Source organism: Neodiprion lecontei, chromosome 2, assembly GCF_021901455.1.
Source record: "Neodiprion lecontei isolate iyNeoLeco1 chromosome 2, iyNeoLeco1.1, whole genome shotgun sequence".
Classification (NCBI taxonomy): domain Eukaryota; kingdom Metazoa; phylum Arthropoda; class Insecta; order Hymenoptera; family Diprionidae; genus Neodiprion; species Neodiprion lecontei.
Genome location: NC_060261.1, coordinates 22,029,353 through 22,101,441, shown reverse-complemented (window position 1 = coordinate 22,101,441; position 72,089 = coordinate 22,029,353). Strand labels below are relative to the sequence as shown.

Sequence of the window (72,089 nt, the reverse complement as noted above, 5' to 3'; positions counted from 1 at the left end):
TTTTTCCCAGTAATAAACGTTTTTATGTCGAATTTTTCTACGTGAGCGTTGGAACCCAGAAGTAGTTTTTTTCAGATCTTCGTTTATTGTTCTGAATTTGGTGTTTTTAGACATTTTAGTGTCGTGAAACCAACTCTTCTCCATGTATTTATAGAGTTCGTCGCACAAGGTTTAATGCGCTACAAAAGCGACATGGTCTAAAGCCAGTCAGTTGGTGTAAGTAGCACATACACAACGTGGCGGTAGCTCGCTGATATAACGACAGTTATGACGTAGGATGGGGCAACTGACGACAGTTCAAATCTGCTTCCGACTCCTTTCGACGAGCAACGTAACACCAACCATCAACGAACAGCAGAAATGATATGAATACGGGGTCGACGTACAGCTCGTCAGCAAAACCGAAGCATAACGCCCGATTGACTCACCGTAGTAAACTTGGATCCGCGCCAAGCTGAAGCGGCAGGTAACTTCAGTTTTCGTATAAAGCAGTAGAAGAGCGACTTCAGATCAAAGCGATTTTAATACTTAGTAAAGTGAAAGATTATTCGTATAGTCAAAGGTTCATATCAAAGCCATGTAGCACTCAGAAGAAAATTTAACAAATAATTACCCTCACCCAGATCACTAGTTGACATCGCAAAACGTTGATAGGAATAAAATCCGAGATTAAGTCTCTGTATCATATCAATTTTTTTTCTTGTATTATTACAACAGATATGACAGGTTTTGTTAACACTTTGCCGTCCGGCGACACCACAGTGGTGACGTGCGCAAACTGTTGGCCAACGGCCGGCGACAACACAGTGGTGTTGTGAGCACAGTATCGCTCGGGGTCGGTGACAACACTTTAGTGTCTGTAGCTTTCTGCTGGTGTTTTGTTGCGGTAACAATAAGTTACACAAGTGATCAAACTTTTTATTTGTATAAGTTCTTGTGCCCTTTTATAATGGCAGACGAAAGAGACGATACAAATATTTACGACGAATGCGCGGACGATTTGTCTGACGTTCCGGACGACTTGGCCGATTGGGAAGACATTAAAAATCAAAAAAGTGAGAGTGAAGCAGAATCGTCGGACGGTAGTGAGATACTTACAAGTAGAATTCGGCGAACGCTACGGTTGTCAACTGATTCGAATGAGTCAGACGAAAAAGACAGTACACAATGGTCAGAGTTTGATTTGCCGAGGACCAATAATGAATTCGAAGGATTTCCGGGTCCAAATATATTTCCCAAAGATACACAAAGCGTCAAGGATATCACAGAATTATATATTGGGAACGATTTATTTGAATACATTTGCAATGAAACCAACAAGTACCACCGTCAAAATTGCGATAAAAGGAAACCGGATAAAAAAAATGCCAAATTTGTGGATGTTACGGCACTCGAACTGAGAAAATGGTTTGGGCTTACTATCCTTATGGGTATCGTAAAAAAAGCAAGGATCGATGATTATTGGTCAACAAATCCGTTATTAGACACGCCGATATTTCGCAAAACGATGTCTCGCAACCGATTCAGACAAATATTATCATTTTTACATTTTTCTGACAACAACAATAAACCAAATAATCCCGACCGGCTTTGCAAAGTGCAATTTATAATTGATTACTTTTCCAAAAAATTTAAAGAAAATTTTAATCCAAGGCAAAACATTTCAATCGATGAAGGAATGATACCATGGCGTGGACGATTGAATTTTAATGTTTATAATCCGTCGAAAATTACGAAATATGGCATACTTATTCGGATGATGTGTGATTCAGTTACGGGATACATTTCTTCATTCAAAATATATTCCGGCGTTAGACAGCCATTAGGAAAAACAGTAATGGAATGTATTGACATCTTGCTATGGAAAGTGGCATCATCTTTACATGGATAATTACTATAATAGTGTGGAACTTACAGAGAAATTGCTTGAGAAAAAATACGAGTTTGTGGAACTATAAGGAAAAATAGAGGATTTCCGGAAAAATTAAAGCGCGCAAATCTCAATGTGTTTGAAGCTTGTCATCAACGGAAAGGTGAAGTACTTGCACAGGTATGGAGAGCTTCGAAAACTAAAACAATACGAATGATCTCTACAATACACAATGCCACTTTGGTTAACACGCAAAGAATATGTAAAAAGACTAATTGCACAATAAAAAAACCCGAAAGTGTATTAGATTATAACAAATACATGAAAGGAGTGGATCGGGCCGACCAATATTTGAGCTATTATCCAATCTACAGAAAATCTATAAAATGGTCAAAAAAAGTGTGCATGTACTTTTTTAATTGCGCATTATTTAATGCGTTCCGTACATTTCAATACTTCAATAGAGAACAGAAGAGTCTTCGGTTTCACGATTTTTTATTAAAAGTGTGTGATTCGTGGATAAAAGGCCATGAACCTGCTGTTGAGCAAAACTTCGAGGTTGCCACTACATCGCGTGCGTCTCATTACGATCCGATTGACAGACTTTCCGGTCAAGTAAAGCAACACCAACTAGTCCTTATTTCCGAAACGAACAAACGAAAACGAAGAAGCTGCCACGTATGTTCCAAAAACAAAAAAAGAAAAACAACAAACTTAATGTGCAAGTCTGGTGGAGTTGCCTTACATCTCGGAGACTGTTTTGCTGCGTACCATACGAAAGATAAATACTAAGTATCAAAGAAAATGCAAATAAACAAATATATAAAAGAAACAAAATTTGTATTTATTTACATATTTATATCTTCGAAATTTCATGAAAGTAGGGGAACAGGGTTGAGAACTTATGAGAACTAACGACGAGATTAGTAAAACTTAACAATTTATAATCTCCCGATAATGTCAAGAACGGCCGGCGACAAGTCAAGTGATCCGAATAAGCGCTGCCGGCGCCAAGCGAATAAATATTTACGAATCGTGCGGACGGCAAAGTGTTAACTTGGACTAATGTACTTATTTATCATTAAAAATCTCGCTTGACCAATCACTTATTGCTTACCTGTTTAATCGATTCAAAACACCAGTTCGAAGCCACTCAAAGTGATTGAGATTAGAGAGTTACAGTTTCCGAGAATCACTCATTTTATGCAATATTAGCACTTGGTGTGTCCGCGTCTGAAATTATTAGAGAGTGTTTCCAAGTCTAGTGGACAGCCACGGCTGAAAAACACTTGGTTTGAGAATAGAAAATTGTATTTTAGGCAATTGAAGGTTACACAGCTTCGGAATCGGTTCCCAAGTTTATTTTAAGGAGCGGTTTCGACAGGAATAAGCCCTTGTATAAGTTCGCATAGAAGTGTGAGCATGTATCTGCGGCGTGCAAATGTCCAAGTCTGAGAACAGTAGCATCGGTGACTAAAAACACACAAGTCTGTGAAAATTATGACTTTAGTAGAAATAAGCCGAGTCCACAAAAAGTTTTAGCTGTGTAGCTCAGTTTTTTTCGATTGACATACCCAAGAGCGCTCTTTCTGGCTTCAAAAAAAGTCGAACAATTTCATTTTGGTAAATATTAGCGACAAAACAGCTCACAATAACGAGAAATTACGTGCAGCTCTCCAATTTTGCTTATGTTGCAATATATCAACTCTCAAGTTATGTCTCAGTTGGCTAAATACACTTCTTCCCTTTTTCTTCTACAATATTTCCTTTACATCTTCTCGTTGTACTTTTCCCGTCATTCACAATAATTTAATTATATAATCAATCATTCAATTCCTCGATAAAATTTCCCCGTTAATCTCCCTTACCCTTTGTACGTGCACGTAGTCGACAGGTTACGAGCGTAAAATTGGCCGTAATGACATTACGGCTGCATGTGGATGCGGTCATCGATAGCCACTTGTTGGTAATCACAATCATCCACCCCGTAACACCTCCAAGTGTTGTGCTCACTAAGACCCTGGTGAAGTACGGGAATTTTAGAAGATAGGCGTGATTATTCGCGATCGCTCGATTCTTATTGCCTTTAGGATCACGAAACATTTAAATTTTTCAAATCGATAATGTTGATGTTTATCATCGCGGAACGCTCGTTGGCAGACGTATTGGCCGGTGTTTCATACTTCTGCATTGGCATGGTAATATTCTCCAGATGCGGTGCCTAGGTGTTTCACGGGGGAATCTCGTTCGCCGCGGTTTTCCTTCCGGTAGAGCTCCACATGGGTTCTTCCTCTGTAACATCATGACCGTAACCGTCCGTGGCGATAGCCTTACACTCATTGCTATCTTTCTTCGAAATTGCTGCGCTGTTATTGTTGGGTTACCTCGCTGACATTGCCACTAATTTCCCGTTCGGTTTTGCAATGCATGGTCATTCTAAATATTAGTTTAAATACAGTGTTGCAATGTTACCCTCGTATTATTACTGTAAACTTGCAAGAAATTTTTCTGAGGGAGAACTTAACAGAATTGACACAACACTGCTATGAGGTAACTGTAACAATACCAATCTTGCAGAGCGATTTTGCTTTTACCTAATGGCAGCATAACGTGCTGTACAAGACGGTATTTGAGTGATTGTTCGGTACTCTACGTACTCTAACTATTACCACGATTCCTCATCTGATATTACCATGCTTTAATTAGGATAACACTTTGACATTTATCTTGGAATGATTCTTCAATACCACATTCTACTGTAAAGTGTTCGACTTCCTGAACCGGTGGCGGACATCAATTACAGAAAAACTAGTACATCGACGCATCGACACAGGCGAGGTAACGTAGGCAGTGACGGCGACAGATTAAGGGCGTTGCCTATGCCTCGAAGAGCGCGCGCAAACAGAGACTCACGATTTTCCTTCTCATTTCCTCATTTTTCAAGATAATTAGGTTCTTAGGGGGTCATTTTGAAGGTAAAGGATAGATCTGTGTCGCCTTTTTTGCCGAATTTTCGATTTCGCTTTCAGATTTGCGTAAAACGTACTTGAAAGTACGTTATGTTTGAAGTGAAACACAGCGGACAGCGAATTTTTTTTCGCAATTCAGCGAAAAAGGCGACACAGATCTATTCTTTATCTTCAAAATGACTCCCTAAGAACCTAAGTATCTTCAAAAATGAGGAAATGATAAGGAAAATCACGAAGCATGAAACAGCAAATTTTTCGCGCAAAAGGCGGGCGGCTGCTAGCGCCACGACTGCGTTGGCCGGCGACCATGCGAATTACAGGCGAGGAGAGTAGACTCAACACCCCCCACTACAATTCCCCTCCTTCGAATCCTCGTCGCTCGGCACGTGGATAGTGTTCCGCGCTTTTATTTTTGCCTGTGTTTTTCTACAGTGTTTTTTATTATTTCGAATCAGTATTTATTCCCGCGATGGCTGAGAAGAGAGGGAATGTGTCTTTGAAGAAGAAGAAGCGACCCGGCATAAATATTTTGGCTAAATTTCAGGAAAAAAGGAGGTAAATCGAATTATTTATATGATTGATGGTGCACCCTCTCTGACTTCGAGATTCAATCACTTGAGTACGAACAATCGCAGGGCTTTAATTTAAGAAGGTACTTTCAAGAGCCGATAGTGCTGTTCATAATAGCAGTATACATTCATTCTCTAGTTTTTTTATACATACGAAAATATAAACTAAAATGCATTGTGACGTGTGGTACTAGCCCGGTTTGCATTAGTCGCTAAAATATGTCATCAATTTGTTACGTGTTCAGGTTAAATGATCGAAATCGATATTCGGCAATTAGCATGAGTGTTTACACTTTGTCGATCATAAGGAATATTCTTATCACTTATTGTGACTACCTAAGTATCCAAGGTAAAATTACAATGTACCTGACAGAATTTTCCATACAAAGTAAATACGGCGCATACGTATTAGGCCACTAAAATACGCGCGTTTTGTTTTTTGAAATAAACTTGACGTAATTCTGGGGTAATCATACATGCACACATTACTTACAAATCAGCCACCTACAAAACTGTCATCAAATCAGATACTACTGCCAAGTATAATTTATTTAGAAACTAATAATGATTTTGATATACTATAACTAATGATGACAAAAAAAAAAAAAATTGAAATCAAAATTGAAATTCGAAAAAAAAAAAAAATTTTGATAAAAAAAAAATTGGAGTACGTGGTACTTGGCGGGCCCATGTTTATATTGCCATTTCAACATTGATATAACTCGACTTGTATTTTCTTGTGCTTGTTTTAAAAAAGACCGCCTTTTACCACTATCTCCGATTTTTTTTATTTCAATAAAAATTATTTTTTTTTTTCAATTTCAATTTTGATTTCAATTTTTTTTTTTGTCGTTATAGTATATCAAAATCATCATTAGCTTCTAAATAAATTATACTTGGCAGCAGTATCTGATTTGATGACAGTTTTGTAGGTGGCTGTTTTGTGGGTGGCTGTCAAATTAATATACTTGGCGAAAGGTTTTTGCAACAGAGGTGCTTTTTGGGGATATCAGTACTTTTTGTGGGATTTCGCTTGAACATTTAAAAATTTTGATCGCTCGCTGCGCTCGCTCGATAGATTTTTGGGATACAGAATTAATATTTGAGACGAAAATAATCGGTGGAAAAGCCAAGTTAGAGCTTTCTCATAATTACATGTATCAGGTCCAAGGTCTTCTACACATTACGAATAGGAAGTAGTGCTATTTTATAGTTTGGACGTCAAAGGGATTGATTTTTGATAAAATAAAACGTGACGATAAATTCTGGACCGAAAAAATGGAGAATAAATGAGCAGATTTCTTTTACTTTTGTTTGTAACCCGAAATCGTAGATTCTAGACGCGCCCGACAACGCTCAATCCGCGAACCCCCTCAAATCATCGAAGCCCAGAAAAGGCCGCGCGTAAGAAACAGTAAATTCACGACCGACAGACGACAAAACACTGTAATATAAATATATGTACATATGTACATAAATATAATAGCTTTGTATATAGCTTACGTGCAATATTTCTGTGATTTATGTTTAGTTAGTTATATGTATTACTGTGCTAAAAATTTGCTAGTCATATCGTTATAATTATATATCTGATTATTCATTCCAGGAATACTTTCTGCAGTCGGACCAGACTGCGTGTATACCTATATATTATGTAAATATTCTATGGCCTATTTTTTCATTACTATCTGTGACCTGCACTCGTGACGTACTACTTTCCATAGTTTGCGCTTTCTATAGAATTTATTTAGCCATATAATGTATACAATGCTCGATGCTTTGTTGTATCAATTTTCTTTATCAAGATTACTGTCATGTTTCACTTATACTGTTTCAATTTAATTTCTATGAGATCCTTCTCATACAGATTTCGTGATTATGTTTATTAAGTTTAAACGAGTTCAATTTTACTTTTACCATTTTATATTATTTTTCATCATTTTGTATTTGTTTGGTGCAAACCCGATCATGGTTGGGAGGTAGGGACGGGTTAGGCGGGTCTCTGTTTGACAGCGACCTCCACGTGGTGAGACCTGGGAGATTGATGATATTTTCGTTGCTATATCATGAATTTGCTCACAGCTATTCGTTGCATTTTCAATTTAAAATGACCTGTGACGACGTCTGGCCGGTATTCGTAAATAGTTACGTATTATTTTCGAGACTGTATTAGGAAGAGCTCTCAGCCGATCAAGCTATGCTTTGAGCTGCCTCAAGACAGTCCTGCAAATCGAACCTGACTATGAATACCGGCTATTAGACTACTACCAGTCACGTGATCGCATTGCGTAGAAATACGGACGCCGGTGAATATAATTTTCGTTGAAATATGAAGAATGTATATCTATATCAACATACGTATAAGGAATTCTACGTCACGTCAATCAAAAAATGACCTCGTATTTTTTCAATCTATTCATACTTTTTTTCACATGAAATAAAGGTAAAAAGAATCGACACGCATTTTGGTGTTCGTCCGAATTATGTTTGTTTTCGAAAGTTACAAGACAATCATTCAATTTTGATGCAAAAGGAGCTCGCATATATCCGGTTCTATTCGACGTAAAGACATCATTCACAGTGCATTCGGAAGGTGAACGAATAAGCTTTCATAAAAAAAATGCAATGTTGAACATTATTGAAAATCCCAATTTTTATAAACAATTCAAATGTTTGATGATTTTTACCTCATTAATGACAAGTTTTTGAATTATAAAAAAAATAGTTTCGGGTTCCTTATTAAATTCTGTATTACTAGTAAATTTTTCAAGTGGAATCTGAAAGGAGTCTACTTTTTTTTCTATTATTCATCAGGTGCTGCGTCGTGCCGAGCGCGATACACTGGGCTGTTTAAAAGTATTTGAAACCGAATGCCCGTGAGGGGTGGAAGACGCTAGCCCGCGTCACCCGCCTCACTCCGGCGACAGCTCGGTTGCTCCGTCTCACTTGTTTCTTTACCCTCTCTCTCGCCACGGTTAACGCGGGAAGCGGAGTAGCCCGTGCTTTCTAGCTAGGCAACGCCCTTAACGGTCGCGCATAGTGACACGAGACACGCCAGCAGGCGAAGAGCTGTCATTAACCTGTTCGCTACGACGATACCGCCAGGTTAAAATTTTGAAAACGACACTTCGTGAACTGGTCATCCTTTCTTTCTCCACATTCCTTGCGTTCAGTCGGCGAAGCTTATGAACCTAAGTTCTGCGAATCTCGATTGTAAACCATGTGGCCTGTGTGCAAGTTGAAATTGAAGATGTCAAGTCAGGTGTAAAAATTATATATACTTCATAGCAGTACACAAATGTAAGCTCGCTTGCGGAATAACGGATGGAATGTTGTATGCAGATTGTTGGTGCGAGACCATTGCACACTGAGATAGTAACTGTTGCAACGTTAAGCTGCTGTTACCCTCAGTTGCGGACTTACAGATGATATTTTGGCGCAATTCCCTAATTATCCTGACTTTTGAACAACAGCAGAATCTACTCGTTGAGCACGAGACGTAAGACGTTTCAGTGTCAATTTTGAGGCATAATTAGGTATAATACGATACGATAATAATTGAAGATTCCATTGTATGGTTGACTCGGCTTAGGGACTCGGACGAACAGGTAGAATAGCGATAATCAAAGGCAGCTAGCGATTGATAAATACATAAATAGTAAGCTTAAGTTAGTGGTAATGAACAGATCAATCAGTAGTATATTGTTGATTGAATTTACAGGTTCTGAATCAGTCAAGTAAAGCCTACAAGACTTGGCAATAACTGACTAGGATTTATTCTATATGTTAACAGCAATTAATAAATCTAACCGTAGCAGTGCGTGGGAATTCTCGAGAAAATGAAGTCAAACCATAGCTTTTACCAAAAGATGATAGTTAGCAAAGAAAATTAGATGCAGGACGGTATAAACGATATAATTTTACGTCCCAACCGATAATTACGGTGATACTCTCTGCGTACCATAACTTACCGACGTGCAATTACCATAGGAGAGTGTCACATGCTCATACCATAGCTTTAAAATCCATATCGAGATCCAGATACAGTTACCATCTCTGTGAGAAATGATCCAGCACCGACAATCTGCATATAACATATCGTCTGTTATTTTGCAACCGAGATTACATTTGTGTGATGCTGTGCAATATATTTAATTTTTATTCTTAAGGTGGTAGTCTGCTTTAGAGGCTTCGAAAAATCGATTTTTTTCTTTTGCATAAATGTCTTCCTAAACTATCTAAGGATGTGTCCCTAAAATTTCAGAAGCAAATTCAAAATATTTTCGGAGTTACAGAAGAAATAGTGAGCAAGCGTCGAGCAGCTATACGAGCGGTTTTTTCAAGTTTTCAACCAGTTTTTCGAAGAGTCTGAACCAGTTTTTTGAAGAGTCTGAAGGGCAACTCTATGGACCAGGAATCGCTGATTAGCATATTAATGCGGTAAGTTCAAGAAAATTACGATTTTTTATGTACGAAAACTTTAAAGCCCGTTTTCTCGAGTTTTCATTTTCACAAGTTTTAGGAAACGATGCCGGCGATAGCAAAAACAATATATGTCCGATCGAAAAAAATCAAAGTGATCTAGCTTCAGTATTAAATTATCTTCTATTTGAACTAAAAAAGTTGGACAAAAGTACTATTTTAATTACTTGTCTTGCAACTTGAAGTGAATTTTTTTTTTCAACAAAGTGAATTTTTTTTTCAAGCTTCGAAAAAATTTGGAATTTCATCATTTCTTCGGTATTTTTTTAGTTCATATAGAAAAGGAACTTGAAAAAACTAAAAAAAAATTTGGTTCGACTGTTTCAGATGCATCGCACGACCTCCACCACCGGCACCGATTTAAAAGTGCAGACTCCAGGCGCCCGGAAAAATTGTTATAACTTTTAAAAATTTCAATATTTTTTAATAATAAAAATTGTTCCTTAAAGCTTAAATATCATACACTATCATCTCAAAATTTCGTTTTACCGCAATCATTTCCTTCCCTTTCAAAAAAATTGCTGAAAAAACGCGTTTTTTTCGGCTTCTAAAGCAGACTACCCCCTTAACTCTATATCATTAACTTCAACTCACACATAGACTGCACGGTATACAATGGAAATTCGCAGAACTCAGGTTCATAAAACTCGCTGATTGCCCGCAATGAACATGACAAAAGAAAGGATGAATAGTTCATAAAGTGTCATTTTCAGAACTAAAAAATGCATTCTTGCAACCAAGTATCCTGTTAGCACTGCACTGATTGGCCTCCTCAAAACCGATTGTCATGTATTGACGTAACTCAATACTAATCAGGAGTCTTTCATAAAACTCCCACTATTGAAGATCTTTTTCAAACAAGACTGATGCAATGAAGAATCACTTTATACGCCAGAGAAAACAGAATCAAATCAAAGGCAGGACCAATCAAGACTTCATACAATTCGGAGCATTTCGAAATTACCAGCAGTGCAAATTATTCTAAATCATAAACTGCTCATATTCAGAAACTCCGAACTTTAATACAACCAAATAAGTAAATAACACCATTGTAAAGCCAAACCTCAAATATCGATTACAAGAACACCTTATTGTTAATAAATGTGTATTTAAATTAAAATGTTGTGTACATAGAATGATTTTAATCGTACATAGTGATTATTTGCATGACCCACAACAACATAATTCTAGATTGAGACAGGCTAAACGAAGAATCGATACGAGCAGATCATCGAAGTTCGTGAACCTAAATACCACAAGATTTGTAAATCGAGCTTACATAAAACATCACGCAGTAAATGAAAGATTTCTCGCGACCTTTACCCCAGAACGCAACAATAATACGAAAATCTACTGAAAATCACACGTTACTGGGCTACATGATTTTACCCAATTTTTCAAGGGCAACGCTACGGTAATTATTGATCTATTGATTTCGAGCAAGAGAGTACAACCTTTATTAAAAACCGGTAGTTGTTGAAATTGATACTAGCTTGGAATAGTAGTGACAAAGAATTATACAGAATTCTTGGTAGATGTCAACTGCCGGAAACATTGAAGTCAATCGTTAAGTCACAAGAATCTGTAGCTTAGACGAGAGAATATCAAATAAAGTAAATTGCGGGGGCCAATTTACAAGGTAATTTTCGATACATAGTCGACCTAATAATTTTCGATACTCAAAAATTCAAGAGATTACTCGTTGAGAAATTCTTAAACATAATTTGTTTGAGAGATGACAAAACTATCAGAAATTTTGAGAGCTTTACTACGACAAAATCAAATATCATGAACGAGACTTTGATTGATGAGGAGATATTATATTGCAAAGAAATATGAATAATATAACAAGTCATATAATTAATACAAGATCGCCAGCAAGAAAATAGCAAAAGATCGGTAGTATTGAACGGCTTGATGAACGCCCGGATCTACTCCAAGGAAGTCGATTCACGATACAAATTCATGCACAATAGCAAATAAAATGGAATAAGCGGCACGGGAAATAAATATAATTGACACTAATAGTACAGAAAATGAAAAAAAATAAAGATACCTCAAAATACGATAAAAATCACACAAGCAGTCTAACAAGCAGAGAAAGTTACAAGCAAGTCCGAAAAACTCCCATATACGAGACAAATAATTGTTTGACAGATACAAGAGCGCTCAACGACACAAATTCAACTAATCAAGGAAATCATGCAGTCCCACAAAGACTTAAAGTACTTTAGAGCTGTGGACCATGATTTACAATGATACTAAGCATCACACAATGCAAGTAAAAGGATAATTGAGGTACAAGAAAACAGATGATTTGAGCAACTTCGTGACGGTGCTCAGGCACACAGACACTAAATTTCAATCCAAATAAACTTAACGACAGCAAAGAAGGTAACAAAAAAAAGGTGAGTGAAAAAGGAAAAGAAATGAAGCAAGAAATAAAATAACAGAAACGATAGTAATTAGGAAACGATACCCCGAAGGACAAAAAAAGTTGGAATTAAGCTGACGAAAATCTATAGAGGTAACGAGCGAGGAAGAAACGGTGTCGACTCCTGGCGGGTTGAGTATAGAGTAGACGAAGGTCGGAGTTTGGCTCGATGATGTCGCTAGTGTCGTGAGGTAATCTTTCTTCTAGATGATTAGTCGTTTGATCTCCACTACAATTGGCTCATCCCGCTCCGCGTTCGCAGCGTTTATCGGTGACGAGTACTTCATGCGTTTACTGATACTATCGGTAGATGTTGCATGATGTTCGTTCTGTGACTTTTTCGTTGACACCTGTTTGTACGGCATTGCTGTTGTAGTACCTTATCAACTAGCTGGTTGCCTATTGTTACAGATCCACTGGTGAAGACATGTGCAAGATATCTCTTGGCCGCAAGCTTTCCGGCTGGAGAGCGACGGCATAACGCACCTCAAAGTTGCTTCCACCAGTGGCGTCGTGTTCTGCCCACGATATAACCAAGTTCCTCGCCGATAGGAATGTTGCATCAAGTCCTCTGGATACTTTTGACCTTGATAATAACCACTGAAACGGTAGTAATAAAGAATCAGTCCGGCGACTACCCGGAAAGTTTACGGGACAGGAAGTTATGATTACACTCCCTCCGTGACCCTGCACGCCATCTCCACGGTATCCCGGAAAACGAGTGGCTGGTTCTTCGAGAGAAATGGCCACTCGGCTGTGGAGAGAACTTTTGTATGCTCCTCATACTTCTCTGTACGCTGGCAATTGGAGTAGTAAGAGAAGTTTAGGTAACCGGTAGACACGGGCCCAGGTGCTTTGTAAGGCACACCACGTCTTGCACATCAGGTAGTCGGTAGATGAGGTCATACAGAGAATAATGCGTAATAATCAAAGTTAATGTTGGCCCTCAGTGGTCAAAAGCTTAGTCATCCTGGTACCTTATTTGTTTGGGCAAAACTGCGAAATACAGACTCTGCAAAGAAAGAATTAGTTACTAGTAGTTTATCGTCTAATTTGTATCTAGTTCGCTTGAAGTACCGCGTAGGGATGCGTTTTTCAGGAGTTTCGTCGGACGCGTACCTTTGTGACGATCCGTTCTAAAACGCCACGTTATACTGTATATGGATTGACATGGATCGTAAAGCTATGGTATGAGCATGTGACGCTCTCTTATGATAATGGCACGTCGGTAAGTTACGATGCAGAGAGGGTAATGCCATAATTAGCGGCCGGGTCGTAACAGTACTTTACCGTTTTTATGAAGGATTTCTATACTCTTACCATTTCGGTTGGGTGAAGTTTGTAAGTGCTCTCTTACGTTTGTTCTTAATCCAACTGTCAACGATTTCAGGTGGTGTACGAGGGGTAGGTCTTCTGTGGTTTTCATTGCTAGAACGTCCTGGGCGAGTCTCAAACCAGCTTTTCCACATAACGGATCGGTTGCCGACGTTAGTAGCAGCATCAGGTGGCGATCCATTAAAGATGAGTATTGACGGAATGAATCTGTGGCCGGCTTTAAGAACTGGGTCCACGTCACCACGAACAGAAATCCTCCACAATATTGACGACGTGTATGGAAATTCAGCTATTACAATTGGTGATTGGAAGCTTCTTCAAGGTACACAAGATTCACTATTTTGGACGACGCACATTGGTCGGATATTATACAAAATGCGAGCAAAATAACAAAAGAAAAAATTAAAACTAGTTATTTCTTACGGCGCCATTACAATTTCAGATGTACCAATAAAACTGAAATACGTAGTGATACAGGAAAACAAATTTCTGCATTGTGTTACACTACGTACGCTAATTTTCGTTCTATGTAACGTACAATACCAGTTCATAAGTCCGCTGTCAGTTTTAGAATTTTCGATCGATCGGGACAAAAATTCGATATCTTTCCCAAAAAGAGGCGTTAATAAATGTTCCAGGTCGCATTGGAAGATGAAGCGGAGCAGTTTCGTTATGATATTGTTCCAAATTTTCTACAATTTTATTAGCGTTTACTAGATGATATTGAACATGGTAAATTTTCGCAATTTTCATCTTTCATGAAGTTGCGCGTAATTTTGTAGAAATAAAAATGGGAATTTTTTCTCGTCAGAACTTCGAACAAGGAGCAAGATTCTGTTTTAATTTCGTCGTGTGAAAAAGTTGTGATTTTTCTTATAAATTCGTTTCAATTTTTGTACAGTAATTCAGTTTTGGGAAAATCTGTCGGACCTTGAGAAATATGGGGTTAATCCTTTGCACTCGAGCGGCGCTGATACGGTGCCCGGCCGATTTCAAGTGTGAACTCGAGCGGCGCTGCTGCAGCGCCCGAGTGATTTGACGTCTTGAATCGAGCGACACTGGTACGGCACTTATCAAAGTTTGTTGTTTTCGAAATGTAAATGAATAAACTGGTGAAATTTCATTATTTGTATACGCTTGTTTGTTTATAAATTTTGTTAAAGTACCTGTAAAATGTTTACCTAATTTGGCCGAAATCGTCTCGAGTTGCTGTTTCGCGCAAACAAAAAAGGCATCGAGTTCAAAGGGTTGAAAGTTGTGTACTAAGACGAACAGTTACATCATTTCATTTTTACCATGTCAGAATTTTTTTACAATTTCATTCTGAAATTAGTTTATGACTATTTTTTTATTTATTTTATTTTTTACTGCCAGTTCCCGCCATACCGGTAAGAGTATGTCCCCAGAGGTCTACGGTAGACTTGTGCGGGGCAAGGGAAGAGATAGATTAATGACCATCATTATGCGGCTGCAGTCGTCTTAAGAAGTTCTTTAGAAACACCCGCATTCGCACAAGGGACAAGAGAAACTGCAGAAAACCTTGGTGTAGCCGGACCGAGTTCAAACCTCAACCCACCGATTCAGCGCCTGAACGGAGTGACCCTTCTTACAATTTTTGCGAGCTGCCACTTAGGTCCTTCTTGACAGGCTGGGGATTTGAACTCAGGTCCTCCCGTTTCGTTGTCTCGCACGCTACGCACTACGCTACTACGTTCGGTATTGATAGTAAAAATTCCTTAAGTTGTCTTATCTTTTGCACTGCTTATTGGGCTTATTGTTTGTTTAAATGCTTTATCAGAACAGATAAGGGGTGAAATTGATTGATTAGGAGAGGTGAGTTTGGTAAAGGGGATAAGAAATGGATGAAATAGGGAAAAGCGAAACCCAGGCTGGAACTAGGGCTTACAAGGAAAGTCTTTCCGCTGACATTCTTAGATTTTAATGAAATTTATATATGTTATTCTACATCAAAATCGAAGAGACATGTATTTTTTTTATTGGCGGAAGAACGTTTCTAGGGGGTGAAATTGTCCTTTGAAATTGAGACCTCCGAGGGGTTCTTTTCAGGTTTAACCTATTTTCACTTGAGATAATCGAATGCACCCAAATGGATAATTACCATAATGATAAACGATGAAAAATGCAACTGGTTTCATATCGGGGGGTTGCATAGGAAATAAGTTATAGGGGTTGAAATTCATAAAATCGTTATAACAAAAAAAACTATTGCACCTATCTCGATGGATTCAATTGCACTTTGAAGAGCGAAAAAAGATTATACATATGGGTTTTCGCGTTTTTCTCGCAAATCAAGTTAAGGGGGTGAACTACCCCTATGTATGTTTACATTTAATCCCAATAAAACGGCAGTAATTCTTTTTTTCTTATTCCTTCTCCTAGTAATATGTTTTTTTTTTAATTTACTACAAGCCCATCACGTATATAGCATTTAATGAACGGTTTTATCTAGGAGCCAACTTATTTATAGATCGATCTTTCGTTGAAAAAGTATTTATATATGACTCATCGATAATTCTGACTGATTTATATTTGGCAATGAAATAGCATAAGCATACGATAAGCGCTTACACATATTCGTTTCGGTAGATAAGACAAAGTTTTGGGATGAGGCACAGAAAAACTGCGTAGTCAAGTAAAAAAAACAGAGCGTATAATATGCTTGTATCTTTTATTGATAATATGTCAACAGTTTAACAAAATAATCACTATAGCAATAAATAGAAGTAAGTATATAATCATATGCTCTATTAGCCGTTGTAAGTACTGTAGTAATGATAGTCATTGAAAAAGTGTTTGAAACATAACGACTTTTTACACCAGGAACAGCGAACAATAGCAACATTTCACATCCTGGAACTTCACAGTGTGAGTTGCAGGATTCTCCAAATGCAAAGCGTACTGGATTCTTAAAATTCGCTGGTTTTTCTTCTATGTAACCACTTTTGTACCAAGAAGATTTGAAAAGATCGATATAACGTGGTGACGACAGTTGGTTATGAAAAAGTAACTGAAGCTTTATGATATTGTTTCTCAAATGCAAATCAATATCATAATTCATCAAAAGACAATTATCAGAAAAATATCTAACAAAATTTTTCCATACTCGGAATCCAAAAACATCGAGGGGCTGGATTTTTGCGGTAGTTCCTTTAGGTATAATCGTTACTTTGACATCTCTATTTGAAGGTTTCAGATCAAGTACAGCTTGGGGACAGTGTCCAGTCCAAGAATCAATCAGTTATAAAGATTTTGAACGAACTTTCGGGAAAAATACATGCTGCAACCAAATTTTAAAATGATCTGAGAATAGAAAAACTTGTTATTTTTTCATTCGAAAAAATGTCCATACAAAAACAGTGGGTATAATTTATATCTGAAGTAAGCTTCTCAGACTTGGATACGTCTCTGTATACATTATCTGGTCTGAAAAGCGTTTTCTCCACTATTGGACCAATCTTGCCAGTTGTTTCTTTTAAAACCAAAAATAGAGGACATAGCAGCTTGCCGTCGGCTGATATAGTCGGCTGAATAGTGTAACTGTGGCTCGCAGAAGAGACTGATTGTACAACACATTGTACTTGCTTCTCTCCTTTGACTGCTAAAGTTCTTCCGAAATGCATTTCGAGTTTGGGAGCCACTCCGATCTGATCTTGATCCGAATTTTGAGAAAAAACGTATCACTAAAAGAAGAAATAAGAAAAAAAAGAATTACTGCCGTTTGATTGAGATTACATGTAAATATACATAGGAATAGTTCACCCACTCGACCTGATTTGCGAGAAAAACGCAAAAACCCATATTTATTATTTTTTTTTTCGCTCTTCAAAGTGCAATTGAATCCATCGAGATAGGTGCAATAATTTTTTTGTTATAACGATTTTATGAATTTCAACCCCCATAACTTTTTTCTTATGCAACCCCCCGATATGAAACCAGTTGGATTTTTCATCGTTTATCATTAAGGTAATTATACATTTCGGTGCATTCGATTATCTCAAGTGAAAATAGGTGAAATCTGAAAAGTACCCCTCGAAGGTCTTAACTTCAAAGGATAATTTCACCCCCTAGGAACGTTTTTCTGCCGATAAAAAAAATACGCGGCTCTCAGATTTTGAAGTAGAATAACATATATAAATTTCATCAAAATCGAAGGATGTCAGCGAAAAGACTTCCCTTGTTAGTTATTTGGATCCAACTGCACGTAGTTGAAAATGGTTTACAAGGGAAGGCCACGACGTTCGGATCACGGATTTTCTTCAAACTTTGCACACTTTTCGTACTTCATTAGAACAACATAATGTGCAAATAGCAAGGCGAACTACGATGGCGTTTTCGCGAAAATCGCAAGAGAAATCTTACGAAGCAGATGAAGGACACTGGTCATATTCTTTTTCATATATATTACAATTCAAAGGTAGTCTAACGAAAAAGTACGTGTATTTGCATGAACCTTTATCGAATTTCCAATTTTATATTGCTATGAAAGAATGTGAATTCAAAAATTTAGTGATTTCGAAAAATTAACGACAGAGTCAGAAATCGAACCTGGCGTTTAGAGATGCTTAGCTGGAGCCTTACTCCACTAGACCCCCTAGCCTAGATATTATTGATTCTGATGAAATGTCCGACGAAATTTTTCCACACCCTAAAACCATAAACGTCAATGGGTTGAATTTTTCCGGTTGTTCCTTTAGGAATAATTTTCGACTCAACGTCTCTATTCGGAGGCGTTGCCTCACGGACAGCTGCAGGGCCATGGAGACTAGATGTAAGAAGGCCGAACGCATATGGCGGAATCGTCGAAAAGTGAATCGTGAAAGTGATGAAAGATCTTGTAGTTCTGGATGTATCCGCAAGCGATACCAGCGCCTGGTTACGAATAAGATACATACGTGAGGATCGGTTTTGGTACCGCCGCCAGGCGGGTAAAATCCGCGGATCGTTCCTCACTTTCACAGTCCATTTTGCCAGCATTGGGTTCGGCCTCCTTACCTCCAGTCTCCATGTGCAGGGCAGTGGCTACTCCATGAATCAATCAATAGTAAACTTTTTGAACCAACGTTGGGGAAAAAACAAGATGCAACCAAGTTTCAAAATGTTTTGAGAATATAATAATATGATATTTAGTAAATATATAATTATTATAAGTATATTAAAAAAGTTAACCAGGTTAACTAATTAGCTAACCATCAGCTTAGCCGGTTAACTCAAATTAGCTAAGCTAATAAGCTAATCAGCTAATTTTTGACCGGCTAAAAGTTAAATTAATTTTCAAAGATACATGTATATATGATATAGGAGTGACTATTCACACGTAAAAAAGCCGCATTAAATCCACGCAGCGGGAATATAAGGCCCTTAAATCCACGCCGCGCGAATTTAAGGGCTTTATAGTCACGCTGCGTGGATTTAACGTAACTTTTTTTTTTTTACGTATGAACATAGCTGTCCATATGGTATATGTATATATAATTACAATTGTGGCGCGATGGTGAAATTCAATTCTAAATTCAATAAAATTGAACGGTGCTCATTGAAGATCAATTTATTACTTAATGTCTAATATAAACAATTTGAATTAATATTAAATTAACATGACTGATTGTCTATCAACATTTTTCAATCAGTTTCTTCTATCATTTTACGATTTTGATATAAAAATATCAATAAATTAGCGTTATCTGGTAATAAACAACTCCTTTTAGTGGAAATAACATTTCCTGCTGTTGAAAATACTCGTTCGGATGGTGTACTCGAGGATGGGATGCCCAAATATCTTCTTGCATACGTAGCTAAAATTGGGTACTTATGACGCTTAGAGTTCCACCACAGCAGAGGATTATCTCCTTTTGGGATAGTTAACTCTCTGTCATACTTGCCGATTTCTTTTTCAATAGCAGTCTTATTTTCAAAACTTAGTGTTCGCTCAAGGTCCCCTGATAAACCTCGTTCAGGATCGAAGAGGTACTCCAAGTCTTTTTCTCTTTGATCTTTGGCCGAAGTTTGAAATTCATGATGCGTATTCTCAACTGATATTATTTCTAATGAGGCATAACTTTTTGTCGATAGGGTTGAGATTTATCGCGTAAGTCTTTATACCTGAAATATAAAGTACAATTGACTATAGTTAATTAATATAGTGAAAATATTATAAAATAAAATTTGTTGAAACAAGATCGACTTTGCACGCACGTAAGGGTGTAAGACTTCTCATTGATTTCGAATTAAATGTGAATGAAATAAATACCGTGGATCTAAGTAGCATGCAAGCCCACATACAGCAACACTTGTAGTTTTTAAGAACCTAGTTCTTAACTCGTCTTCCAATATATCCTTCAACAAGCGTATCCCTTCGCTGTCATCATCTTTCGGCTGTAAAAATTTTTTAACCATTGAATGAGCGGTTGGTCGCACCATCGCAATTGTTGATTGTGATTCTGAAGACATTATTCTTGTAGCAACATCGAAAGGTTCTAAGATCTTTTTAACATCAGCTATATAATCCCAATCATCATTGCTCAAGAGCAATTTTTTCATTGATTCAGCAGTTGTCACTTCTTTATCTAACAAAACAGATGTTATTGCATCACGTTGTTCTATAACACGTCCAATCATTGCGAAAGCTGAATTCCAGCGAGTAGGGCAGTGACTTATTAAACGATGATTCGGCAAACGTAATTTTTTTGAGCATAAGTTAGAGCTGTACTCGCTTTATTCGAGTGCTTAAAATGCCCAACTAGAGCAGAAATTTTTCGTAAACAATCAGATAAAACTTCATCTTTTCAACGACACATTGTGGGGAATGACAGCAACAGCGAACGCTCACATCTATTTCAGTATCATTGCTCCAATAATCTCATATGGCAGCAACCATATAAGGTGCATTATCGTGGACAACAGCTATAACTTTTTCATATACATTCCAACTCGACAGTCCTTCTTTTGAATGATTGTAAGTATTTTTCGCAGTGTGACTTTCAGACATTTCTAATGTATCCAGCGTAAATGAACGGAGGTTCCATTGGTCATCAATCGCGTGTGCAGTGATTGTGACAACTGAATCATTGGCACGTGAAGACCAACCATCGGTTGTAATCGAAATATTTGGAAAATTGTTCATAGTCGAAATCAATTTGTTCCGAACAACGTCATAAATGCCTTGCAGACGATTCCTAATAACTGATACGCTTGTTTTAGTATACTCAGGACAAAAGTCCTTAGAAATTGCTCGATTCCAGGTCCTTCGGCAAACGATAATGGAAGCATATCCATAGCGATCATCTTGACCAATGAAATAGTAATAGCTTCAGACTTGGGATTCTATAAGAAAAACAAGGAAAAAAATATCATTGGACTTGATATAATTTATAAATACATAAATCAATATCGCAAATTGACAAAATATATAGAATTTTGACAATCAACTTGATTCTTCAACAAAATTACTTACGTTGCGAGTATAATATTTTCTAGTAGGTAATTTGCGCCGCTTCTCATGATTATTTTCAGTGCTTGAACCTGTTTAAGGGTCTGGATTTTCTGTAGTTAGTCTTCTTCGTTTATTTCCAGTAGAATTCAATTCAATTTCATCTTCGGATCTATTACATTCATGAATTTTAGGTTATTTATTGATAGCAGTGGTGAATCAAAATAAAAATACTTATTATCTTATAAAAATTAGACACATTCCATTTACGGTAATAAAAAAAAAACACAGAAATTATGAATTTACGTACTGAGACTCAGAATCACCTTCGTTGATTAAAGTAGCTGCTTGGTCTTTGTCAGGATGCTTATTCTTCATGTGGTATCGCAAAGATGATGTAGTTTTTTTAACATTACACTGAACTTCACAATATTTGCACTTCGCATAACCATTAGTAAGTTGAACAAGATGTTTCCATATCGGAGCCATGATAAATAACAATTTGAATCAATATTTTTTATGTTCAAGTGTGAGTAGTGTATATATGAGAGTTCTGATTAAAGATGGCGGCGCTCCCCCCGACCCCCCCCCCCCCCAATCCGCAGCGCCCACCCCATCCGCGGTGGTGCCCCCCCCTGCCCCCCCTCCCAATCCGCGGCGGTCCCGCCCCCCCCCCCCCCCCCCCCCCCACCCTCCCGTCGCACATTTTCGGGTTTTGCTGCTAGATGGCTGTTTTCATAGGATTTGACACACGCACACACACACACACAGGCGCGCACACACACAAAATAATTCCTGTCGAGACTTGTTTGGCGCCGGAAAGCCGCACATAAATCGGATAGGGTAAAAACCCACTAGATCTATTGAAAAAATTCCAGGAAATGACCCCTGAAGGAAGGTTTAAAACGGCGTTTTAAATGCTTTTAACAATTTTTTTATTTAACATCAATTACATTTAGTTTTTTTATTCTATTCTAAATTATCTTATTCTAAATTTTAACGAGTAAAATTATACATATTATTTTCAATATCCATATTAATTAAACATATTATTATTCCAAAATTGACTTATACCAATTTTTTAACAGTACCACTGATCGGATTATATTCAACAATGCGATCATGCAAGATCATGCAGTAGGCAGAAGTGTGTGGTGGAAACGTAATGCTACAGTCAAATTCCAATCGAATGTCCACAGGTCCAGTTTTCAATGTTTCGTTCTGCTTGGAGCAATCGATGACGATAAGGGGAGCTTGGTTTATTAATTCACGCCTCGATAGCAAAGGCTCAGCTTCTTTGTTATAGTAGCTCATTTGAAACCGAACATACATATCATGGAGAATGGCGTATTGATTATTGTATATATCAAGATTCACATTTTCGTAGGGATAGCGCTGTGAGTTGAGGAAGAGTTTTACATCTCTGATCCGAAAATGATCAAATACGCCGGCATTTTTCAGCGGCTCGTTTCTCCTTGCAGTTTGAAATCCTAGAACGACATATCTCGGCTTCTCAAGCTGCGTCGATGTCTTGACTGACCATATATGCCGCGTTGTTGATGGGAGCATTGGATACACGTACATTTCCCAAGAACGAAAACTCATGGATATGGCCGGATCCTTGGCGATGGAGTTGAGTAGCTGGATTTTCGGTTTATCTGCCAGTTTGATGTAGGGCAACAACTACTCGATTTTATTCAGGGTGATTTTAAAGTTTTCCGTCGCCGAGGTCTGAATCACGGCATTCAAATCAGTGTTGGAACGTGTGAGAATTAACGCATGTTTAGCGTTGACGATGTCTCGACGATAATCTTCGGCAAAGTCTAGCACATAATTTAACGGTAAAACAACATCGAAATTTCCGGCGGCATCGGTTAGTTCCTTATCCCCACTCAACCACCCGGTAGTGCTGGTGATGCCAACATTTTTATTCCGATCAATCTCTACACCGTTGAACTCGTAGCGAACTTCCTCAAACAAATGACAAACAGCCATATTGATCAATTTCGCAACCGTCACCGCAGCTACACCATCATCCTTTGTGATTTTTCCATGAATGTGTAGAGAGCTTTCACTGGACAGTGGACACAAGTCTTGATGTGGAACAACAATATGGATTTCATCGTTGTTCTGGAAGGTGGATGATGCGAACGGCTGATGAGCATGAATTACAGTGTGCGCGATCGATTCGTCGAATACCACAGGTTTCTGTATTCTTATTATTTTTTCCATGGTAACACACACATGATGCAGAGAACACGAATTCTTATTTTCCAAAATTTCCACGTAATCGAAGACCCAGGCTCTGGAAAAACCGAACGTTCAGAGGTGTCAGTCTCGTAGGCGGTGTAAACGTTGTCAGAGGTGTCGGGCGACTGATGATTTTTGGCCGTGACGTTTGAGTTTTATAACTTTTGCCCAACTTTCTCGTCTCAAACACGATTCCCATTATTTGAGTGATTTCACGTGTAAACGTACAGTAATCGTTTCGCCGCGAAAATGAATCAGCTCGTCGTCTTGATCGACTATTCTCAGCTGTAAATGATGTATCGACTGTCGGGCTCGATGCCCGTTTATGTACGCCCCTGTGGTTATGCCACACTCAACGCGTAAATTATTAACCTTCAGTATGGCTACGGGTAATTCAGATTTATGACTAACGTTTCGTGATAGCTCAACCGCCTTAAATCCCAATAGTCGGCCGATGGAATCTTTGGGCCTAAAATCTACCACATGATTACATGTGACTTCACTGTTCAGCTCGTTGTTGTTAGCTGTCAGACTAAGGGTGATGTCGGAGGGTAGCTCCTTATGCAGAAAATTTTCAATATCCTCAATTTCATAGCTTCCCGTGGGTATCGCGATGCTCTCTCTGCTGTTGTCCGCTCGTTTCCGGTAAAATTTATTACACCTCTCATGAATATTGGGTATTGAATTGAATGTCAGGAACTCGACGAGTCCGAGAACATAGTTCTTCTCTGGTGATAACTCGATTTGGGGGAAATATTGAGCCTCCATCACGGAGGATGTGCCTGACAGTGTTAACGTCAACGATTCCGGCATGACTAATGCTTGCTCATGTAACACCTGTCTTTTTATAGCTGTTCGCTGAGAAATTTGAGACACAAGTGGCCGCAAATCACAGTATCATATTCTTGATACCTCTTATGATTGTATTTAACGCTACCAACACCGAGATACCTAATCAAGTCCTTAGGCGGTTTCAAATCACCGAAACTATCGAAATACACAACATGGTCACCATTTTTCTTGTACGCAGCCCAATGTGTCCCCGGACCGTTTTTATTGTCAAGATTGATAATTGCAAATTCTCGCATTTTTGGTCCTGATTTCGGCAGATCATTCCGCATGAAAACATCGCGAAAATGCGAAATTTTCATATTTTTAGCATGGTTGCGTAAATCAATGTTGGTGAGAGCTCAGTGTGGCAGCTTGACTAGTTTTTTGCCGGACGAAAGTACAGGCCAATTCCGCTGCGGTAGGGTCGCAGGTATAATCCCTTGCCCAAAGCAATCGCCTCCATTGTTGCATTGTGCCGTTTGGCCTTGTTCAACTGATGTTTGTTGACACTAGCTTCGTCGACAGCTTGAGTTATACCCGCAGCACCACCCGCAAGAGCCCCAGTAGCGCTTAGAACGGCCAGAATTGGAATGAGAAACGGCAGGAAGCCGCCAATTTTATCAGGCACAGGTATAACGCGAGGCAAACGAATATTCTTCCCAGTCCCACGCGCAGCCGCACGAGCACCCGCCAAAGCCGACTCGACAGCTTTATAACCCGGTCGCATGGCGACCTTTGCTGTTGTGATGATGGATTTAAGATTCACAGTTCTCTTCCGCTGTTTACTCTTCCCGTCAGTTCCAGATTTTTTCTTTGCAGCCACTCCAAGTTTCGACCGCTTTGCAGCTAAGCCCATTCCGAGTTTAGATTTAGCTTTCATGGTGTTGGTGACTCCCCAGGCTACAGTCTCTTCACCTACACCAGCGTCCTTGGCCAAGACGCGATTCCACGCCTTTTTAGCGAGCGCTTTGTCGGCAAGATTTCTCGCTGCGATATCGCGATTCTTTGCGTATGCAATGTCTTTACACGCGGCATCCAGCGGATTGATCCCCAAATCTCCACGAGCCAACCTCTTGGCCAATTTCGTTCCAGGTCCGCAGTACTGATACCCTGGCACATGCAATTCAACTGGGAGATGATTGATGATTTTATTTAACAAACCACGACCGCGTTTCTTCCGTGTGCACATCCTCATAGTCGGGCAACAACTAACGCGACTTCTATGAAAGGCGGAATTTATATACCGTCATCTCAGTTTTCGTTGTCATGCTAACGAAGCATCATGAGATTTCAAGATCAGCCCGATAAACTACCTATCGCAAATTTCGATAAAATGGTTCGACGTGTTAAGAGAAAGATAGGAAAACGACATGGAAAATTGCTGCCAAACACCGTGAGAGCAATTTTTTGCGGGCCATCCAATTGCAGTAAAACTAACGCTCTTCTCGCACTCATCATCCACGGCAATGGATTGCGATTCGAAAATGTCTACGTCTGTTTGAAATCTCTCATCCAACCAATGTATCAATTTTTGCAAAAGTTACTAGAACCCGTGCAGGGAGTGGGTTATTTCCCGTTTCGCGAGAACGATGAGGTTGTAAAACCGGAACATGCTCGCCCCAACTCTGTTATGATTTTCGACGATGTGGCTTGTGAAAAGCAGGATAATATCAGAGCATACTTCAGCATGGGCAGGCATCGCGAAATCGATAGCTTTTATCTAAGTCAAACGTATGCGCGCATTCCAAAACGCCTAGTGCGTGACAATGCAAACTTATTAGTGCTATTTCGGCAGGATGATATGAATCTGAAACATATCTACAACGATCATGTGAACGCGGACATGACGTATCAGCAATTTGAAGACTTGTGCTCGGCATGCTGGAATGATGACAATTACAGTTTTATCGTAATTGACAAGGATAGCGGAATCAATGGGGGGCGATATAGGAAGGGGTTTGACTGCTTTATTAGCATAAACTAACATAAACTTGCACAGTTTCGTTGCAACAATCGAGCCGGCAACATGGAGAGTGCCAAGATTCGTAAGCATAGCGATACATTGAGTGGAATATCAAAAGCATTTGATGTCATACGGCGGAAGCATGAGATGCTCAAGTTGGACAAGGACTCGACCGAACAGGTTATGGGAGAGGTATTCAAGCCTTTAGTAACACCGTTGCAAGAATTGGTTGATACCTCAAGACAGCAGCAGCAGCATATTAAACGTGAAATTAAAACGGAACTACCGGATGTGACAATAAAAAAAGAAGAAGAAAAAGATGACGAGAGTATCGGGGATGATGATGATGATGATGATGAGGAGGATGAGGATATGGATGAAGGGAATTTCATGGATGCAAATGATAAAACACTGAAGTTTGGTGAAATTTCTACTACAAGTACGCCGGTGAAGAAAACAACGGATTCCACGGCGCAATATTTGAAAATGTTTAGCTTAAGTAAAAAGAGGGATTTGGATACCACATACGGTGTTCGAAAGTTGACAAACGGTATGACGATTGGTGATACGCCGATCAATTTCACTGATAATCTGGTCAATGTGGAGGATAAAAGTTATGAGAGAACACATGGATTACTTGAATTACTGTTTAAAAAATGACCCGATGCATTGATTGTAAATGATGTGGATAGGAATAATTATATAAAAATTGTAACGACGACAAATGCACATCGAAAACGTTACCAAGCCGATGGAAGCCTTCGAGATGATTTAAAAAGCGCAAAGTGTAGAAATTTCATTGCGCAACACCTTGGCTCGCCGTCGATATGCGAACGTTTTTAGTCGAACATTGAAAAAATAAAATGTGGATGCGGTTTACTCTCCTAGGATTTCACAAGTGGATTAATATTTTGGGTAGATTTAATGAAGTCCTACAATAGCACCAATCATCGCATGATTCGAATAAAACTTACAGGATGTTAGCACGGAGAATGAAAAACAGCTGTATCGTAGCGTGTACAAGCCTCGGCAAATCAATCGAAGTGATCGAGCGCGGAAATTTAGTGTAGGCGATCGAGTTCGAATCAGCAAGTACAAGAATGTATTTGAAAAAGGCTTTACACCCAATTGGACGACAGAAATATTCACCGTGAGTGAGGTGAAAAATACCAATCCACCCACCTACAAACTTACCGATTATCAAGATCATCCCATCGAGGGGGGCTTCTACGAGAAAGAGCTCGCCAAAATGAAATATCCCGACGGCTACCATGTGGAGAAAGTATTACGCAAACGGGGGAATCTGTTCTATGTGAAGTGGTTGGGTTTTGATAGTTCGCACAATAGTTGGATGAATAAAACAGACATGTAACATAGTATGTATGTATTTTCCGAATTACAATAAAAGATTTTGAATATACATATATTGCAACATTTTATCTCCTTTGTACGCACATGTGCCATACTATGTACTACGAAAATAATAATAATTATAATAATAATAAAAATGATAATAATAATAATAATATGCAATTTTTCCATACGATTATTACACATTTTATTTTTCGGAAAACTTTTTTCCATTTTCTGAAAACTTTTTCTCATTTTCTGAAAACTTTTTTTCATTTTGTTACGTCCTCCAGACTTCATATTCCTTTTCCACGCTCTTAGTTACGTTACGCTCTGTAGTCTACTCTTATCGTTCGCGAGTCAGCAGGTTCTCCTGTAACTTGCGCCTAGCTTGCCTGCTACGTCCCGCAAAACCAGGCAGATCCATCCTAGCGCTTAAGCAAGACACCTATCCCTTCAAACCAAGATCGTACCTTTTTCCCTCGACCGACTCCATTGCATCGACTACTAATAAACAATCATATACTTTAAATCATTTATCTTCCCTTAATACCGATCCCTTTCTATTCCATTCATTTCCTGCATTGGGAGTAGAAGCACGCGAGTGCATAGTCGACGTGAACGGACCCTACAATAGCCAAATAACACCTTGGCTGGGCGTGGAGTAAGCTCCGATTACCGCTCATCGGAGCCTACGCAATCCACCCCGTAACACTTTTCTGAGAACATTTTTTTGTTTTCTGAAAACTTTACTCGTGGTAAACAAATAAATATGAATAATTGCTTGATATATTAATAATAATTAAATAAATGATTGTTAAGTATATGAATTCGCATTTTGAAACTTCAAATCCATTAAATATCGCATTGATCGTGAAACGTTTCCGCCCGGTGGTGGATCGTTCGAGGCGTCAAACATCAAATATTTACATCAATTCTACGTCTACGGTTTATCCTATAGCTATTGGGGGGCTGTGACAAACCCCCAAGGTACGGTGTCGGTCTGTCCAGGTATCAATTGCCGCTTGTCATCCTGCCAACTCAGAGCCAATTTTTTTTTGTACGATCGTGCTTACTTCGTGTTTTTTGCTGCGTATTAAACACTGTGGAAGAGTCAACTCTTGGTAAGCCGTCAGACAGCGCTCATAATCATCAAACATGATGCTATTTATCGATGAATTTCTTACAACCTTGGCGCGCTTACTCACTTTTACGCCACTGTCATATTTTTCCCCATCCTCACCCATCGTAGTAAATGTGTACAGCTTTGCTCGCAGTCCCACAAACTCTGTCATAATTTTACCATTATTTTCATCCTTCATTAGCCCTGGTTGTTTTTTGTTTTTAAGGGAATACCATACACATTGTCGGGCGGATAGTCAGAGGTATCAAACGTTGTATCTACATCACGTTTGATGATATCGTAGATATTAGGCACATTGAATTGATAAATAAGGATGTCTGTGTCGGTATGCATCAATTTAGCTTGTTTATTCAAAAAGTTGGTTTTAATATAATTATAGTGGAAATTGTAGAGGAAGATTTTTGACAGATCTAGAATTGATGCGCCGATGTAAATAGGTTTGGCGAAGTGAACTTTGACACGATTCATTTCAATGATAACCATATCAGTGCCAAATACGGTGCAGCTGTGAAAGCTTGCTCGGGCAATAAGCGTTCTCGCACCACCTCTTCCCTCCCATTTTGTGACCAATTTGACGTCTTCATGATTTCGCACATTCTCCATAGTTTTGCCGAACACAGCGTTATTCATGAGTTTGTAAAAGTTTTTCTCAAATTCATTCCTAGATTGTTGACGCATGTCTGTATTGAGCTCGATGTAAGGCTCGAGCCATGGAGATTGTGCAAACTTCAAAATTCTGTGCACTTTCGTTACTTTTAATCCTAAACTCAAACACTGTTTCAAATTTCTACAATGCAATATATACTTTTTTTTGGGGTGAAGGGTGGTCGCGAGTTTGGCATTGTCACTACCTGGAGGAGTAAAATGTTCGGGACAAAGAGGTAAGTCTTTGTGATCCTCGTGGAGTTCCACAGAATAGTCCAAATCTACCTCCAGAAAGTAACCGATCGGCGAATCATCCGGATGGTTCGTTATATCGATGTGCTGATACTCCCACTCGAACAAACCGATTGATAAATGCACGCTCATAGCTGCACCGTACAGGTTATTCACGCCAAAACACGTGAGATACGATTCCGCTTTGTTCGGATCAAAATCTTTTCCCATGAATCTATTATTGGCCCGAGCGTGTCGATTCGAACATTGCGCTTCGCCGCCTCGAATGGCTCTTTCAATAAATAACACCATTTCAGGGCTGTCTAAAAGTTGCATATTTACATTAGCATGCTTGAGCATCGCGTCAAAAGCAAGTCCCGGTGCAGTGTAGTAGTGCAACGGATCTAAATCGTATGTTTTGAAGCAGCTAGCGCGGAAATTTTCGAAAATATCGGCAAGCAAAAGAACATCGGTCTTCAAATATGAATCTGAATAGCCCCCCTATGACTCTAAACGGAATTCCCTCCAAACAGTTTTCGCGTGCTCGTAATCGGTGTCTGAAATATTTGCATCGCAGAGGTGCAAGTAGAAATGCTTTTTTGCAGGTAATCGCGGTTCATCGAGTTTCCCCCAACAATCGACGTATTCACAGGGAAAAACGCCTTTGCGTGTCATCAAACTGAACTGAGTCGGGTTATTATAAAATTTACGTGTTATGCGTTTATCGTTATCGGTCAAATATGTGGAAAGTTTATCGATGCTGCTAGTCATAAATCGAAACGAATCGATGAATCTCAAGTTCATCATTGTTACATCGACGCGTTTCGTGAAGGATATATATTTTTCCTTATTTATGGGTAGCAGTGTAATTTTACCGGGGAAAGTTGACGCGAGGGATTTTATTAAAAAGTGAGAATCGTAACCGGACAAATTGTGGAAAACTATTGGAATTGTGTGCGATTCTCTGAAATTCAAATTACACCGATTATGAGCAGGACCACGATATTTACCCGTGAAGTGACAGTGATCGTAACACTTTTTCTCCTCAGGGATAGACGGTTCTTCACAAATATAACAATTCTTTGCGCGCATGTGATGATCGCGTTGCACTTGGGTAAGAGACTTCATCGGAATTATGTTTTTGATGCGTGACTCTACTTAAATTGATAAATCCATAAGCTGTTTCATAAACCAATCTATGCAATCGACACCGCGTTTACCGTGAAACTCCGATAAAGTCTCATCGTACGCGCAATGTACATAGTACGCTACACTGTGCGGGACATGCTTTTGAATTTCACAAGTCTTACGAGTTTCAAATTCATCTACAGGTTCAGGGATTAATATACATTCGAGATCGGCGTATACGACAAATGGAACGGTGCCTTTGTTTTGAAAATTGGAAAATACTAAATCTTTACACTTGGGAAACTCCATGCGTACTTTATTTAGCGTAATACAATCTTGTCGGTGATTGTCGTAGGCATGTTTCACGCTGAAGTGGCACAAACATCTGTCACATAAAACAGTCGACCATCATGATCAGACAATTGTTTGCTCACCAATCGGGAAAGATCTTTAATCCAAGCAAAGTGGAATCTCGGTGCAAACTCACCAGTCATATCGTCTTTCGGATTACTCTCAACCATTAGAAGATGGATCGTGTCAATGTTCACGCTATGCAAATTTCTACTCAAATAAATTGGCACGATGGCGCTTTTATTTGATTTTGCATGATGCGAAAAAGTTTGAGATTCTATACCATATACATTGATGCGCAAATTATTCAATCTCTCAAGCTTTTCCACATCATGTAGAGTAGCAGGGAATTTGATACCTGTACAGTCCAACTCGGAAATATATCGATGATAACGGCTAGTCCTATCGGTGTTCATCTTGACCGGGTGGCGGGCTGCTGTGACGGACCAGAGAAGTCATCTTTCCTCCTCGTTCCTCACGTTGATCACAGCCTTTTTATGCCGAATGTCTTGAGGCAGCTCGACGAATGTTGAAGCCCCCGCGGCAAGAGGCTGGTAGCGATTGATATTTACAGCGATGTTGAGGATCTCAATCATACTCCAGCCGGAATCACGTTGCTCGAAATCTTCCACCTTTGACAGCAGATCACCCCGTGCACGTATAAACCAGCCATTTATATCGCTCGATGGGAGAAGAATCGCCACGTTGGAGGTGTTGAAACTCTTGACTTCGGTGGAGATCTCTTTGTGCTTGACATTTTCGAATTTGCATGATAATATGAGGTTAACCTTCACATTTCCCTCCTCGCTCAGTATCAGCTCCAACTTCTCGGTGCCGACGCGCTGCACATCGTCCAGAAAGGCGTTCAAATTTTTATGACGGAGATTCGTGACAACCCCCGTTCTGATTCGGCTGGCAAAAACGCTATCCACGTCGTCCCATTGTACACCCGCAGGAGTACCGATATTTCCACCCGTCACCACTGTGCGCTGCTGCAACTGCTTGACCTTGGTCACCCAAGATTGCAGGAGTGCGATCGTATGTTGGATCCGTATTTTCGCACCAACAGTCGTTCCTCGTTGCATAGAAATATCACGTAGAACTTGGATATTCGCAATTCCAATATCAGCCCAATGATTGATGACAGCGTCATTCTCTTCTCCAGATGGTTGCTCTCTCAGCAAATTGTACGTCCCCTCCATCTGCTCCGCAAGTCCCATTTACGCTTCGACTGCCATGACTTCAACGACTATAAGTAACAATTGTATGTCAGAGAAAATGAACATTATAGGCTTTCGACTTGCACGTATCGTGTAAGACTGATGAGTCTGCATCGGATGCGTTGAGCTTATATATAGGCTGATAGGTGCGCACTGCGTTCTGCGCATATCGGGGGGAAAGATGACGTCAAAGATGCGGTGCGCACTGCGTTCTGTGCATATTGGAGGGAAAAATGGCGTCAGAGATGCGGTGCGCACTGCGTTCTGCGCATATCGGAGGGAAAAATGACGTCAGAGATGCGATGCGCACTGCGTTCTGCGCATATCGAAGGGAAAAATGACGTCAGAGATGCGATGCGCACTGCGTTCTGCTCATATCAGAGGAAAAAATGACGTCAGAGATGCGGTGCGCACTGAGTTCTGCGCATATCGGAGGGAAAAATGACGTCAGAGATGTGGTGCGCACTGCGTTCTGCTCATCTCGGCTTGACCGGCTGGTATGTGTACACACAGTTTTGGGTTTTTTGAATCGTTAAGCCGCGTGGGACATGCGGTGGAAACAATCGCTCAACGAAAAGCAGGTAGCGAACAGTGTTTGGCGTGAGAAAAATCTTGTCTTGCCGACCCTTCACCGGATGGTATGTGTACACACAGTTTTGGGTTTTACGACTCTTCATAGCGAACAAGTCCGAGCCTGCACATCCCCAGCCATATTAACGTGGGGTATGCAACGAGAAAAAAATCGGCAAACGAAAAGCTGGTAGTACGCAGTGTTTGGCGTGAGAAAAATCTTGTCTTGCCGACCCTTCACCGGATGGTATGTGAACACACAGTTTTGGGTTTTACGACTCTTCATAACGAACAAGTCCGAGCCTGCACATCCCCAACCATATTGGCGTGGAGTATGAAACGAGAAAAAAATCGGCAAACGAAAAGCTGGTAGTATACAATACAATAATTGGAGAAAAAAAATGGGCGAATGAAACTATCGTAATAATTATAGATGTCGAAAATGGCGATGATGATGGGATATAGGAGATCAGGAGTGGAGGGAGTATTTCATGGGATTATTAGGCGGGGTAGAAAGCAAGGTAACTCCTGATCTCCTATTTCTTCATTCACCCTCTTCCACTTCTTTCTTTCCCTATCAACTATCTCCCATACCTTGCTTTCTGTCCTTGCTTCCGCTGCTTCTTTTATGAATCCCTCATTTTCTTTCTTTTTTCTCTCCTCGCATAGCCTATTATATTCCCTTCTTCCCTTTCTATACGCGTCCCCTTCCCCCTCCCCCTTTCTCCATTTCCTTAGACTCTGCCTAACTTCCGCTTTTTTTCGCCTACATTCCTCATCCCACCATCCCTTTTTCGCTTCCCTCCCCCTCCCTCCTACATCTAAGGCTCGTCTAAACTCCCTTATTCTTTTCTCTATCTCTTTACCTACATCCACTTCTCCTATCCCCTCCCATTTGACTTCTGTTCTAAACCTCATCCTACCCTCCTCCGTCCAGTCTCCTCTACTAGTTCCCCCTACTCTTTTTCCCTTCCTTGTCCTAGCCACTGCCCCCCTCAACCACACTATTACCGGGTGATGATCCGAGTCAACCCTATCCCCAATCTCTATCCTTTTGACCCTATCCCTCACCTCGATGTCTCCTATAGCGTAGTCTATCACTGTCACCCCTGCCCCTCCTACATACGTGAATTCCCCCTCCTCATCCCCCTCTATGTTCCCGTTCATTATTGCCCATCCTGTCTCATCTAAAAATTGCACCAGCTGCCTACCTTCCGAGTTTATTTTCCTGTCCTTTGATTTCCTACTCCTACTCTCCTCCTCCTCTTCTCCCCAGCATCCTCCCCCCTTCTGCCCTGTCCTGGCATTAAAATCACCCCCCACTAGCACTTTAACCCCTCCCTCTATATCTTCTGCCCGCTCCTTCAATTCCCCTATCTTCTCTTTTAGATCCCCATTTATGTATATTCCTACTACTACCCATTTTTCCCCCCCTACACTTATTTTCCTTGTTACCATGCCCTCTTTTACCTCTTCCCTCCCTCCCTCCCACTTACTATCTCCCTTCTTACCCCTGACAGCATTCCGCCTATTGCTCTTCCCTTCCTATTTTTTCGAACCGCATACTGCACTTCCCATTTATACCCTACTGGCAACTTATATCTAATCCTTTCCCACCCTTTCTTTTCTATCCATGTCTCCATTAGAAATATTACATCCCACTCCCCTAGCCCCCTCCAGAAATCTTCATCCTTTCTCGCGAGCCCCGCCACATTCCAAAACGCTACTTTCCGCCCCTCCCTTTCTGTCTCGCCTACTTCCCTCTCTCTCCTCCTTATCCCCCCCCCCCCCCCCGCCTGCCTCTGTCCCCCCCAACTACCCATTCCCCCGACTGCCTTTCCCTACGTACCCTTCCCTGTGCTTCTATACTTCCCTCTTGTCTTTCCTCGCTTGCTGACCTTTCCCTATCGCTTTCCCCTCCCCTCCCTTTGCCCCTCTTCCCTCGCTCTCCCTGTACCGTCCCCAAGCACCGCTCCTATCTCATCCCACTTCCACATTTTCCCTTCGATTCAGATCTTTGCATACCCTATTCTTACTCTGTTTCCCCTTCTCTCCTCAATAGCTGCTATCTCCCTCAACTTCCATTTCATTCTCCTCTCTGCCCAGGTGAGATCCTCGTCTATTCTCTCCTCCCTTCCTTTGAAGAGGCTTTTTCTTTCCATTACCTGCCTCTTTTGCTCCCTATTTCCTAGTCTTGCTATCCATATCCCCTTTTCTCCCCCTTTTTTCGCGCCTACCTCCCACAAATCCTTTACCTCGACCTCTACCCCTATCAGCTGCAAAATCTTTTTCAACCCTTCCTTTTCTCTTCCCTTCTCTAGTCTCGCTCCTCTCACTACTATATTTCCCCTTCTTTCTTCCCTTTCTTTCCTCTCTATGGCCCACTCCATCTCTTTTAATCTATCTATTGTTACCTGCGCCACTTCCGCATTCCCCTGTACCTGCCTTTCTCCCCCTCCTTCTGCACTCTTCTTTTCTAATTCTATCAGCCTCTCCTTTACCCTTTCCATCTCCCCCCCTCTCCGCTCTTCTACCTCTTCTAGTCTTTTACCTAGATCCCTTATCATTTCCTTCATCTCCCCCCTCTCTACTTCCCACTGCTCTTCCCTTCTAGTCATTTCGCCTTTAATCTTTTCCATTTCTTCCCTGATCCCCCTTCCCTGCCCTTTGACCTCCTCTAGACCTATCTTTAGCTCTTCCCTAATCAATCTTAGCATATCTTGTATACCCCCTTCCTCTGCCTTCCCTTTCTCCCCTGTCTTACCCTCCGGCGATTGGTGCACTTTCCTGCTTTTCCCAAATACTCTTTCTCTTTCCTGCAACTCGTCTACCTCCTGCTCCCCTTTTTCCCCTTCCTCCTTCCGCTTTCTCTTCCATAAGTCTAGCACCGTCGCCGTCGCTCCCAGGCTATGCCTCCTATCCCTCCCTAACGCTGCTACTGCCCCCGGCCTACCTTTCTTTTTCTCCTCCTCTTCCCTGTTCGCCCCTTCTTTTTGGCCACCCGCGTTACTCATATTCTTTCTCTCCTTCACCGCTCCCTACCTTATCTATCCGCCGCCTGCCTGTCTACTTTATCCCCCTTCTTACTCCCCAGGTGTCACTGCCTATTCCTATCTTATCTGAATCGTTGCCGTCCGCCGGCTCTTCCTACCTAACCTCAAAAACTCTCCCCCTTCTTTCTTTTTTCACCCGCCCTTCCCTTCTATTCCTGCCTCCCTATTCCCTTCACCCGACCTCCCGTCTATGTCTTCCCCGCTTCTTCTCTGCCCTATTTCCTTTTCTCCTCACCTTTGCTATCCTGCTAAATTCTCGCCTTTTCTCTCGCACTCTTTCGCACACCTGTCACTCACATTCAAAACGGAAACGGAAGTCAAGAAAATCTATTTTATTATTTTTTTTTTTGTGTCTTTTACTTAATTAAGTGTATCCCTCAACAAAGCGAGTATAGGTTAACTATATGCTATCTGCATGTTAATGAAGTACAAAAATCTTTAGAAACGTGATCGGCCGTAGCTTCTGCATTTATAACTGAGACAGGAGCCGATAAAAAAGAAAAGGTTTGTTTTACTAGCCAATCTTCATGAACCTCATGAATAGTTCTGAGTAGCTCTGAAGAAATGCTCGATTTCTCCTCACGAGAACGGGAACTAACTCGAGCAAGAGAAGTTTCTAGGGAAACTCGCAAATAAACGATCAAATCTACTCTAAGCTCAGACGAGCGAATGAGAAGATCGAAATTTCTCATCAATAAATGAGATTCGAAGACGCGAAAATTACCCAACCTTCGACGAGCTTCTACAAAACAATTGCAACTGAACATCGATCTTTCCATCACCTTTACAGGCAATGGAGTCGTCTGAAGATGTCTATCTAACATAACCATTTGAGCGAAATACTAAAAATAACAGCAATAACGATCTGGGTCCTGATACATCAAATCTAAGAGATCACTTTCAGCTACGTCTCGATATTCCTCAAGAGGTTCTGAAAGTGTACAGACCTGGCGATCTGCTAGAAACCTCTTGGTGAAAGTTGTTTTTCCGCATCCGATATTTCCTTCAATAATGATCGTAAGCGGTCGAGTTTCACTCAAATGAATTCCAAAAGAAAAATTCTTTTCCCAATCGATGACCGACTGTAAAGAAGGTCAAGTCGATCACAGTCGTCAAGGGTGTTCGTTTGAAGATCTAACCTCGAAGGATGTTCCTGGTCTCGGAGAGACTGTTCCAGGTTGATCTTCTTCAAAAGGAGCAAGACGATCCAAGTGAACCACTTTCTGACGCGAATGAGGAGATCTTCGGATTCTATAAACAACATTATTTATCCGATTAACAAATAAGTAAGGGCCTTCCCAATTTCTTTGTAGTTTTGGACATCGTCTTTTCTGTCCACGGGGTCGGAAGAGCCAGACAGAATCTCCAGGATTAAATTTTGAATCTCTGGCTCGAATATCATAAGGAGTTTTTAATTTATCTGAAGCCATAGAAATTCTATTTCTAGCAAAGTGATGAATTTCTTCTGAACGTTGTTGTAATAAAAAGGCATAATCTGTTTGATGCTGTCTTTGTACAGGAACAGGGCCTTTCTCTAAATCTTATGAAAGTCGAAAATTTCTTCCAGTAAGCATGAGGGCTGGCGTCTGCTTCGTCGTCTCATGAATCGCAGATCTGTAAGATAAGAGGAAGAAAGGGATCCAGGAGTCCCAGTCTCTCTGATTCTGCTCTACGAAGGACGACAAATACTGTAGCAAGGTTCGATTCAGACGCTCTATCATGCCGTCAGATTGCGGATGCAAAGGAGTCGTACGAGTTTTTCTAACCCCTAAAATCTGAGTGACCTCTTTCATTAAGGTTGACTCAAAATTTCGGCCTTGATCAGTATGAAGTTCTGGAGGAACTCCGTGTCTACAAATAAACTCTTTAACGAATGCTTGTGCTACAGTGAAGGCTTCTTGATCAGCGAGAGGAACCACTTCAGGCCACTTAGTAAAATAATCAGCAATAACCAGAGCATATTTATTTCCAGAATGGGTTATTGGGAGAGGTCCGAGAATGTCCATCGCTATCCTTTCAAATGGAGCTCCCACGTTGTAAATTTGAAGAGAGCTTTGTCCCTTCGCTCGAGGTCCTTTCTTTGCCGTGCAGATTCGACATCTTCGACACCAATCTTCGACGTCCATCCGGCAACGGGGCCAAAAGTAGAAGTTGCGAATTCTGCCCAGAGTTTTATTTGAAGCGAAGTGTCCGCCTGCAGGAGAATCATGATAAAGAGCAAGAATCTCCGGAACTCGTGTCCTGGGAACCGAAAGTTGCCACCTGATTTCTTTCAAGTCTGAAGATTCTCATTTTCGGTATAAAATTTCATCAATTAAAAGGATATAGTCCCATTGAGTCCAATAAATTTTCAAATCTGGCTCGGCTAAAGATATATCCTGCTAGTCCGGGCGAGTTTCCACTTCTTTCCAAGATTTCACTTGAGTCAAAGTGTCGTCCTCTTGTTGCGATTTTCTCCATTCCTCCTGGTTATTTTCGAGAGAAATCTTCCGTATTATAAGAGAGGGGTCACGGTTTTTCTCTAATCGTGCACACTGTTTACACTCTGGCATTTCCTCGCAGGGTCTTCGAGAGAGAGCATCGGCGTTTCCATGATGAATTCCTGCTCGATGACGAATGTCAAAATCGTACTGACCGAGCCTTCCTAACCATCTAGCTACCTGTCCTTCGAGAGATTTGAACGAAAGTTGCCACCTGAGAGAAGCATGATCTGTACGTATCAAAAATCTCCTACCGTACAAAATGGTGAAAATGTACTACGGTCTTAACAACAGCTAGAAGTTCTCTACAAGTGACACAATAATTCCTCTCAGTTTTACTCAAAACTCTGCTGAAATAGCTTATCACTCTCTCCTGACCTCCCTGAATTTGTGACAGAACCCCGCCTATTCCTGAAAAAGAGGCATCCGTATCTAGAATAAAAGGAAGTTTGACCTCTGGATAAGCTAAAATCGGCGAAGAAATAAGATTTTCTTTCAATTTCTTGAAAGCTTCTTCGCATTCCGGGGTCCAGTCAAAAGGAATCTTGATTTCGGTCAAGTGATGGAGAGGTTTAGCTATACTAGCGAAACCTTTTACAAATCTTCTGTAATACGTACAAAGGCCGAAAAAAGCTTTTAATTTGTTCTTTACTCTTACGTGTCGGCCAAGAAGAAACCTTCTTGATTTTGGATGGGTCGGTCTTCACACCTTGTGCTGAGACGATATGTCCGAGGAAGCCTACTTCTTTCTGGAACAGATGGCATTTTTTCGGGCTCATTTTCAGGCCTGCTCACTTCAGCCTAGTGAAAACTTGTCTGCGATTTTGAACTTCTTCTTCAAAGTTCTTGCCAAAAACGATTATATCGTCTAAATAGACGAGGCATATTTTGCCAGTGAGCCCATGGAGAACAGCTTCCATCATTCGTTCAAAGGTAGCCGGGGCATTACTCAAACAAAACGGCATAACCTTGAACTGCCATAATCCTCCTAAACCCGTCAAAAAAGCTGTTTTTTCTTTATCTAGAGGATCCATTTCGACCTGCCAGTATCCGCTCTGAAGATCTATGGTGCTGAACCAAGTTGCACCAGCTATCAGGTCCAGTGTCTCGTCGATTCTGGGTCGAGGGTGAGAATCTTTCTTCGTTATATCGTTCAGCTTCCTGTAATCGATACAAAATCGTTTGGATCCGTCCTTTTTGTTAACAAGGACGATTGGTGAGGCCCAGGGACTAGACGATGGTTCAATCACATCGTTCACTAGCATGTCCTCCACAAGCTTCTTCACGTCTTTTCGGGCGTTGAAAGCGAGTCTTCGAGGAGCTTGTTTTATTAGTGAACTCTCTCCGACGTCGATCTTGTGCTTGACAGAAGTACATCGGCCCTTATCACCACTATCTTTGGCGAAAGAATCTATAAATTCTAGCAAACGAGATTTAAACGATTCTACCTGAGCTAGATTTAACGAAATCGAAGATTTCTCCACAAGGCTCTGTCAATGTGAAGGGAAATGTTGTTGAAAATCATCTTCTGAGAGTTCTATTTCCCGAATTCTAGAAGGAGTCCAATAAATTTCATTTCCATTGGTACAAAGAGTTATTTCGCGATTGTTTGAAGCTAGTGAATTTCTCTTAGTCGAGATAACACAGTTATGAGCTGTGAGAAAGTCTATTCCCAAAATACCTTCATCCTCTATATCTGCTATAAAAACCTTATGTGGAGAGTCGATACACCCAAAAAGGTTAATTTGGTCAGTAACCTGTCTCAAAACCGGGGTCGTCTCTCTAGTGGCTGTCCGCAGAGATAAAGAGGGAACAATCTGGTCATCAGATTTAAAGAGATCCGATCGAACTACGGTTACTTCCGTGCCGGTGTCTATTACCCATAGCCAATCGACGCCATTTACAGTACCGCGCGCGTAAAGACAAGACTGTCGTAGACTTTTAATTAAAAACTGTTATCTAAGAGGGCTTCTACTCTTAACAATCTGCGATGATTTTCGCCCCGACAAATCATCTGGAATTAGTTATTTGGACGGGTTCCTGTTGAAGAACTCGACTGAGGATTTGCTTCCCCTTTTTCTATATCTTTCTTACGCCAGTTATAAGAGTTTGGATTCGAACTCTGCATCGGTTCTCCACTAATTTTTTCAATTAGAAAACAATGATTGGCGTCATGACCAATTTTCTAACAAAATAAGCAACACAATACAGTTTGTTCAGATGCAACTACGCTTTTAATTTCGCGTCTGTCATTCTGATCTTGAAAAGAACCACAATTTCCTTGTTTAAAATTATTATTACTTTTTTCATTTCTATAATTCTGAGGCTTGGTCTTCTCCGAGCGCTCAAAATCCCGTCTTTCTGAGGTGACTTTTGACACCTCGATTTGGCGAAATTTATTTGACATAAAACATTGCTTACGCATGCTCTCCACCTCGAGAGCCTTAGCCGTTGCCTTCCGTAGGGAAGTGAGACCCAAAGTCCCAACGGCCATTTTAATTTACGAGTCAGTAATTGCATTCAGAGAAGCCTGTGTTGCTAATAAATTTCTAGACGGTTCATGGTCTGATAATGCTACTCGAGATAGTCGTTCTATATCCTGACTAAGAGACGCGAGGTCCTCGTCACGTCCTTGTCTCCTCGTTTGTAATTGTGCTGCATAAAGTTTTGTTAAATGGTCATTGCCATATCCTAATTTTAGTGCAGAGCTAAGTTTGTCATAGTCTGAAATTTTTTTCTCTGATAATGCTATTAAAACGTTTAACGCGGGAGTTCGCAAACAAGAGGCAAGGCTGTAGGCCTTCATGGTGGAGTCCCACTGATCATGCTTTGGTATTGTATTAAATTGTTTCTCGTACTCAGCCCATGAGACTTTTCCATCGAACATAGGCGGTTTCAAAAAGCAAATGGGTTTCTCATAAATTTGAGAAGCAACCCCTAGTTATCTTGAATTATTCAATTGACTAAGATGAGAAAAGCGAGGCTGAACATGAAACAGAGGCTTGGAAAAGATTACCTCGTTATCTACTCTTGTTCCACGGTTTGTGGATTCGTCCACTTCTCTAATAAAAGGCACAGACCTTGAATTATGAGCTTCTTGGGATCGTCCTGGGTATTGGACCTCCCCAACAGCTGGAGAGGGAATAGGAGAAGGGAGAGGAGTAGCAGCTCCGGAACCTCGCGGGATGACGGCCAGTTCTCTAGAGCCGTTCACCTGATGTACCGTCTGAAGAGCCGCTACAGTTGTCTGGAACAGGTCGTGTAGACTGGTCTCCGAACGTTCCTGAGCCTCACGATCTCCGCTGTTCTTGTTGATTGGAGAGTTCTTGTTTTCGCTGCTCCTGTTTGTCCAGAAGCAGCTGGAGAAGTTGTTGTTGTTGCTGGTTAGCTGCATCCAGAAGCTTGTAAAGTGATAAATCCAAATTTTGAATTTATCCGCGGTTAAAATCGAATTCTATAATCGAAGAATTAATCGATCCTCGATTTCTCATTTCCCCCCCTCCGATCACACTACCGAGTTCGCTTTCGTGAGCTCGGTCTCTTGGCTCTGGGACGTCGAAGGGACCGGTCATCCGCTTATCTCTCTATAATCTACTCAACGTAAACTGGCCAGTAATTAAAACAAGATTTAACGTGGAGAAAATATTGAAATCATCAACTTCGGTTCCGGATTCCAGTCCCAGGGCAGGAGCCAACGTGGGAAAAAACGAGCATCATAGATAAGTCAAAATTTCAATATTTGTTTATTCAAGAATCTCACCGAACTCCGAGACAAATCAGAAAACGATGTATAAATTGGAATGAGTGTGTGTGTGTATCTGTATGTGACTGTGTGTGAAAATATGTGCCTCATATGTTAAATAAAAGTAAAAATAATATGAACTGATCTTACAAGCTGCCGTTGATGTCGTTCGGCGGCTTCTTGTTGCTGATTCATAAGCCTCAGTAGATCGATCTGTGTGATCGAGAACACGGAAGTTACGGGGAAAGGGTCCTTTGAAGGTGAAGAAATTGTCTCGGGAACCCGCGGATTTTCCGTGACGGAAGGTCTTCTCCGGCACTTTCCCTTCGACGAGAGCGTGTCAAACGACTATTGCTCATGGTTAATAATATTTCACGCACTGAATTGACTCGATTAAAACTCTTTATTCCACTTCTGATACTAGTGTAACGTTTTCAGACGTTACGAAAATGAATATGGATTCGTGAGTTTAATTATCGAGCCAGAATCAAAAGCGTAAATAAAATGCTGAAAAAAAGCTTCAATTGCAGGGTACGTGTTTCTGGTTTTAAGTCTGAAACAAGACTGATTTTACAATAATGTTGGTTGACGCAGCAACCTTATTCTTTTTAGAGACATAAGAGGTTTATAAACGTCTTTTATCTATGATGACTGCTAGATCATTAAAAGGGGGCAAAACGGGTGATTTCACTCTTTGTAACAATACAGGGTGTCCCTAAATTGCCTCCCACGCACTAGCCAGCATGATACCTCGTTAAAATCTAACTGAGAATTTTTTTTCCGGAAGCTCGTCCGACGCATGGTTTTTGAATCATAAGCGATAGCGCTAGGCCAATCAGAGTGCACCATTTCATCTAGATTTGCCGCCACGGAAATTGCTGTTTTGTTCGACTGGGTAAATTATTATTATTCGTTTACGAATTAAATATCGGCACCTCCCCTCTCTCTCTGTTGTACCCCTTCTAGGGCGCTGACCTCGGTATTGTTGCCGCGGAACACGCTGCCGGCCGCACATCCATGGGCGCACACTTGTGTGTGTAAACAGAAGCGCATCCTCAAGCATAAGGGGTACAGCAGCGAGAGAGGGGAGGTGCCGATATTCAATTCGTAAACGAATAATAATAATTCACCCAGACGAACAAAACAGCAATTTCCGTGGCGGCAAATCTAGATGAAATGGTGCACTCTGATTGGCCTAGCGCTATCGCTTATAATTCAAAAACTATGAGTCGGACGAGCTTCCGGAAAAGAAATTCTCGGTTGGATTTTAACGAGGTATCATACTGGCTAGTCCGTGGGAGGCAATTTAGGGACACCCTGTATAATTTTTTCATCCTTTTTGACTACCCGGGTTGGTTGATGTTAATGTCTTCGTTATAGTTTTCGTCCTCAATGTCATCTTTTAACTCGAGTTTAACGATCGTTGTCTGTGCCCAGAAAAAATTGGGCTTCCATTGATATTGTGTCATTTTCGACCTTACTCTCGATGATAACTTCTGGTGCATTCTTGCATGATTCATTACAAAATCCGCACACAATAGAGCACTTCAACTAAGCTTTCCTGCAGTCACATGCTCCACTGCATCCTTTTTTGCATTTGCATGAAATGAAATTCAATAAGGTCTCGGGTGCTGGTGACTTCGTCATTGTTAATGGATAAATAGCACTGGTTCGCTGACCCTGTCTCAGTTGAGCTAGGACCTCGGGCGCATAGTTTGCTGCCATGCCCCTTTTTCGATATAGGGAGGGGAGAAAAGGACGTTCGTTGCGAGCGTCATAAAAGGAACAACGTAAGACGAGGGACGGTTTATACCTGCTTTTGAAAACATTTGTACAGAACCCACCGAACGAGAATTGAAACGTTTATGTGAATACCAATAATATTCTGTACAAAGTCACGACACGGCAGAACATTTATATCTAGCAACAAAAACCATTTCAATTTGGAATACGTTTTGCCATATAATTTTATTTCAGTGTGAAAAAGCAGTAAAAATAATATAATGTTATTTGTTTTTTTGAAATTTACCACGAAAAAACTGATTTAACTATTTTGTAAACAAATTTCGATCTTTCCCTGCTATAATTCGATACATGTGAGACTTACAAAAAAAAGTTCAGAAGAAAAACTGTTTGAAATTTTATTATCTTCAAGTTTGTATTAAACGTTTTTAGTCGTAGGATCAACCGTTGAGGTATTATGTTGAAAAAAACAGATTTTAGCACCTTTCATCCAAGATCGCGGCCAGGGCGACCATTCCTCGAGGTCACAAACTGGATTTTTCATCAGAGTACAAACTTCAACGACATATTCCAAAATTATAACTACACTACCTTTTGTAGGGTGTGTCTTTTCTTTCTTATCCCTACTGACTGGACCAAGTCACTGGGGTTAGAATCGGTGGTTGGTAAGCTAATATTGTTCCGCGTGGTGGACTGTACTATTTTCACCATTTTCACACTGTTACGTCCGGCGTACCACCTCTATCTATTTTTCCTACTCGTTAACTCTCCCACAGTTCTTATATTAATATCACGTTCTTTGCGCTGTCCTCTTATCTCTACCTAGACTCATGCTACTCACTATCGCCTTTACTCAGCTAATTCTATTCCCTTCCTTCAGCATCCTCACACCTTTCCTGCACCCGTGCGGTTTGTTTCTGAGGACAATTGGGAGATTTAAAATAGGTTTTAACTCTCAACAACGTCTCATCTAGACCTCTTATATATCTTTTGCATAGCACACTTCCTTCCTACCGCTAACTCAACTTCTACGCAATAAACATATAATCTATATATCAAACATACCCGAGGTTATTCAACCTTCATCCTAACTTCCGGTTGTCCTAGTACGTAAAAGCGAAGCCGAACCTGTTCATTTTTACCGCTCGGGAGTAAACCCCTTTCACGGAAGTAACGACACTATTCTTCGTATTTTCGAATATGGATGATAAAATACCATTCGCCTCAATTCTCCCATCAGTTTGTATGGCTGCCTCAAATCGCTTGATTCCCGCATCCTAAGCACAAATAAAATGGCTCCATATCAAGGTTTCTCAGATTTGTGATTGATACAAAATATAATGTAAATGAGATCGTAATCCAGACAAATGGCTGCCTATCTATCCCAATGAATTAAACGAATTATCACTACGTATAATCGTATTATTGGGCGGCAGAAAGACTATTTTCTATTTTGCCACCTAGCCTTGGCCACGTGATCAGCTAGCTCACGGTGTATATCGGCACCGGGTCGTAATGATCGTTCGAGGCTCCCGGCAATCGAAGTTAAGCAAATTTCTCTTGGGAAGAGGATCGTGGTGGACTTGGTAGAAATTAAACAGAATGTAAATTAACAGCGTACCTTGTTTATTTTCTTTCTCGCTGATCTTCAAACTCCCACTCACTCACTCTTTAGCTTCTCTTAACTTTCTTTTACAATAAAACACCTGTTGCGTACTACGACAGTGTAGCACGAAGTATCCTCACCCAGGCGCGCCTTGAACACAAACTGGCGTAACAATAGCTCGGCTACATGAGTCTTTGCCTGTCATGGCTGTTCGGCGCGCGTATTTAAAGCTAGACCAAGCTCGACTGATGTCTTTAAAACTCTACGAAGAGGCAAGTTAGGTTTGCCTCACCACAACAGATTCGGTGCCAGCTGGTGAAAGCGCCGTCTGCGTTAATCGATTGAGCGCGATTATTACCCACCGCAGGAGTGTTGACATCACCTCCGGTAATGAGGTGTTCCCGGAATTTCTCCATCCAAGACTGCAAGAGCTCGACTGCGTGTTGAATCTGGTATTTCGAAATCATGTTTATTCTTGGACGCATGGGAATGTCACCTAAAAATTTCATATTTTCTCGTCTAACGTTGATCCAATGATCGGTCGTTCTGTTGCGCTCTTGCCCTGGAGACAGGGTGCTCATCAAATCATGAGCGTCTCCCATCGCGCCGACGAGATCCTTGCATGCTTCACCAGCCATGACTTTAACTTCTTCATGCCTAACTCCTAGCCAGATTTATTGCGACATTTTGTTACAACCAGATGAATAGTTTTGAAAATATAACAATATTTGGAAACCAAGTCGCAATGAGATTGTACACTTATGCAAACGTTGACAAAACTTTGAAAGATAACGAAAAGTTATGTTGAAAAGTTTTTTAGGTTTTGATAAGTTCTACCGAAGAGTCAACGAGAGCATATGGCTATGTCTAATAATTTAGCCAAAAAAAGAACTCGAACGCATTAGCAAACCAACGGACTGCTAGTATACTGTGAAAGTGATTCTAATCTTTTTTTCAAGAATTTAGTGAAGTGAATAATTTATTATGTTATTGCTGATTTATTTTATTCACGATTTAAGAATGTATTACATTTATCAGTTTATTGATTATTGTTACACATCATATATCGACCGACCCATGACAACAAACGCATTTCTGCGGGCATTCTAGAATTGACGTATTTCGTCATCCTCTTATTGTTAGATCGGATGAATTTCGATAGACGCAATAGTCGTGTAAACGAAGTCTTATACATATCTTGTAGAGTCGATTGAGATATGTCGGTTCTAGTCACCCGATGAAATACGTCAATAGTGGATGGCCTACCATACTATGTCTGTTCCCATCAGATCCTCTGATATTTGTAACAAATTCAGTTTGTAATTTGCAAATACCCAATGGTTGAATTTACAGAATTTCGTATACATGTTAGTCAGCATTTCTTACACATTTTCATGTATGTATAAATTTATAATCGGATTTGATATGCACCTCAATGTCTTAAATTCACGCTTAGGTTTCTAGCTTTAATTTTCCTCTTTTAACATTTTTCTACTTTTTCTCGTTAGAGAGATTACGAAATTCGAGCATTGTGCGCGCAAATGGGGTCGTTTTCAACTGATATGCGACGTTTGGCAGTGGCTAAAATTTTTAAATTATTTCACTGTTATACCTACATTTACTGATATAAGTTTTTTGTGCAGGAAGTACTTACAATGGCGTCTGGGACGATTGGTATGGACCTTCAGGTAGAGGGGATGCTTATAATATTGAGGCGGTCATCGGAAGTCCAGCTGGTCAAGCTGTCGCAAGTGTGGGTTTTGTTATAATTGCACAAAAGGCTCGTGACATTCGTGAAAAAGCATCTGTAAGCTGCACTCCTAAGAACGTCACCTTACCAGTCTGCAGTCCACTTCAAGCTCCGTGCCTTTTCCGGATTCATGAAGATCCATGTGAAAAAAATAACCGTGCTCATGCGTATGTATTCAATAATTTACATGATAGTAAACTAGCGTAGTTCACGAATGTATTGTAGAAGTTAAGGGGGGGGGGGGAGGGGGGGGACTGGTCAAAATGTACCGCCCGGAGAATTTTTCGGTGTATCTCCGAATCAGCTCATCTGCATCGTTTTTTGGCACCGCCGTGGATGTTTCTTGACAAACAGATTTCGAGAAAAGTATGAAATCAATCTAAATCGACGAAACTTTACGTCGTGTGAGACATTTTTTTGTTCTCTTTAGGTTCAAGAGTAAAATGTTTTTCACAAAAGTTGTGCGCCGTGTTGTTCTCTACAAGACAAGTTTTCTACTAACATTACGTAGCATTGTTAGTTTGACCGTAAATCACTAGTAAATAAAAGAATTGATTGTTGACTTTATTGTCAGTAATTCGCAGGCTTTCGACTCAATAAATGTCTGTTCCGGTATTACTAATAAAATGAATGAATTACAATTTCATAATGTGTGCCTAAGGACATATTTATAACTGTTTGGGGGTTGACAAAACTTACAATCTGATAAATCTGGAGTAGCCAGCTTCAAAGTTCGTTTTTTTTTGGGACTTGACATACCATTCTGTCTCATAATTGTCGGACATTTCTGTATCTGTAAGGTAGCTTGCCTTTGGAAAAATGCTGAGCTGCAGTTTCGGTAAATGGAGCTATGTAGTAAATTTCCTGTTAATCCAATGAAAGAGCTATTAGTCAGAACAGAATATTGTAAAAAAAAGAGAGAAGTAAACGGAAATACTAAAGTGAAAAATCCTTGTCAAAATCATAAAAAGAATCTATTTCAACGAATAGAAATTTGGATGGATTGATGATGTCAATACAGGAAAATATTCACGGTTATTCTATACAAGTTACCTACCGAGTACTCTGACGGGAATAATTCTTTAATTGAGCTTGCAACTTGATCGAATTGATTTGAATTGATCATTTTTAACCGTTCCATAATCAGAAATCAATTGATTGGCATTTACATTGGCTAACTTCTCACGAGTAGACTTTGACGACAATCCGTTATCTCTTTTGAAAACAGCTAAAACCTGTTTTCCGTCAGGATATTGATTCAAGATGTATTCTAACCACTGTAAACAGAAGTTCTGCTTTATGAATAGTTCACAGACAGAAGGACTGATTAGACATATATTGTAGACAAACATCGATCAACAACCACAGAGCAAATACAACGTAATGTTTTATCAAAGGTTGCTAGAGACAGAAGTGACAAAAAAATACATTTGCTAATATAATCTCAGTAGCCAGGATAAAAATCATTATGATGCAGCATTAACAAACTACAATGTTTCTGCGACGACTTCATTAATTCGTTTCTGAGATGGGTGGATCACACGAGTAAATAAATGTGACCTTAGTGATTCTGTCCTGATGTTTAGATACGATTTATCGGAATGAACTATTGTATTAATCAAGTTGAGTGCTTGAAATATAAATAGAGACAGAGATTACCGATTTCGTAAGAGGTTTGCATCCTGAGATCTTTTCAAGTAAATCTGGTCCTGAAGAACAATTTTGGCGCTTTAAGGGCTGTGGAGTTGGCAATTTTGTAAGAGCTTTACTACACCCTGCAACTGATGCGGGGGAATCTGGGTCTGAAACACCTTTTTGTGATTTCAAAGGTTGCTGGATTACCTCTTTGATATTATCTTTCCCATTTTCAACATTTTCTTCTTTAAACTCGTAAATTAAAGTATCAAAAATTGGTTGATCTATCAGGTCTAGGTCTAAAATAATTTTCGTAGATCCATTACACGAAGCATTATGATTATCATCTATGGTAACCTGCAAGTGACGGTTATTGTCAATTTATAAACACGTGAAATTCTAATGACAAAAAAAAATTGAGTTGCTTTTTCTCACTTCAAGCAATAACATATTATCATTTACATACAGTTCCGTATTCTATGAACGTTATAGCTTACTGTATTTGCTTCCTCCGATAGGAGCCGTATGAATTTCATTCGGTGGCCAATAGGTTTGATTGAAGCAGCTATAAGATCTGGTGTTAGATCCCACCATATATCTATATCAATCATGTTATCTGGAATCAGGAATGCAACAAAAAAAAAATATCAATAGGCTGTAATTTTAACCTTGAAGATTTATATCAGGGTTCAGCAGACCCTACCTATATTGAGATGAATCTGGAGCTGGCAGCCAAAGTTTACAACCAAACGTGCTGAAATTCATGAAATTGAGACACTGGCATACAAGAATAAAAAATGTACGAAATTTAATACAAAGCTAATACTTTTATAGAAGTTTCGTGAATAAATCTGTACGAAGTTTAGCACATTTGACTGCTAACTCTAGCTGCTAGTTTCAGCTTCATTAATTCAAGCCTGTTCAAGCTTTTTCAAACCTAAATCAATTCACTTCTATTGACTAAAATTTTTAATCAGTATACTAGGTTCATTTTCGTAAATTCAGAGTCACTGACGTTTATCCCCATAAGATGTATTCTACTATTTAACAACAAATGTCATCTCTATTGATACTAGAAGTATGAAATCTAACTCCCTAACAAACTCGATCGAGTCAGTCAAGAAAACCATACAGCGGTATTCAAAAGACACAGAAGATTGGGATGAATTTGTATACAGGGTGAGTCAGGTAAAACGGCCAGAATGGGAGGAGCTCAGTTAACGGATAAGGCCGTACCTCTTAGCTAATCTGGAGCGAGTCAATTGAAACACCGAGAATGGGAGGAGCTTTGTTGATGGATTAGGCCGTAGCCCGCGTGTTGATATCAAAGTAAAGTCCGCAGTCTGCCTACAGGTATTTAGTGGTAATACGAAATAAAGTCACGATATGACAACAAATGAGGGATCATAATAAGAGTTTATTGCCTCACTTGTTGTCATATCGTGACTGTATTTCGTATTACCACTGAACACCTGTACGCAGACTGCAAACTTTACTTTGATATCAACACGTGGGCTACGGCCCAATCCGTCAACAAAGCTCCTCCCATTCTCGGTGTTTCAATTGACTTGCTCCAGATTGGCTAAGAGGTACGGCCTGATCCGTTAACTGAGCTCCTCCCATTCTGGCCGTTTTGACTGACTCGCCCTGTATATGACTGGATGTAACATGAACAGGGTTAGTAGGGCTGGAAGCTGCAGTCGCACCTGAATTTCAGGTTGATATTTACTAGCCGGCTCTACCGTAGCGCAGCAAGTCAAGACGGTGGGATAGTAACTAATATTCAAATGAAATAACCTGATTATTAGCGAGGGTTGAAAATTTTGAGGGATTTAATTTTTTAAACAAAATAACTTTCACTTAAGCGAATTGGAGGTAAGAGTTATCCATTCATTCAGTGAAATTATTAGAAACAAGGTTCTTTGGATTCTTTCAATATCGGGGCGGTCAGAGTTTCCAATTCCTGCAATACTGAGAATGGTACCACATTGGCGTATAAAAATACAAAGACCAACGTTGTCACAACCTTACAGAGAAGAAAATTCTTAGTTTCGCATTGCAGCGGAGTCAAAGACGAGGCGACTGTCTGAGACGGCGAGGAATGACGTCGAGGCCCTATGGACAAGGAAAACTTTGGGCGTAGAGCTACGGCGTCAATCCTCACAGTCTCCGGCCCCTCTTATTTGACTTCGCTGCGATACAAAACAAAGATTTTTTTTCGCTGTAGGCCTGTGACAGCATCGGTCTTCGTATTCTCCTGTCTATGTGGTGTCGTCCGCAGTGTTGCAGGAATTCGAAACTTTGACCGCCCTAATATTGATAGAATCCAGAGACAACTTTGTTTCTAATAATCTCACTATTTTAGTGAATGAATCTTACCTTCAAGTCACCTCAGTAGAACTTATTTCATTTGAAAAATTGATTTCTCAAAATTTTCAACTGATTAATAGTAAGCAGTAGAATAAAATGGAGAAGAAAAATTTCGTGGAGCCAAATAAGATTTAGTTATTTCAAATAAAGCTCGATAGAAATGTGTCAGTAGTTGAATAAAAAACTCGGTAATGAATATTATTTGGCTGAATTAAAATTTCATAATAATAACTATACATTCACTCCGCCATATCCTGGTATAAGTTTGTTAATAGAAAATACACTTTTCTCAGTGTATATTCTATGGATGCAGATACTAATGTAGTTTGCATGCTTCTATGTACTTTCAAGCTGCGTACGAAGGGGATTAACATAAAATGATGGCAGCTTCGCATCTTTATTATACCTACATCAGAAATGGCGGCAGCTTCGCATGTTTATTATACCTACTGTGACATGGATTTTTCCCGCTCCTCGGTCACTCGGAGAAAATGACCGAGAACTTACCGCGTGCACAATAATTTGGCGTCCACGATGTACCCTGGATCTAAAACAATATCGCAAAGTTTTTGTTGGGCGCCTGGCGTGATTAACACGCCTCGAAATCATTAATACGCTATTCTTCGAGCATATGCCCGATAGCTCGGTACCGCGGAGAGGGGAGGGGTAATTTTTGGAGAGAGAGAGAGACACTCAAAATACACACGCTACTTAACAAAAGTAAAATGAAATCTTATATTTCACAATAGCGGTGATACAAAACAACAAAAAAAATATAATCCAAAAATCGCTCATCGCGATTCTAAAAATAAACAGAAAATTACACGTAACCTACTCTATTTCTTACTCTACTGAGCTCGCGGCTCCCTAACTAAAATGTCACTCAACGATCTCAAAATCTTCATACGCAATTCTGAATTGACAAATTCGCCATTTTTTCTCCATGGCGATTATTGCTCGAAACCGAAACTAGAATTAATCACTCAAAACCGAAACTAAAACTGATCACTCGACGGTGCGCCGTCGGGCTACCGAACAGACGGCGTTCTCAATCTCACCTGAGATCTCACCCGACTCGGAGCTTTAACGCTACCGGGAGCTGTCCTAAATCTAAACGTGACAACATAACTTACCTATAGCTTATTTTCTACTTATCTCAACTAAACGAATCCGCAAACGTTACTATATTTCAAACGCAACTAAAACTCAATACTCAAACTTCTCGTCTCAACCGCTGCTCAACGCAACGGCAATTTCGACTATACATCACCTCAACTCGAATAAACACTATATTAACTAAACGGCAACTTAACTAAGAGCAAGCACCACTAAATTTAACTTCAACTAAACACGAGCTCAAGGTTACACAACTCAATTTACATTATCCTAACGAACGGGTACGGAACTCAATGCAGGCGCAACTAAACGTAACCTACACTATACGCTATCGTAACGCATCCGAAATCGAATCTTCTCAGAATCCTCCAAAACGTTATTCGCTAATTCGAGCACTCCAATTCGGCACTTCCCGACCTACTCGAGAGGTGACACTGAAAAACCCGATAACGCGGCTCGACCCGGTACAGCGAAATTCGGCTATAGTTGATTTCACAAACGAGAGAGACTCAACTAAAACCCGTGACTCTACTCAACTTTCTCAGGAACTCAAAATTTACTCTATTCTAACACGCGTACTCAGGCTACGGTCATCAAGCAAAAGAATCGGCGAAAGAATTTCGAGTACTTTTCTACAACGCAAATTCAAAACGGCTATCCGTTACTCGGCAAGCCTTTTCGTAATTATGCTCGAAATTCAATCGCGGGGATAGAAGCAGCGCTTACCTTCTACATCCTTACAACCCCCTTTCCATTTCCCTCGCGATTTTTGGGCGACTCCATTACTTCGCGAAACTCCCCAAAACGTGACTACTTATCACGACCGCCAGAACTAGACTGGTTTCAAAAACCTACAACCTGCGGCAACACGGATCTCGATACGCGACCCTATACGTGACGTCATACCCACAAAAATACGCAATAATCGATCTGTCATCGATTTCGTCGATCGCGCAACTCGACGCGTACCTTCAATAGCATCGCTGCGCAGAACTTAAAGCTAGATCGCAATCTCATCCTCCGCGCAGCTCCATGACGTCTTGGCGGTGAGCGTGGTGCTCCCTTGTCGCTAGTCGGTCCGTCGCAAGTTCGCTAGACAATTGTTGGCGGGGTGAAGTGGGAGAGGCTGCGACGCGCCGGCCGTCAGCGGGAATTGCGTCCACCTTGGATTCCCGCGACGCGAGGATCTGCGTCGGCTCCCCCTCCGCAGCCTCGACATCCTTCCCTCGCAATTGTCGATAGTCCGCCACTTTGCAATTTCCTTGAATTCGGTGTCGACTTCTTACCTGATGCCGTTGTAGCTCGAAAAATAAAAAAAACAAAAAACCTGAAATATCTTACGCTATTCGCTAAGGTGTCCCCTCTCGTAGTTTCGGATGCGTGACTCTAGTCCTGGCGTTCTTTTGCAAAAACTTCGGGACTCAATTTCGGAAATTCCCAAATTTTGGTTCCGCCCAGGGTTCAAGGAGACCCTTGTAACGGGTATCAAAAATGCCACGTTGCACTACATAAGCTATTTTCATTCGATTAATAAATGCGTAGTTGTTTGAAGAAAAATATCTTTCTGTTCAAGCAAAATTTATTTAATGTGGTAGAAATTTCGGTAAAACGAATCAATACATCATTGCCCCAAATCAAATTCTATATGAGTAGATTTTTAGTTGAATCTGTGTAAATTGAGCCAAAGTAAATTTGTGAAAACCTATTCCAAAAAAATTGTAGGACAATAGCGGCGATATCCAGTTTGTTCAATGAATCTATAACCCCGGCTACGTTTCATATCCACGTGGGTCTGAATCGAATATACAAGCTGGAAGTGAACATTATGAATACGATATATAAAATGTACTAACCTTAAAATATTCGGATATATTCTATCAATCATCGGCCGGTTAGCACTGTTCGGGTTTCTTCGTCCATTGTTCTCACGGAATTTTGTGTAGAAGACCGTGGCTATTTCTATCTTTTATCTGAGACACGTGCCCACAATTGGTTGATGCGTAGCTCGGTCTTCAACACGAACCTCATCCCGCCACGGACGAAATAGGAAAGAAAGACATGTCCGGATTACCGAGTCACGCGCGCCACCGAGCATGCGCGTTCGTTGCTAGGCGCCTTGCGTCGACCTATCGCGCAGAGTTCGCTGACTGAACTCTATGTTATACGCGGAAAATAAGGGTGACGCTACAGCAGCGAAGGATAAATTCTAAAGGAAGCGCCAAAAGTAATAGAGAAATTGACATCTATCGACGAATTTCCGCTTTGCTTTGGCGCACTTTTTAAATAATGTAAAGTCGGAAAGTACCTTGATGATATGTAATGAATGTATCTTTTACAAGCCATGTTGAAACACTGTCCTCCGCAATGAATAGTAAAAGTAATATAAAATGAAAATGAAAGGCAGATTCGTTCACAGCAATCAAATCAACAAATGTGTAAACAAATGAGTGTGAACTTAGCAGATATTAATGACATTTTTGAATTAATAAAAAAGCAAATAAAAAGGTAATAAGTGGAAAAGAAAAAAATGCATGTTTAGAAAATTAAAAATTTAGAATGTGCATTTTTTTTTATTTCAATTTTGTAATTATTGCCTGAGTTTATTTATTTTTTTCAAATTGTTTTGTCTGCCAAATTCACACTCATGTAAATGAAATAATGATTTTTGGAAAATACATTTCTGACAATTGAGAAATCATCATGTGCAAAATTAGAAGGAACTATAGTGAAAATATGTAAGTATTATACCACAATAAAATCACAGATATGTTTCACAGAAGTACACAAAGTGAAGGAATAATGACTGACTATATGAGTTAGATAATATAACAATAATATTTGAATGACGCACAAATAGCTGTAGAGGCAGCCCAGGAAAATATAGACTTACTGTGAATAAATAACTGACCCACGGAATAATGAAACAAAAAAATTAAAATAGGGAGAATTTTTTGATTCTACACCAATAATTGACACTATTTGGGAGAAAATAACAGTTTCTCGAATCAAATGAATCAATCTCTGGCTCGAATAAACGTACATGTGATCGAGGAAACTGTCTCGAAGAATTATTTATTTTTCAGAAACGAGTTTTTTATTTGACGCCAATAATTGATACTACTTGGGGGAAAATAACATTTTCTTGATTAGAATTAGTCATTAACTGGCTTGAATAAACCTATATGTGATCAAGGGATCTGTTTCAAAGAATTATTCATTTTTCGGATGCTCGCCCTCCATTGCATAATTGCGCTTCGTGTATCTGCGCTTCGCTGAATCACTTTTTGCTGCTTGGCTTTTTGAATTTTCGCTTAAACACTCATCACTTTTTTCACCTACAATATTTCTCCCCTCGTCATTTACGGTAGTATTCTTATCTTTGCGGTGAGGTTCATTACAATTTACTCATTCCCCTCTTCTAAGATCGTGACCTAAGTCAGTCCGAAAAATCTGATTGTTATGACGGTTTGTTACAAATCCATCGTCGAATCGTACCTATATTACAACTAACAAGTGAAAGCTGTTCAACTATAACGGCTTTCGAGTTTTTACTTATGTCTTTGCGATAATTTTTGGCGTCAATTATTTCGTTATCAAAGAATGTGTTTTTTCTATTGCCATGTTTGATCGTTTTTGATCAAATTGATTTTTTTATACTGTGCCTACTATATCGCTTCTTAATAAATCAAATCTTGTGCGTGTTTCTCTTTTGAACATTAATGCTGATGGTGTTTCATTCGTAGTAGCGTGTGGAGTGTTACGGTGATCGATTAATAATCTGCTCATCGCAGAGTCTAGAGGATATCCGTCTTTGATCATTTTGTCAACTTTCGTTCTTACGGTTTCAACGAAGTTTTCCGCTGCGCCGTTGGTGGCTGGATAGTAAGGTGGAGAAAACGTGTCTTTGATTTTGTACATTTTCAAGAACTTTCTGAATCCATCACTTGACAATTGCGGGCCGTTATCTCATACCAAATGCTTTGGGATACCGTATCTAGAGAAAATTTCGTCTAATACTTTAAACAGCTTTTGTATAGTTGTGTCTCTTTTCATGTTTGTTACTTCAGTCCATTCTGAATGCGCATCTTCCACTATCAAAAACATGCAATTGTGGAAAGGACCCGTGAAATTGATATGCATTCTTGACCAAGGGGTGCTCGGCCATTGCCAAGGTGTTAGTGATGTTTTCGTCGGTTCTGGTCTATTTTCTAAGCAAATTTTACAGCTATTCGCTAAATTTTCGATATCTCCATCTAAGTACGGCCACCAAGAATAATTTGTAGCCAGCTGCTTCACTTTTACTACCCCCATGTGTGACGAATGTAATTCTTTCAAAATGTATTTTCGCAATGTCTCTGGTATGACAATTCTATAACCCAATGTTGAACTGCCATTTTCTATTTCTAATTCGCGGCATTTTTTGAAGAAATTATTCTCTATAGGAGGCAAGTCCGCTGTTTTTGGCCACTCGTTTCTTTCGTAATGCACGATTTTCTTTAGAGTTTTATAATTAGATGTCGCTGTAGCAGCTGTCTTTAAATCAATGTTTGAACAATTATTTTGGATATAATTAATGCAGGTATATTCATTTTCGAAAAGATGTGTCTTGTCTTTTATTGGCAGTCTGGATAATGCGTCGTAGTTTCCGTTCGCTTTTGATTTAACCACTTCGATTGTATATTTATATGAAGGATTGATGTATATTTATAACCTGATAAGAAATATGCCCAACGTTGAAGTCGACTGTGAATCATGGTTGACATATTCTTATTCCCGAAGATGAACTCCAAGGGTTCGTGATCAGTCTTTAATATAATCTCATTATAGCAAATGTACTGATAGAATTTTTTGAGACCGAATATTATTGCCCCAACCTCTTTATCTATTATGGCTCTGTGACGTTCATTTTTTGGGAAGATTTTTGAAGCAAATGCCATTGGTCTCTCCGAACCATCGTGAAATCTGTGTGATAAGATGGCTGATAAGCCGATATCGCTCGCATCGTATGTGCGTAATAATTGATCATTAGGGTCGTATAATGTTAATATCTTATCGGATATTATTTGTTCTTCGATCTAATCAAAGGCTTTTTGACACCTATCGGTCCCTAACCATTTTTTACTTTTAAGCAGTTCGTATAATGGCCATATGTAGTCTGCTCTATCTTGCAAGAATCTCTCATGAAAAATTACTAATCTTAAGAATGCTTCTAATTATTTGACGTTAGTAGGTATTGGTGCGTTTTCTATTGCTTCTATTTTTGACGGGCTTGCGTGTGATTCTTTTTCACTTATTTTGAAACTTAGTATTTCTATTTCGTTTCTAAAAAAATCACATCTGAGCAAATTAATCCGTAATCCGGCTTTTTCTAACCCCGAAAAAATTTCTGTAAATATGTCAATGTGCTCTTAGTAGTATAACAAGGAGAGTTCTGGATAAAAACACCTTCTTAACTGACCAAGCCGACCAATCCGTCTATACGTGCATCCCGGACGCAAACTCTTGAAGGTTACCCCCACTCTCGTAAGATAAAACGTGCTCTGCCGACCGTTCGTCGGTAAGAAAATCTCCCAAATGACCGTGATAGTTGATAAAAAATCCTCCAAATGACCATGATCGTTGGTAAAAAATGTCTGAAATTGCCGTGGTGTGACCCCTTGTGGGATAAATTGTGCTCTTTGTCGGTGAAGAAAATCATGCTCATCGAGCGGGAACGATAACTGCATTACCGAGCGCACTCCGTGAATCCTCAGGCGTTCGAGCGGACCCCGTGGATCCTCACACGTTCGACCGAGAATCCTGGCATGTGTCAGGTTTTGAGAGCTTCAAGAAGGTTCGAGAAGATTCTCACGGCCTTGAACGGATCTAGACTGACGAACAATTCGTCCGACATGTTTCGACTCGACGGTGAACGGCATGCGGTCAAAGGATTTCGGTGCGACGTTGAATTCAGAAAGACCCGCTCTGGGCTTAAACGAATTTCAGACAAACAATTCTCGGAATCGTCCGACGAAAACAATACTCGGAATGGTCTGACGAGTTTCGACTTGACGGTGAGTGGTCAACGGATTGCGGTACGACGTCGAATTCTGGAAGGTTCTGAAATTTGTATGCGGATGCTTCGACCCTGAACGAATGTAGGCTGAAAAACAATGCGTTCGATAAGTTTCGACTTGACGGCGAGCGGTCCGGGACCGTGAGAAAAAGTTTCTTTGACCCTGAAAGATTCTCGGATTCGTCCGACGAAAATGATACTCTGAATCGTCCGACGAGTTTCTACTTGATGGTGAGCGGCCTGCCGATAATGGATTGCGGTGCGACGTTGAATTCTGGAATGTTCTAACGTACAATCGAAGACACATCATTTCGGTAGCTTCTAGAAGTTTTTCAATGATTCTGTGTGCCTGGTGGGAGGAATACGGCTATAAAAGACTGAATTTCAGGTCAGAAAGACAGTCTTGCATCTTCAGCTCTCATAAGGAGAGCTTGAAATAAAGCAGAACTAAAACAGCGAATCGATCTGTTCTTAAAAAATATTCACGACTTGAAAACCGTTATAAACCAGAAGTCAGAACTCAACAAAGTGACAAAAAAGTTCGCAAATCTAAATTTATGAAAAAACACGTAACTGCTAAACATTTAAAAAAAATGGATTTCACAAAACTGAACAAAGTTGCAAGCATGAACGAATTTCTGCCGACGAAGAAATTGACGGAGCTAGAAATTTTCAAAATCTACAGAGTCACCAACATTCGACGAGTCCAAACGAGGTTCGTACATCGTGTCGTCACAGATCTGAATGACGAATTCAGCGTATTCTTACCAGCACGGATTGTGCGACTGCTGAACGAGGACGAGACCCAATACCAGAAATTGCTGCAGACGATGGAGGAGGAGCGGTTGCTCTTGCAGTATCTGGGCAGCCAGTATGGTCAAATTGAATTCAAAGATGCGTCGACTCTTGCCTAATTTGTACACCGTACCTGGACAATGTATGCAGCGTCTCCTTCTTACCAGCATGTACCGTGCGACTATTGAACGTGATCAAGGACCAATTTCAAAAACTTAACAAACAAAAACTTTCGAAGAAGTTTCCAGTTATTCTACGTTTCATAACCTTTAAAAAAATTGTATACATTTTTTCACAAAGCTTTTATTTTTTTTTCTGCTGTACATTAACTAGATACACTACCAATACTACTATTTCGTTGCATGCTGTTGTTTACAGCTCTCTAAAACATACAATAATTCTGGGAATTTAAGATATGTATCATACACAAAAGTATTTATCAAATTTTTTCTAAGAGTTGTGAAATAATATTTTAGAATCGTAGGACATGTATTAAAAAAGTTTCAAGGTTTTCGTTGTTCAAAAGAAAAAAAGCAAAAAATAAATAAGATAGAAACGTAAGACATGTGTGAGGTATTCCACACCATTTCACCTAATCGGTGAAGGTCACCGACGCCGATCTTGGTGTCAATTTTTGTCTCAATTGGTCTATCGAAAAAAAGAACACGTGTTCGGCCGTTTTTCGATTAGGCCACCTGTGTCGATTTTATGAATTTTCCAATTTTTCAACTTACTCGAAACAGACTTTTTTCAACTGGCTCTATCTTCAAGAGCTTTCATTCTTTTCAAAAAATGATGAAAGTATAAAATGTGTCAATAAGTCCAGGCTTTCTGAAAAAAAATGTTTGAAAATTTTTCAAACCACACAATTCTAAAATTTTTTCGAAAAAAAAATCAAAATTTTCTGAATTGCGACACCTTCGATTTTCCTGAAACTTTTCACTTGCATTCGACCAATTACAATGAAGTTTTCCTCCGAAGGAAATTATGGACTTCCCATTTGTTCGGGAGTTACACCATCATAAGTGCCGAAAAATTGGAAATATTTTACGCAAATCAATCTTAAGGGAGCTTTCCAGTGTGAAATTTTCAAAAAATCGATTTTTTTTTTTTTTGCTTTATCGAATAGTATACACTCTACCGAATATTCCCTGAAATTTTCATGCCGAAATTCAGATTATTTTGGTTACTGTACAGCATTTTTTGGAAGAAGGCAACGGAGCGCTACAGCTGCCGCGTCGGCCGTCTGCCCGTGCGACCGTTATTTCTATTGTCTCGTTCCTACCTGCACGTACATGAACTTGGCTCACCAATTGTCGAAAATGTGAATTCGGACTATTGCATAATTTGCCGTTAATTAGCCGTAAATTAGTCGCGCGACTTATTTTTTTGTCGCACTCAATTTTCAAAAAAAAAGCGGATGGCGTGCTAAATTCTTGAAAATCAATCAATCACTGTGTGTGGCAACTAGCCCCAAAGCACGTATTCTGCGGCAAGCAGATAGTAGAAATCGCTACGCAGTGTGCTGTGTGCACCTTCAATAAAGGTTACGACCCAATTTTTAAAATTTTGGAGACGATGGGATGCACGATAGGGCCGAGCGCCGCAGATTTCGCCGCTAAGTACAAGAATGCGCGCATCACTCAAGCAAACCGCCGGGCGTCCCTGGATAGCAAAGAGGCGAGGACAGCTCGTCGGACTGAACAATCCATTGAGCACGATCTTTTCGAAGAAGCAGAAGGGATATTGTATGGACCTGGCATCGCTGATTGACCGTAAGTAAACGATTTACCTAAAATTTCCGCACTTGAAACTTTGAACGCGTTTTTCTCGAAACAGCATTTTTCAAAACGGTGTCCAACTTGGAGGGCAGAGTTTTAAAGCTATCGAGTTGAATTTTTTACACAATATTCTTAACGTCATTGTTTATCGTGCTATGGAAGCTTTTTTTTTTTTTTTGACATCTTCCTATTTTTTTGTAAAAAAAACTGCAAAAAAAAATGCTAAAATCGATACTTTTTGTTCAAACCGGCGCCATTTTTGCAAAAAAACAAAAAAAGAAAAAAGCCTCCATAGCACGAAAGCCAATTATATACCGATCAATAATCTTTTTGTGTTTTTTGTTTCAGATCAAAATTGTGACCCCCAACGTGGACACCACATCCAAGTGCATTTTCTGCAACAATTGTTTCATCATTTTTATAGATATTAATTAATAACTGAATCGATCTTTAAAAAATTGTTTTGTATTCTTCAATATCCAATTAATATACAAAAAAAAACCAGACCGATTAGATTATTTTTTCTTTAAAAAAAAAAATCGCGAAAAACAGCGATTTTTCGGGCTGTCACACTGGAAAGCTCCCTTAACTTCGATCAGACAAGTTTTCATGTTATAAAAATGCGTGTTTGCTGAAAAAAAAACTTTTCGGAATATCCCAAACAATATAAATAAAAACGAGATCACAATTTTTCTTTTCTATGCCAAATATATTTTCAGGTAGAAAATTTCTAAATATAAATACAATAAGTTTTTACGTGGTTTGCCGATAATCAAATGAGTTCGACATTCGGTCGATTCCGAATAAAACTTTGAGCGAACTTTGCCATCCGCAAGTGGAATTAATGCGTCTAAAAAGATTTTCATGCCAATGTGTTCAAAATGTCGTAAAACGTCGAGCTGTTACGTCCGTGGGTAGAGTTTACTCCTGAGCGGAAGGAGTAACCTGGTTGGCTTCGCTTTTACGTTACAGGTCAACCGGAAATCAGGATGGGATTGAATAAACTGGAGTATGTTGATACGTCGATTACAAGTTTATTCCGTAGAACATAAGATAGCGGTCGGAATGAGTTGTGTGTTGCGAAAAGATATATATGAAGGAGAGATGTGGAATTGTCGAGTGTCAGAATAGGAGTGTCCCTCGAGACGTGAAACGGACGGGTGCAGAAAAGGTGTCACAAAGCTAGGAGTAGGGAATGGAATTTGAAGAGTAAGCGTGATAGTGAATAGCGTGAGACTACGTAGAGATAAGAGGACAGGACAGAGACCATGAGATTAATGTAAGAACTGTGGGAGAGTTAGCGAGTAGGAAAAATAGAGAGAAGTGGTATGCTGGACGTAACAGAGCAAACACATTTTTTTCAAAATTCCGTAAGTATATGTGTGTGTGTGTGTAGTTGACGCTCTCTAACTTTCGTGAATTTCAAGCTATGGTTATGATTTTTTTTCCACAAATTGGGTAGCGTACGAGGTCGATTGGTATTGAATTGCGTGTACTGTATGTGACAAAAATAGTTGTACGCTCTCTAACTTTCGTGAATTTGAAGCGATGGTTATGATTTTTTTTTCACAAATTGGGTAGCGTACGAGGTCGATTGGTATGGAATTTGACAAGAATCCCTTAAGGTGTTTAGATTTCACAAAATTTTGAAAAATCGAGCTAATCGCTCTAAATTACGTAAATTTAGAGCTATGGAGCTGAATTTATTTACACAAATGAATTGGAGGACAAGGATGATTAAGATTGAATTTCACAAGGGATTCTTGAGGGATTCAAAAATCATTAGAACACACTATGATTGATTTCCGTTGATTTTTTGGATTTTTCAATACTTATGATGGTGTAACTCCTAAACGAATCGGAAGTCCATAATTTCTTTTGGAGGAAAACTTGATTGTAACTGATCGAATGCAAGTAAAAAGTTTCAGGAAAATCGAAGGTGTCGCAATTCAGAAAATTTTGATTTTTTTTCGGAAAAATTGTAGAATTGTGAGGTTGGAAAAATTTTCAAAATTTTTTTTCAGAAAGCCTGGATTTATTGACACATTTTATACTTTTATCATTTTTTGAAAAGAATGAAAGCTCTTGAAGATAGAGCCAGTTGAAAAAAGTCTGTTTCGAAAAAGTTGAAAAATTGGGAAATTCATAAAATCGACACAGGTGGCCTAATCGAAAAACAGCCGAACACATATTCTTTTTTTTCGATAGACGAATTGAGAAAAAAATTGACACCAAGATCGGCGTCGGTGACCTTCACCGATTAGGTGGAATGGTGTGGAATATCTCGTATGTATCACGAAAGTTTCAAGGTTTTCGTTGTTAAAGAGAAGAAAAAGGAGAATAAATTTGTTCTAAAAGTTGTGTAATTGGATAAAAATTTTTCTTACATTCTTTCAAACAGAAAATCCCCCTTTTCATCACGTACCAGACAGGCCGCCACACCCGCCTGATAAACGATCACGTGATTTCGAGGGTTGTTATCGTCATTACGGTCACCGTTCGCCATGTGCACGCTCATTGCCAATCTTACTGACTGTACCAGAAAATCGTAAGGTATTCCGAATATCCACTCTATAGGCACCCGCACATGTTGTGAAATGTTTACATACTCCATTTTCTTTTTTTCTTGAAAATAATCTGAAAACAACGCACATCCGTTGAATTATTTCTATTCACTCAAGTAAAATCGAAAATTGTTCTACACTCAGGGTAAAAAAACTGTATGAGTGCACTGATTTCAATCACCCACCTTCACAGTCTGCAAGCTCAACAGTTAATGATTTCATCAGACGGACGGAGCACCCCACTCTTCGTACAGCTTCTTCATATGTTTGAGGTTCACGATTACACTAATACGAAATCATAAGGTGGTTGATACTTGTCGGTTACGTTTGCAGGATATATCCTTCTCACTCTGTCCTACTGCACTAGTGCTTAGACCTCGAAATCGTGAAAATGACACCGTGGGGCAAAGTAAAATATCCCTGTAACGCTCTCGGTGAACGATATCTACTAAGCCTATCACAGTTCCATGTATAACTCTAGCGATTCGTTCACTTTCACGGCTCTCTCACGTACATGAGGCCTGCGAAACTTCTTCGCCAAGTTCCAAGAACTGCCTTGCCATTTTCCACGCGCTGCAAGTTCGTTCGAGTAATATCTTGAAATTTTTTTCACTGAAGAATATTGCATACGGTGTTCACGAATTTTCGGCAATGTGTGAGTCACGTCGTTGTTTACCCATGAAAGGGACCGTGTCAGCGTTGAGCGGTCATTCAGGAGTAAGCTTTGCAACTCTATCTGTGTGAAGTGCGTGATCGAAAGAAGGAGAAACATGGATTCCGAAAAGTGTTTGAAATTAATACAAATCATGGATACGGCGTTCAAGATCTTATCTGAAAAATCGTCACCGGCAGAGATTGCAAAATGGATTCGATTCGGAACCCAAAATACCAGACTTTTGAATAAAATCTTACGTAACTACGCCTCAACGATCGGGGAGAAGACAAGAATTTTGACTACAATTGGAATTCTGAAATCGTTGACAGTCAAATTTCAACAATTTCAAAAAGTGGGTAACGGATTACGAAGCCGATGAAGAAGCGATCGAGTACGGTGGGAAAATTTGGAAACAGCTTTCGAGAGTCGAATTCGAACAGGAGCCATTATCAATGTGCGGCATAAAGATTTGAACAGGTTTTTGGAAGATGCGAAACACCTCTTCGTTGCAAGACTGAAGAAAATGCTACGAAAAGTGAGAACTTTAAAAGCAAACTGTGTGTTGTGTTGTAAATTCAATTTAACGAAAAACGATGAACTTGTTGAAGAAATGAAATATTTCATCACCAGAAACCAGATCATCCTCCAGCCAGCTGACATACACGGGTGGTTCGAAGAGAACGTAAAGTAAAAAGTGTTGGCCAAGGTGGTAGATTTTCAAGAGAAAGACTCTGGTTGGTCGCTAACTGAAATAATCAATTTGACTTTGAATATCAGCAAGTACGTGCTACTGCGAGGCGGTGTGTTCACATACACACCGCTACCCAAAAATATTCAAGATAAGAAGGCTGTCGTCAACATCCGTAAAAGCAACTCATATTGCTTTCTATGGTCGGTCACCGCAGCCCTCTTTCCAGCCAATAACAATCCCAGCGAAATCACTTCATATCCACATTTCAGCTCAGTGCTACAATACGACGGTTTACATTTTCCAATGTCTTTAGACCAGATTCCAAAATTTGAGAAACTTAACAAACTTCCAATTAACGTTTATGGTATAGATAGTACGGAAAAACAAAAGCGCAGTGATATTGTACCCATCTATTTGAGCCGAAACAAGTCTGATAAACCTACAATCCATCTTTTAGTGATAGAGTCTGAAAACGACGATGACGATGATGAAATGGAAAATATTGAAAAGAATGTAACACATCATTTTGCATGGATGCGGAATTTATCGTGGTTGACAAGTATCCAAATTTCTGAACGTAATGGTCTTACTTGGTTGTGCGATAGGTGCCTATCACACTTTCAATCTGTAAGGTGTTTGTTCGAGCACAATGTAGATTGCATGAATTTGAATAAAACCAAAGTTGTCTTACCAGAAGAAGAGGACAAGATTCTCGAATTTGAAAATTTTCAACACAAAGAAACTGTTCCGTTCTGCGTTTACGCAGATCTAGGATGTTTACTGCAGCCCACCCTTCAAAGTTTTGGGAAAAATAGAACAATTCATCAGAAGCATCTTCCGTATAGTGTAGCTTACTATCTACATTGTGCGTTTGACGATTCGCTTCTAAAATTCAAAATTGATGGCGGAGAAAGTTGCATCTAATGGTTTGTGAATGAGTGAAAGGAATTGGCACATTCGTTAGAGGGATACTACATGACTGTTGTACAGATGGAACCACTAAATTTCAATCAGATCAACGAATTTGATTTATCAGCGGTCTGTCATATTTGTGAAAAACCGTTTACACCCACAGACGTGGAACATCGGGATCACTGTCATTTCACGGGAAAGTACCGTGGTGCAGCTCACCGCAGCTGTAATCTAAATTACCAAAATTCGCACACTATCCCAGTGATATTCCACAATCTGTCGGGTTACGATTCGCATTTTCTGATCAAAGCCCTGGCAACGTCATTCGAAGGTACTGTTGAACTATTACCTGTTAATGAATACAAGTACATTTCGTTGAAAATATGTAAATTTGAACAACTGGTGAATTTGAAAAATTAACGACGGAGCCAGGAATCGAACCTGGTATCTAGCGATGCTTTACCGGAGACTTACTCCACTAGACCACCTAGCCGCCCTGACTCTGTTGTTATTAATTTCTCTCATAACCAGTGAGTTCAAATTTGTTTTCATGTGCCCGATTTGTATGAGTGAGAATTTCTTCTCTGCATGCACGATGTAAGGAGACCGTAGTGTGTAGATGTTATGTTTACCCTTTCAATCCTTTGCTTCCGATGAGAAGCCCGTAAGACGGCAATGCCATCTAATAAATGAGATGCGGGTGTGCAAATCATCAATCTACGAGAGAATTTTGTTGAAAATATGTTATACAAATCGGGCACATGAAAACAAATTTGAACTCACTGGTTATAAGAGAAATTAATGACAACAGAGTCAGGGCGGCTAGGTGGTCTACTGGAGTAAGTCTCCGGTAAAGCATCGCTAGATACCAGGTTCAATTCCTGGCTCCGTCGTTAATTTTTCAAATTCACCAGTTGTTCAAATTTACATATTTTCAACAAAATTCTCTCGTAGATTAATGATTTGCACACCCGCATCTCATTTATTAGACGGCATTGCCGTCTTACGGGCTTCTCATCGGAAGCAAAGGATTGAAAGGGTAAACATAACATCTACACACTACAGTCTCCTTACATCGTGCATGCAGAGAAGAAATTCTTACACAAGTACATTTCCTTCACTAAATTCGTTAAGGGAACGAATGTAACCTTCCGTTTCATAGATTCGTACCGTTTCATGCCTAGCAGCCTCGATAAATTATCATCGTATCTGGACGATTGTCAAAAAACAATAACACGTAAATTCTGCAGTAGCTTGCACAAACTTCAGTTACTGAGTAGGTAAGGTGTCTTCCCGTACGGATACATAGAAGGTTGGGAGAAGCTCGAGGAGAAACATTTACTAGCCACAGAAAAGTTCTATTCAAAATTGAAATGACGGGAATATATCAGACGACGATTACGCACACGCGTGCGACGTATGGCGAACTTTGAACGTTCGGGTGAGTATTCGGACTTGTATTTACAGACGGACGTGTTTTCACTGGCTGACGTTTTCAAAATTTTCGACAAAACTGCTGGACGACGTACAAACTGGACCCATTACATTACCACACAGCGCCCGGTCTGTCGTTTGATGCAATATTAAAATGTACAGGCATCGAGCTCGAGCTTCTCACCGACGTAGATATGGTTATGTTTATCGAAAAAAGTATTCGAGGTGGTGTGTCACAGTGTCCGAACAGATACGCAAAGGCCAGCAATAGATATATGGAAGAGAAATTCGATCCAGAAGTCGAAGAATCTTATCTCATGTACTTTGGCGTTGATAATTTGTACGTTGCGGCTATGAACTTTGCTCTGCCGTGTAATTCCTTCGAATGAGTATCGGGTTTCAGAAAGTGCGACGTTCTTGCCATCTCGGACGATGCGGAGTTTGGTTACATGCTAGAGGTAGATTTGTAATATCCTGAGGAACTGCATGAAACTCATAAAGATTTACCATTGTGTCCGGAGCACTATGTACCTCTAATTTCGAACAATAAACAGCTGAAATTGACGACCACGCTACTTTCCAAGAAAAACTACGTTGTTTACTATAGCGTTTTGAAACAATGCTCACAATTAGGCCTGAAATTACTCAAAATTCACAGAGTTCTCAAATTCAGGTAAACCCCGTGGCTCAAAAAATACATAGATTTGAATACTGATTTGTGGAAAGAATCTCACAACGAATTCGAGAAAAATTTTTACAAACTCAAGAACAACGCAGTTTTTGGCAAAACAATGGAAAACGTGCGAGAGTACAAAGATGTTCGACTGATCACCGAATGGGATGGACCGTACGGTGCTAGAGCTACTATAGCCAAACATAATTTTCACAGCTGCACCGTTTTCGACAAAGAGATGATTATCGTCGAAATGAGTAAGACCAAAGTCAAGTTGGATAAACCATTGTATGCAGGTTTCTCCATCCTGGATTTGTCTGAAACATATATCTACGATTTTCATCATAATTATATTAAACGGAAATTTGGCAACCGAACAAAATTAATGTATACGGATACCGACAGTTTGATTGACAACTTCACCGTCCCCGACATACACGAACATATGAAGAAGGACTTGCATAAATTCGATACGTCTGATTATCCGCTTGATATCGCTCATGGAATGCCTCTAGCGAACAAAAAAGTTCTCGGCTTAATGAAAGATGAAAACAACCGGAAAGAAATTTTGGAATTTGTAGGATTAAGAGCAAAATTGTACGCATTTCTAGTCTTGCGAGATGAGAAAGACAGTAAACGTGCCAAAGGTGTGAAAAGATCAGCGTTGAGAAAAATAACTTTCAACGATTATTTGGAATGTGCTTTGAAACGAGAAACTTTTTCTACAAAACAGCATTTGATATTAAGTCGAAAGCACGAGGTATACACTGTAGAACAGCAGAAAGTGGCGCTGAGCTGGAATGACGACAAGCGGATCATGTTTCACAACACAACCGACACGCTTCCGTGGAGTTACAAGCCTGCACCTTAGCTTTGTAATTACCACATCGTAATCTATGTAGGACTTAATTTATAACTGTACCATGATGTATAAGATATTATTATGTAGGATGGTAAATGAGAACAGTCCGAAATATGGAAAATTGTACAACGATGCATATGTCTGTCGAATGTCTAAAAAATAAAGATGCATACTTGTTTTGTGTCGGATATAAAATGAATAGGCACATACGTTTTTACAAAAAATTCATTTATTCAAATGTTACATGTCCGATTCGTTTATCCAACTGTTGTGTGTATTGTCAAAACCTAACCTTTCAACTTATATTTTCCTTCAACGCTTCTTGAGCACCTGCTCCACCGGATAAATATCCGGATGTTTAACCTTGAGGAGCTCTTGTTCGTAGATACTACCAGCGATGGGTCGATCTCGGTAGTCTTTGAGCTTGTACGTCACAGGATAAGTATTTTCCACTCGACTTATCGTGAATATTCCAGTCGTCCAATTGGGAGTGTAACCTTTTTCGAAAACATTTTTGAATTTGTTGATTGAAACTTTGTCGCCAGATTTAAATTTTGCCGATATGGTAACTATTGCTCGAAGCCCTCCGTACGCCTGACGTACTAACAGCTTTTTGTTTGCAACGATGACATCCGACTGTTTCATTCTTATCGTTCGGTGTTTGACGTTGTTGTAAGCCGAAACCAAATCAGATAAAATGTCGAGCCACTTGTAGCTTCCTTGCATGCCAAACCGTGTCCACATTTTACCTTTCAGCGTCAGATTGGAACGTTCACATATCGAAGCCTTCAAATTACTGTACGTGGAGTAAAGTTTGATTCCGTAGCGTGTCATAAGAGATTCAAATTTTGAGTTTTAAAATTCCGTTCCTCTGTCGACGTATAAATTATTCGGTACCCGTCCTTGGACGAGCACAGATTCCATTGCCTTCCTAATATCATCTTCAGACTTGCTGTTTATCGGTATAGCCCACGCATACTTTGAAAAAAAATCAATGACTGTGAGCATGTACTTGTAACCTTTGTTCTGTCCAGCGTACGACATCATATCAACAAGATCCGCCTGCCAGGTCTCGTCGATGCCGCGCACGTCTACACATCTACGCGGGTAATTCCGGCGTGCAGGCTTATGCAGTTCCGTCACCAGTGCTTGCTTTTTCTCGTTCATATTCCACCGCTCCTAGTCTGGTGTCCAATTCGGAAATGATTCCTGCGTTTCGAATCGACAGGTCTCTGCCTGTTTTAAAGTCTGTGTAGGAGGTATCCAAGGCTTTCTCCGTGGTGATCTCCAGAGCTTTGATTATTTGATCAAGGTTGTCGATTTGTTTTCGCAGCACGTTGAATTTCCATCTTGAGGTTTCTGAAGTTACAGTATTGTTCGGCTTTGCGGGATCTGCGACATTGCACAGTCTCTTATTCCGTATATCGTAATGCCCGTCCGCTGTTATTCGAAACCCGACACCTGGAGGACCGCGAGTGCTCGCAACGGTGTTTTTATTCAGCTGACGTCCGAACACGTCGACGCTCATCTCGTAATGATTGCAGTGTCGACGAGAATTGGCTAATAAATGATTCCGGCTTCCCGTAATTCTTCCAGAATCGGCATGATTTCATTTTTGTAACTTGTATTCCCAGCCGCTTGAGACGCCGAAGCAAACAAAGACGTTCCACCAGCTCGTTAGCGTCGTCCCCGAAAATATAATCTGCTTGAACACCTTGTCGAGTAAACCAAGCCTGAGGTAGCAGAACACCTTTGCCCGTACGCTTCGACATCTGTGACGATGGTGATACGCCTTTGCCTGACGTAGAAATATTGAGCAGCTCAGAAATTGAATGCTTGAGTTTGGCGCTCTGAGCGTTTCGGATAGGCTCGGTGGCGCTATAGTACTTTCTTTGAGCAATTGTTGCGAGAAGGATATTTCTGTAACCTTCCTTGTCGTAGCCGGTAACGTGAGCGCTGTTGGGCATCTTTTCAAACAGCAGCTCCAGCAGTCCTTGAGTTTTCGGATGGAGCGTACCGCCTTTGCGAATGGAATCGCGCTTGAAGCTCATCGGTGAGTCAGCAACCATCAGCCCGGCAGTAGAAAGACTCCGTACCCCGTACACGGTATCTAACCCGTGCTGTTTTTGTTTATCGGTGAGCATCTCAAGATATTCATTTTCTGATCTCACCGACGATTCCGTGACAGTTTGATTCTCTTCCTCTGCAGTTGCAAAAGAATCTTCTGCTTTCACTTCGTTCTTCGGCTCATCCTTTGTTTCAGTTTCGAGTTCTTTCTTCACCTCGTCCTTGACAAGTTTCGTGCCTCGAGAAACATTGACTAATTCTAGCAGCGGGGTTACCACAGATTTGAAGACATCCTTCATTGTTTCCTGCAGCGACTCTTTTTCCGTCTTGAGGATTCTGTGCTTACGACGAATCGCATTACTCGCTTGAGCGATACGATGCAAGACTTCTTCTTCCTTACGACTTCCTTGCATGTTGACACAACTAGTTCTGGAAAGCTACTGTTTCGTCGCCTTCTGAAATCGTGTATTTTATTCTTTGTCATGTTCATAAAATTGTCAAATCCCCTCCTATACCGACCATTACCGAGCTCTCTATCCTTGTCGAGCACTACGAACCCATATTTGTCACCGTTCCGGCATGCCGCACACAAGTCTTCGAACTCTACGTACGACATATCAGTGTTTACATGATCGTTGTACACATGTCTCAGATTTATCTCGTCTTGTTTAAATAAGACCAGCAAGTTGGTGTTGTCGCGCACGAGAAGCTCAGGGATTCGAGCGTACGTCTGACAAAGATAGAAATAGTCTACATCGTGATTTCTATCCATACAAAAGTTCGCGCGTATGTTATCCTGCTTCTCGCACGCTACGTCATTGACTATCATGATCGAGTCAGGTTGCATCTCATTTGCTGCAATGACGTGCTTGTACTCGTTGAAGGGGTGATACTCAACACCATCGACATTTTCGAGCACTTGACTCAGAAACTTGTATTTCGGTTGATTGAGAGATTTTGAGTAAACGTACAGGTTTTCGAATTTCAAACCGTTCGGATGCGTTATTAGCGCAAATAATGCGTTGGTTCTTCCACAGTTAGATAGTCCGCAGAATACCGCACGTACACTACTCGGCAACAATTCGTCACGACGTTTTTTCCGTTTTGTACTCTGCTGCGTAAATTTGTCGGAATTCATCACAGGCAGCTTGGTCGATTGTGTCTCGAACCTCATCCCGAACGTGACTGGCTGGATTTTCTATAAATGCATCGTTCATAACAACTTTCTCTCAGTCGGAGAGCGGACATGATTGTGCATACACGTGATCGTGAGCGATCCTTGACAACGCGATGAAGTGGGAAAGGTTTGGTAAATA

The 72,089-nt window shown here is 40.1% G+C and overlaps 1 protein-coding gene across 1 annotated transcript; it reads left to right on the top strand.

Moving 5' to 3' along the window:
- The first annotated feature begins 13,845 nt into the window (after positions 1 to 13,845).
- On the top strand, positions 13,846 to 47,370 carry LOC124292996. Its single transcript, XM_046731888.1, has 2 exons — positions 13,846 to 13,981; positions 47,057 to 47,370. Exons 1-2 carry the CDS (start codon positions 13,846 to 13,848, stop codon positions 47,368 to 47,370), a joined length of 450 nt encoding a protein of 149 aa, XP_046587844.1.
- The last annotated feature ends 24,719 nt before the right edge of the window (positions 47,371 to 72,089 follow it).

What these genes read in the sequence shown, in the direction of transcription:
- LOC124292996 (XM_046731888.1), top strand. Translation starts at nt 13,846, where the DNA reads ATGAGTATTGACGGAATGAATCTGTGGCCGGCTTTAAGAACTGGGTCC. An exon ending in TGATTGGAAGCTTCTTCAAG is followed by an intron (nt 13,982 to 47,056) that starts GTACACAAGATT and finishes TTTTTTGTGCAG; the next exon opens with GAAGTACTTACAATGGCGTC.